At 45.4% G+C, this 62,907-nt stretch overlaps 1 protein-coding gene across 1 annotated transcript; it reads left to right on the forward strand.

The window, feature by feature from the left end:
• Window positions 1–40,693: 40,693 nt before the first annotated feature.
• Window positions 40,694–43,013, forward strand: LOC124673764 (BTB/POZ domain-containing protein At5g48130-like). Its single transcript, XM_047209805.1, has 4 exons — window positions 40,694–40,824; window positions 40,925–40,994; window positions 41,089–42,222; window positions 42,318–43,013. Exons 1-4 carry the CDS (start codon window positions 40,694–40,696, stop codon window positions 43,011–43,013), a joined length of 2,031 nt encoding a protein of 676 aa, XP_047065761.1.
• Window positions 43,014–62,907: the final 19,894 nt, after the last annotated feature.

A 62,907-nucleotide genomic window follows, 5' to 3' on the forward strand; every position in this document is an offset into this window, starting at 1 on the left:
TACACCTAAGATAGGTGTAAGGGCGGCTAGATGCATAAGGGTTGCACTACGACAAGCATATGATACGAAGAACAATGCTAACCCTAACATATCTAAGATAACTATGTTGCTCGCCATCAAAAAGGCTTCAAAGCACGAGCAACGCATGAACAACGAGATAGGCTTGTGCTGCCTAGATCGCAAGATGCGATCTAGGCATCATGGTGCTTACCGGAGAAACCCTCGAGACGAAGGAGTTGGCGATGCGCCGAGATTTGTTTGTGTTGAACGTTGGTTGTTGTTTATTCCATAAACCCTAGATACATATTTATAGTCCAAGGGACTTTCTAATTCGGACGTGCACCTAACCGTGCACGGGTAAAACTCTGACTCCTAACCGACACGTAGACTAATATGTTACAGATACACGGGCAATTAGCCCAAACTTTGCATGTAAGGCCGATTCACGTATTTCTTCCATGTATATTCTCCAAACCCATCTTGATCGCGGCCCATCTCCTGATTTAGCCAAAATCTAGTGATAACACTTGGCAAGGTATTAGTGTACCAAGGCGAAATATTTCGGTAAATCTAGTTTGTCTATATTGTACGCATTTTGAGACTTAAAGGCGTTGAGCCCCCGAGCGTGTCGAAGAATAAGAAGTATATCTCCACTATCTTTATTATATTGCAGCACCGCGAGCCCGCCTCATTAAAAACCTTTCCGGCCCCACTCGGTGCCCCGAAAAGGAAAAGAGTGCGTCTGAAAACTCGCGGGCGTTTCAGTACATTGTATTTTTACAGAGAAGAACTATATTTCGGCTCTAGGCGTAGAACCGCCTGAGCTGCGCCACGTTCCAGGGGTTTTTCTCGGGAACCCCTGTCTTCTTGTCCTTGATCCTGTACGCTCCACCGTCGATGACTTCCATGACGATGTAGGGCCCCAACCATGGTGACTCGAGTTTCTCTGTACTTTGCTGGTTGAGCCGTAGGACCAAATCACCGACCTGGAAAGATCTCGGCCGCAATCGTCGACTGTGGTAGTTCTTCAAGTCTTGTTGGTACTTGGTAACCCGTGACAGTACTTCATCTCGAGCTTCATCGAGTGCATCCATATCATCCTCCCGAACTTTTCGTGATGTTTCTTCGTCATACTCTGTTACTCTTGGAGAATCGTGCTCTATTTCAATTGGTAGTACGGCTTCAGCTCCGTGGACGAGGAAGAACGGGGTTTCTTGTGTCGCCGTGTTTGGTGTTGTTCGGATGCTCCACAAAACACTTGGCAGTTCTTCTGGCCAGGTGTGTCGAGCCTTTTCAAGCGGTCCTAGCAGACGTTTTTTAATGCCATTGCAGATGATGCCGTTGGCTTTCTCGACTTGACCATTAGTTTGGGGATGTGCAACTGACGCGAAGTGCAATTTGATGCCCACTTCTGCACAGTACGCCTTGAACTCCTTCGACGTAAAGTTGCTGCCATTGTCTGTGACGATGCTGTGAGGTACTCCAAATCGAAAAACGATGCCCTTCACGAACTTTATTGCTGATTGTGCATCTGGTGAATTTATTGGCTTCGCTTCTACCCACTTAGTGAATTTGTCGACAGCAACCAACAGGTACTCGTATCCTCCTGGCGAAGCTTTGTGCAATTTGCCTACCATGTCGAGTCCCCACTGTGCAAAGGGCCATGATAATGGTATTGGCATTAGTTCTGCCGCCGGAGAGTGCGGTTTTGCGGCAAATCTCTGGCATGCGTCGCAAGTTCGTACTATCTCTTTTGCGTCCTCGATTGCTGTCAACCAGTAGAATCCTGCTCGAAAGACTTTGGCTGCAATAGCTCGACTGCTTGCGTGGTGACCACATATTCCCTCATGCACATCCTTTAGGATTATTCTTCCTTCTTCTGGTGTGACACACCTTTGCAAGACGCCTGAAATACTTCGCTTATATAACTCCCCTTTGACCACTGTGAAAGCTTTGGATCGTCGAATAACTCGCCTTGCTTCAACTGGATCGTCGGGTACTTCCTTTCTGAGGATATACGATATGTACGCTTGCATCCAAGGAACTTCTATCATCATCACAAGTTCTTGATCCTCTTCGTCCTCCATGGTTTCTTTGGGAGACGCCGAAGTTTTTCCTTCTTTTGATTTTTGCTGCATCTTCTTCGGCTTCGTTGATCTCTCCGCTATTCCTCCCAAAATACGCCTGGCGGGATTGGGAGGCACTGTGACCCGATGTTTGCGAGGACGTCGGCTTCATCATTGCTCGGCCCATCGATATGATTTACCTCGCATCCATCAAACAGCTTCTCAAGCTCATTGTACACCTCCTTGTATGCTATCATGCTATCATTGACTGCGTCACATTGGTTCATAACTTGCTGAGCCACCAATTGTGAGTCGCCAAAGATTTTTAGTCGGGTTGCACCGCAACCTTTCGCCATCTTCATCCCGTGTATAAGGGCTTCATATTCTGCTTCATTGTTGGATGCGTTTGGGAACGTCATCCGTAGGACATATTTTAACTTGTCGCCTTCAGGTGATATGAGTATCACCCCTGCACCAGCTCCTTCTACTCTCTTGGATCCGTCGAAGTTCATTGTCCAAGTTCTCGACAAATCTGGGGGTCCCGTGTTTTGCAGCTCCATCCATTCTGCAATGAAATCTGGCAAAACTTGCGACTTGATTGCCTTTCTCTTTTCATACGTGATGTCCCGAGGGGAAAGTTCTATTCCCCAAAGGGAGACACGCCCTGTAGCTTCTGGATTGTTCAGTATATTTGAGAGAGGTGCTTCATTGACTACTATTATCGGGTGTGCCGAAAAATAGTGGCGCAACTTTCTTGCTGTTGTAATCACTCCATATGCTAGTTTCTGGTACTGTGGGTACCGCTGTTTGGACGGCGATAAGACTTCACTAATGAAATATACCGACCTTTGCACTCCATGGAGTTTTCCTTCTTCTTCTCTTTCGACGACTAGCACCGTGTTAACCACTTGTGGTGTGGCTGCGATGTACAGCAGGAGAGGTTCCTTTTCCTTCGGCGCCACCAAGACTGGTGGTGTCGAGATTTTGCGTTTCAGATCCTCGAAAGCTCTATCAGCTTCTTCGTTCCACTGGAATTTCTCCCCTTGCTTTATCAAAGCGTAGAACGGTAGTGCCTTTTCTCCCAGCCTGGCGACGAATCTACTCAAAGCTGCGACTCGCCCAGTTAATTGATGTATTTCTTTTAAGGGATTTCTATTTTCGTGCCCCTGCTTCGTTAGTTGTACTCAGTTTTCCCCAGCTCGTTAGTTTTTCCTCAGCTTTCCCCTCCCTCTAGTTTGAAACCCCTCGAAGACGCGGGTTGCCGTCAGGTCAGAGGCCTTACCGTTACCGTTAATCTGACGGGTGGGGCTGCACAGAGGTGGGGCTGCATAGAGGGCAGTTCCTCTCTGACCGTCTCGTGCTGACGCGTGGATCGTTTTATTTCCTGATTGTATACATGGTGCTGCCAATGACAAATGGGGCCGCTCTATGGGGCTGCCGCAGCCAATGACCAGTGGGTCGTCTATTTATTTATAGAAAATTATATTGCCGCTCTGTGGGGCCTCCGCAGCCAATGACCGCCGTGGCAGGTGACTATTTTCGCAGCTTAATCTAAAGTGACTCTTATGCTAAACATTGTGCATCCCGACGTTGACCTAGCAAGTGGCGGCGAGCATAGCCGTTCTGACCATGCCGATATCGGCATCGGCATCGGCATCGTTTGGAGGATGTGGTGCTAGAATAATAGTGGAAATGCGACATTATCTTTTACATGTGCATAATATATAGAAAATAGTTAGATCTCTAAATCGATGCATATGAAGCTACATATATATTCTTGGTCATAATCCCCTTATCTAAAGGGGATGGATGCATGGCTTCACGTCGTCGTCGCTTTCATCGTCGCATCTTCGTCGTTCGAGTAGTAGTACTTCCCGCACATTGTTCCATCGAAAACCTTCACCGTGAGCACATCATCGCCTTCATATTTGAAGTGTACGAAGCAGCCGAAATCCACACCGTGCGCGATGGCGAATTTCTCCCAGCCCTTGTCGAGGTACATCCGGCCTTGACCGTCAAATAGGACCTCCACGGTCCGGAGACGAGGACCACGGCCAGCTGCTCGCAGATACACCTTAGCCGGCTCCCGGCCGTCAAGATAGTCCGCAAACTTTTTTGGGAGAGCTCGCAAAGAGATCGAGCGCCGATCGTTTGAAATTAAAGGTTTTTTAGAACATGCCCATAATTAATCACATGCATCATATATGTGGGAACGCGTACGTACCTTCTTGACCAAAGGGTCTTCATAGACGACGATGAAGAACTCCTCTATGATCAATGGCGGTGTTGACGGTGGTGGTGGCAATGGTGATGATCCACTTCCCCTTCCCCTTCCCCTTCCCCTTCCCCTTCCCCTTCCGGTCCGCGTCCGAGACGTGGAAGCCATGGCAATGGATCAAGTGTATGTGAACGAAGAAGAGAGAGGCAGAACCTATTGACACAAGGGATGGCCGTGTGGGTGTTTATAAGGGAGAGATGACCGTTGTAGGGGTTTACACAATAAAATAAGGAGGAGGTGAACGTTGGTGGGGGTTTACACAATAAATTAAGGAGGAGATGACCGTTGTGGGGGTTTACACAATAAATTAAGGAGGAGACGACCGTTGTGGGGGTATATATCTCAACAAAATTAAAAAGTAATGCGGACTATCTTGATGGAAATGGAACTTCGTGATATAGTTTATCATTTTACCGTGAAAAACAATGCCTAAAAGAAATGGTAATTTGTGATAGTTTATCATTTACCGTAATGGCTACAACAAATCGTTGATGGTTTATCATTTTTTGCGTGAAAAGTAATGGCTACAAGAAATGGGTGATGGTGTATCATTTTTTGCGTGACAAGTAATGGCTACAACAAAATTGGTGATGGTTTATCGTTTTTTGCGTGAAAAGTAATGGCTACAAGAAATGTGTGATGGTGTATCATTTTTTGCGTGAAAAGTAATGTCTACAACGAAATCGGTGATGGTTTATCGTTTTTTTGCGTGAAAAGTAATGGCTACAAGAAATGGGTGATGGTGTATCATTTTGCGTGAAAAGTAATGGCTACAACAAAATCGGTGATGGTTTATCGTTTTTTGCGTGAAAAGTAATGGCTACAAGAAATGGGTGATGGTGTATCATTTTTTTGCGTGAAAAGTAATGGCTACAACAAATCGGTGATGGTGTATCATTTTTTGCGTGAAAAGTAATGGCTACAACAAATCGGTGATGGTTTATCATTTTTTGCGTGAAACGTAATGCCTAAAAAGAGTTTATAATTTAGCTCGTGAAAAATAATGCGAGAAAACCAAACTTTGCGTGAAGCTAACCGACGACAGAGAGAGAGAGGGTGGTGGCCCCGACCAGAGAGAGATAGGGGTTATCCTGCCCGTTAGATCATACGATCAACGGTCGGCGGGCACGATCCGCGTGACATGGGCTAGACCAATCGGGGGAATGTTGGGCGTCCGTGAGAGTTTGTGAAGGGAGAGGGCAAAACCGAGTAGTATCAAGAAACCAAGGGCAAGTGAGTAGTAAACAGACTAAGGGATTCAAATATGAGATTTTAAAAATGGAAAATGCGTGTTTTGTACAATGAAACCCATCTTGGCCTACCTCAAACTATTTGCAATACAAATCTACATGAGTGTGAAAATTATGGCCTCATTCAGACAAAGTATGTTTTGGGGAAAGCTGTTTTGGGTAGGGCTTATTATGGAAAACCATGCACCTTCATAGCTACTAGGTGATTTGAGAAGTGGCAATTTGTGGTGAAACTTGATTTATCTATGATTTATCTATGATTTGAGAAGTGGCAATTTGTGGTAAAGACTCAATGAGTAAGTGCCACTCTTTTTCGGAATTTTTTGCACATTAAATAACTCATTTAACTAGTTAATCCCATTTGTTGACTCTCCGTTGACCAGCCACTTGAGGGTAAAACTGAGTATATTGCACTAGCCAGTATTAGCACTCAAGGGGAAAACTGAGCACACAAAAAATGCTAGTATATGACTCGAGGGTATACCCGAGTATATCTAAATTTCCGGGGTTAGACCCGAGGACGCGTGTTGCGATGCGAAGTGGAAGACGTGCCATTGTTGACGCGTGTCGCGGTGCAGACGTGCAAATAGTGGACGCGGGTCGCATTTAGGACGCGTAAGCCCCTCCCTCCCTCCCTCTCGCACACAATCGTCTCATTCTCGCTCACGCACGAAACCACCCCTCTCACGTCCCATCAACTTCTCCAAATCGAAAAAACCCCAACCGCCGTACGCACGCTACCCTGCCGGCGATGGAGAAGAAGAATGCGCCGGCGGTCGTCGCCTCCGAGCCCGTCGCCTCCGCGCCCGCCTCCGCGCCCGTCGCCTCCGAGCCCGTCACCTCCGCGCCCGTCGCCTCCGAGCCCGTCACCGCCGAGCCCGTCGCCGCCGAGCCCGTCGCCGCCGAGGGCGGCGCATCCAAGCGCGGCGCCTCCATGAACTGGGCCTCTCTCTCGGCTGATGGACCACTTCACAAGATCGGCGAATGCTATGCGGCGAACGAGGAGTACGCCGACACCTACTCGCTATGAGGCAAGTCCGTAGAAATTGGCGCTCGGGTTTGCCCGAGCCCGACGTGCACCTGGATGAATGGATCATGCTAGACCACGCCCTTCCACGCGTCGCTGAGTTCACCTTCCTCCAACTCGGCACATCACGCTACGTCACCATAGATCTATCGGAAGTTCATACAAGGTTCAAATTCCTCCATATCTACCTTTTTATTTTCAATCTTAAACATCTTAGTGCTGAATGTTATCTTCATCAATATATTTTAGATACTACTTCGTCGGCTTTTGCCGTGGCGTCATCGTGCTTGCCCAGAAGAACCCGCCGCACAAGATACGGCTGCTGAACCCACTCACAAAGAAATCGAACACTATGTTTGAGGCGCAGATGCCATCTGTTTTTCTGAAATCAATCGCTGTTATCAAATCCCCGACTATGGTCTTCGTTGCCGCACATTACCCGCCGGAAATTGGTTGGGTCGATGAGAGCACTCCAACTAAGGATATAAATGAAGATGGGGATTGGGGAGAAGGAAGATTTTCGATCAAGAACCATTGTTTGCGTTGCATTACCCCGTTCAATGGTGAACCGTATGCGTAGCTGCGGACAATTTTGAGATCGGAAGAATAGTGTGCACCAATGTACAGTTGCAGCAGCGCGCGAGCACTGTCAAGATGGAGACGCTAATTTCATTTCCAGAACTTGGACGTCAGAAGTTCTACCTTGTGAAGTTGGATGGTGATCTGCTGCTTGTGTTGTTGGTCAGCGAGGCTTTGGCGGGCAAACCGTGTGGACACTCAGAGCCGCTCTCTCCATCCGGTCAGTAACATTGGCAGTAATGCCTTCTTCGTGAATTATATCCGGTGTATCTCCGTCGACACCAGAGTGTACCCGACACTTCAACCTGGCAGCATCTACTACACGGATTTGGGTTATATCGGAGAGTACTCTCATGATACAAATGCCTGGGATGAGTGGCCACTACGTGTGGATAGAATAGGACTCTACGGTTTGAGAAATGAACACGAGGCCATACCGTTTGGAGGATGTATTGGCCTCACACCTGCGGACGGAAGGAGTTCAATGAATATTTCCTTGGGGAAATGCACGAATGGAGGGAGGAAGAAATATATGGGGAGGAATGAAGAACAAATTCATTCATCCCGGGGTCCCTATCCTAATCTTCTTGTTGTCCATACATTGCGTGCGTCTTGTATATTTTTCAGTTTAGTTTGTCGTTAGCATTAACAACGTTATTGGCTGCTTTCGGCTGCTCGTATGCGCTTATGTATTATACTTAGTTTTCTGATTATGCTCGTTGTGAATTTATCATATACTAGCTTCTAGATTTGCTGCCATATTGGGCAAAAAACGAGGGCCAAAAGGCATAAATAACCCTGAGAGATTTGCTACTAGATTTGCTGCCATATTGAAGAAAGACAGAAATAGAAGCTTCCCTAGATTTGATACTAATTTAGTGAAAAATACAGAGAGAGAAAGAGGGGAAAAGGTGCTCTTAAAAATGCTAATTTGGGCCGAGAGAGACAAAACCCAGCTCCTGCTCACGTGCAACCAAACGCTTCTCGTCCTGTCCCACGCGGTCCCTTTCTACCAGCCCCACGCGACGCGGCCCCACGCGGCCCCACAGACGACGTGGCGCAACACGTCGGCACGGAACGTCCAAATAGACGGATTCCTTCAGTCTGAGCTCCTTCTGCGGGTTTCAGACATAGGCTTGGGGAAAACTGAGGAAAAACTAAGGGGCTGGGGAAAACTGAGTACAACTAACGAAGCGGGGGCACGAAAATAGAAATCCCTTCTTTTAACTTGGTTGGCTTCCTCATCGTTACGATGGCTTGTATTTTGTCGGGATTTGCTTCAATCCCTCTTGCTGAAACTAAGAACCCAAGAAGTTCTCCTGTTGGGACGCCAAAAGAGCATTTCGTCGGGTTTAGCTTGATGCAGAATTTGTCGAGGTTATCAAAAGTTTCCTTGAGATCTTCGATCAACGTCGTCCCCTTTTTTGATGTTATGACCACATCATCAATGTATACTTGCACATTTTTTCCAATCTGTGTTGCCAAACACTTCTGCATCATCCTTTGATACGTTGCTCCCGCGTTTTTCAAACCAAAAGGCATTGTTTTGTAGCAAAACACTCCGTAAGGTGTGATGAACGCTGTTTTTACTTCATCTTCTTCTTTTAATCTAATCTGGTTATAACCAGAATATGCGTCCAGGAAGGAAAGACGTTCGCATCCTGCCGTGGAGTCGATAATTTGGTCGATCCTCGGGAGGGGAAAGTGATCCTTTGGACAATGTTTATTGAGACACGTAAAATCGACGCACATGCGAAGGACTTTAGTGTTTTTCTTCGGCACCAACACTGGATTTGCTACCCATGTGGCCTCTGCATGCAGCTCTTTGATAAAACCAGCTTCTCTTAGTCGATCGATTTATGACAGCATAGCTTTGCGGTTTGGTTCCGAAAAACGTCGCAAAGGTTGTTTGATTGGTCTTGCTAGTGGATCCAAGTTTAGGTGGTGCTCGGCAAGTTCCCTGGGTACTCCTGGCATGTCAGCTGGACACCATGCGAAGATTTTCCAGTTCTCACGGAGGAACTTGACGAGCGCGCTTTCCTATGCGAGGTCCATGTCATTTGCGATAGATGTCGTCTTTTTTGGATCCGTCGGGTGAATCTGCACCTCCTTAGAATTTTTCTCAGTGTTGAAAGTTGATTCTTTATTTGGCCTTGCAACGTCTGGCAGCACGTCGTAGTCAGTCATGAGCCTTGATGCCAAATACTCAGCTTGCATCCCGAAAGTTTCTGATAGTCGATGAAAATCCTTGTCACTTTTATCGGCTAGGGCGAAGCTTCCTTTGATTGTGATTGGTCCCTTAGGTCCGGGCATCCTCCACAATAGGTACGTGTAATGTGGTACCGCCATAAATCTGGCATATGCTGGTCGTCCCAACAGAGCGTGGTATTGTGACGGAAAATCTACGACTTCAAACTCCAATTTCTCGATTCTGTAATTTTCTCGGGTCCCAAACTGAACGTCGAGATTAATCTTCCCCAACGGATAGCTTGGCTTCTCTGGTGTGATGCCGTGGAATCTCGTGTCTGTTGGTTTCGGGTTTGCTAGGGATATATTCATCTTCCTTAATGTATCTGCGTACATAAGGTTCAAGCTGCTGCCACCATCTATAAACACGCGAGACACGTCGAATCCTGCGATGACCGCTGGTAGTATGAGTGCTGACTGTCCTGGTCGAGGAACTTGCTGCGGATGATCTGCTATAGTGAAGCCAATTTCTTGCCCTGACCAATTAAGGTACTCAACTGTTGGTGGAGGCATTTTCTCTGCCATGAACACATGTCGCGAAATTACTTTCTGAGTTCTATTGGATGGCCTTCCCTTCTGAATCATCGAGACCGCTCCATTAGAATTGGGATCAACGTAAGGTGGTGGTGCAGGCGCCGCCGCTATTCTTAGCTGATGTCGATTGTCATCTGTTATCGCGGGAGGAGGTGGCAGGTGAACCTCACTTCTGGGTTCTCGAGGATTTCTTTGCGCTGCCTGAGCATTAGCATGCCCTGCATATCTCAGCATTGCCTGGAAATTTCGACAATCTTTCTGCAGATCTCCCGACTGTCTTTTTCCGTTGCTGTCGAGGAAAAAGTGCATCTGACACGGCCCGTTCATCATTTCTTCGGGAGACACAAAAGGCCTCTGGAACCTTGGCCCGCTGTTTTGCCTATTTTGTCGACATTCCTCTCTATTGTCACTTCGTTGCTCATTACTTCTCTGGTAATCATCTCGATTATTTCCTCCTGCACTGGCTCGGAAACCAGCCGAAATTTGACCTGGAGCATCATAATTCGAGTATTGCCGAGGAAATCGTCGCCTTGGTTGATAATTCCGACCGCGGTCCTCCTCTGGCGACCTATGCCGTTTGTTGTGGACAGCATCTTCTCCATCTGCCCATCTGTTTGCTATTTCCATTAATGCAGATACTGTCTTTGGATTGGTTCTTCCCAAATCTTCGACAAAATCTCCACGCCTGATCCCTGCGACAAATGCATCTATTGCCCTCTCGTCAGATATATTTTCTGCCGAGTTTTTTATGATGTTCCACCTTTGGATATATTTTCTCATTGGCTCGTCTGGCTTCTGTCGACATGCCCGTAATTCTTCTAGAGATGCAGGCTTCTTGCAGGTGGATCGGAAATTCTTGACGAATATGTCCTCAAAGATATCCCAGCTGTCGATAGACCCTGGAGGAAGCTTTTTGATCCAAGATCGTGCAGCACTTAAATGCACCTGAATGCTTTGCATGGCTGTTGCCCTGGTTCCTCCAGTTAACTTCACCCTCTCGAGGTAATCAACTAGCCAATCCTCTGGATCTTGCAGGCCGTCGAATTTTTTGAAATGATCAGGCAACTTAAATCCCGAAGGGACTCGAGTTTTTCGTACTCTCCTTGTGAAACACGGCAAACCGCACATATCCTCGTCGTTTAATTCTGGGGAATACCGATGTTCCCTTCTGCCTTGCCGTGCTCTGTCTACCCTTGCTTGTGCTGCCGTGTCTCTTGCTCCACTTGTTCCTTCGACATTTGTTGCTGCTGCTGCCGTAGGTCGTGGACTATTTTGCCTTGCTGCTCCTTCTGGCGGTGTTGACACAAACGCTGTTCCCATGGCTTCAGCTCCTGCCACTGCCATGTTGTACAATGCCTCCCTTGGATCTCCTGGAGGTGGCCTAGATGCGAGGATAAAGGCTTGTGTCGCCATATACCCAGCTTCTGGTGTCTTGGGAATAATATTCCCTCTTGTGTCTATCGACATAAAAGACATGTCGAGATTTTGAACCAGGTACTCTCTTTCTCCTTCAGGTATGTGTTGCAATCTTGACCTTGCTCTGTTCCGAGCTTCTCTATGGCTATCTCCCGAGGTTCCAGATTGTCGACTTAACTCTGCCCTTCATCTGCTTGACGCGGAGGCTGCCTCCTTTCTTCTGTTTAAAGCTTCTGTCTGTTTTTCGAGTTCTCTTCCAGTTCTGGCGAGTCTATATTGATAAGCTTGTAGTTCTTGGACTGTAGCAGTTGTCGTCATTGGTTCTGAGCCATCTAAAGCTTTCGCAGCTCTATCCCAGGCTGTTTGTGGAAGCTGAACTCTGACGCGTGGTGTGGGCCCGACATATTTAGTGCGCAAACCTCTCCTTAGATCTGAGGGATCGACATAGGGATTGCCCAAATCGTCGAAAGCCTCCGATGTTTCCTCTTGATCGCGACTTGCATCTCCAATGGCATAAACTTGGTGATATTTTGGAGCTTTCACTTTGCTTGGTTTGGTGACACCATCATAGAGTTTGGTGAAGACCTTCCCAATAGAGGTGGATTTGTCGATGAAGTCGAAGCTATCAGTGTCGCTCGAATCATCGCTTATATAGGAGTCCGCCGATGATTCGAAGGACATGTCGCTGAAGATTTTGGCGAGTTTTTCACTTGCCCTGCTGTCGATGAAGCGTGGCGACGAAATTTCCTTATCGCTTGACTCGACGGATGATACTGAGTTTGAGGGATCAGAACCACCCACCGATAATCTCGACGAGATCGGAACTTCGAGACGATACACTCCTTCTTTCTCGACGCGGAAATCGAATTTTCCAAACGTCATCTTCATCGGCTCCTCCAGATACGCATATGCATCCAAACGGGAGGGCGGGTGAGGAACAAAATCAACAAGACCAGTTTCGATCTGTTTACCTCTGTCCATGATGTTGCTTGCTACTGATGAAGTCGACGATCTTGAACGTGCCATCGAGATCAGCTCCTTGTCGCCTCTAATTCCCACAGACGGTGCCAATTGACAAGGTATCAACTTGTCAATGCCTAAGGATTGTAGGCTAGGGTTTAGTTGGAAGTAGAGGGCAAGTAGATCTCGAAGGTTTCAGCCGAAAAGTACTCGACGATTACGAAAACTAGGGTTTGTAAACAATGATTCGATGATCTCTGCGTCCCTCGACTCCCCCTTATATAGGAGGCGGAGCCGAGGGATTCGTGTTGTACAAGTTACAAAGTCCGGGAAGGTTTCAAACTCATACCGTAAGATTACAAATAAGACTTTCTATTACAACTCTAGCTTTCCTTAATAATATCTCGGGCTTCCGAATCTTCTTATTCTTCGAGTAGTGGGCCTTCAGTAAACCCCGGGTACTATCTTCGGCAGGCCCATTAGGGATGCCTATGTCAGTAAGAAACCAAGGTTATCGAACCAGTAGGAGATGAAGGCCACGTGAAGGTTGTTGGTGAAGGAGTGTAGTGCGGCGCAACACCAGGGATTCCGACGCCAACGTGGAACCTGCACAACACAATTAAAATACTTTGCCCCAACTTAACAGTGAGGTTGTCAATCTCACCGGCTTGCCGTAAACAAAGGATTAAACGTATGGTGTGAAGAATGATGTTTGTTTGCAAAGAACAACAGAGAACAATGATTGCAGTAGATTGTATTTCAGATGTAAAAGAATAGACCGGGGTCCACAGTTCACTAGTGGTGTCTCTCCAATAAGATAAATAACATGTCGGGTGAACAAATTACAGTTGGGCAATTGACAAATAGAGAGGGCATAACAATGCACATACATATCATGATGACTACTATGAGATTTACTTAGGGCATTACGACAAAGAACATAGACCGCTATCCGGCATGCATCTATGCCTAAAAAGTCCACCTTCGGGTTAGCATCCGCACCCCTTCCGGTATTAAGTTGCAAACAACGAGACAATTGCATTAAGTACCGTGCGTAATGTAAACAATACAAATATCCTTAGACAAAGCATTGATGTTTCATCCCTAGTGGCAACGACACATCCACAACCTTAGGGGTTGCTTGTCACTGTCCCAGATTCAATGGAGACATGAACCCACTATCGAGCATAAATACTCCCTCTTGGAGTCACAAGTATTAACTTGGCCAGAGCCTCTACTAGCAACGGAGAGCATGCAAGATCATAAACAACACATATATGATAGATCGATAATCAACTTGACATAGTATTCCATATTCATCGGATCCCAACAAACACAACATGTAGCATTACAAATAGATGATTTTGATCATGATAGGCAGCTCACAAGATCTAAACATGATGGCACAAGAGGAGAAGACAACCATCTAGCTACTGCTATGGACCCATAGTCCAAGGATGAACTACTCACGCATCAGTCCGGAGGCGGGCATGGTGATGTAGAGCCCTCCGGTGATGATTCCCCTCTCCGGCAGGGTGCCGGAGGCGATCTTCAGAACCCCCCGAGATGGGGTTGATGGCAGCGGCGTCACAGTAACTTTTCTCGTATCGTGGCTCTCGGTACTAGGGTTTTCTCAACGGAAGGATTATATAGGCGAAGGGGCAGAGTCAGGGGACGCTCGAGGGGCCCACCACATATGGCGGTGCGCCCAGGGGTGGGGCCGCGCCCCCTTATGGTGTGGCCGCCTCGTGGCTCCTCTTCGTCTCCTCTTCGGTGTTCTGGAAGGCTCCGTGGAAAATAAGACCGTGGGCTTTTGTTTCGTCCAATTCCGAGAATATTTCCTGTGTAGGATTTACGAAACCAAAAACAGCGAGAAAACGAGAGCCGGCGCTTCGACATCTTGTTAATAGGTTAGTGCCGGAAAATGCATCAAAATGATATAAAGTGTATGTAAAACATGTGAGTATTGTCATAAAACTAGCATGGAACATAAGAAATTATAGATACGTTTGAGACGTATCACCCACCTATCCCAGATGACCAACATGTACCGGAGGGGGCAGCATATGCCCACATGGGCCAGGCACACCAGCCCCCCAAGGCCCATGCGACTGGATCAAGTGGATAAGATCAAAGCCCTTGAAAATAAGGACTTAATTTTGGGGAAAAGTTTTGATAACGCGTGAAGCACACGTCCGTTGGGAATCCCAAGAGGAAGGTGTGATGCGTACAGCAGCATGTTTTCCCTCAGTAAGAAACCAAGGTTATCGAACCAGTAGGAGATGAAGGCCACGTGAAGGTTGTTGGTGAAGGAGTGTAGTGTGGCGCAACACCAGGGATTCTGGCGCCAACTTGGAACCTGCACAACACAATCAAAATACTTTTCCCCAACTTAACAGTGAGGTTGTCAATCTCACCGGCTTGCTGTAAACAAAGGATTAAACGTATGGTGTGGAGAATGATGTTTGTTTGCAAAGAACAACAAAGAACAATGATTGCAGTAGGTTGTATTTCAGATGTAAAAGAATGGACCGGGGTCCACAGTTCACTACTGGTGTCTCTCCAATAAGATAAATAGCATGTTGGGTGAACAAATTACAGGAACTGGCGCTTCGGCATCTTGTTAATAGGTTAGTACCGGAAAATGCATCAAAATGATATAAAGTGTATATAAAACATGTGAGTATTGTCATATAACTAGCATGGAACATAAGAAATTATAGATACGTTTGAGACGTATCAAGCATCCCCAAGCTTAGTTCTTACTCGCCCTCGAGTAGGTAAACGATAACAAGGATAATTTCTGAAGTGACATGCTACGATCATAATCTTGATCAATACTACTGTAAAGCATATGAGATGAATGAAGTGATTCAAAGCAATGGTAAAGATGATGACTAAACAAATGAATCATATAGCAAAGACTTTTCATGAATAGTACTTTCAAGACAAGTATCAATAAGTCTTGCATAAGAGTTAACTCATAAAGCAATAAATTCTTAATAGAAGGTTTTGAAGCAACACAAAGGAAGATTTAAGTTTCAGCAGTTTCTTTCAACTTTCAACATGTATATCTCATGGATAATTGTCAACACAAAGTAATATGATGAGTGCAAATAAGCAAGTATGTAAGAATCAATGCACACAGTTGACACAAGTGTTTGCTTCTAAGATGGAAAGAAGTAGGTTTGTCAACGGTAGTAATAATTCATATGTGTTATGCATAAAACCTCCTATAAGTTGCAAGCCTCATGCATCGAATACCAATAGTGGTCGCACCTTGTCCTAGTTAGCTTGGATTTCCATGGATTATCATTGCATTACATATGTTTCAACCAAGTATCACAAAGGGGTACCTTTATGCCACCTGTACAAAGGTCCAAGGAGATATACCGCATTTGATTTCTCAATTTTGATAGATCTCAACTTGAGGACATCCATACCGGGACAACATAGAAAACAGATAATGGACTCCTCTTTAATGCTTAAGCATTCAACAACAGACAATATTCTCATAAGAGATTGAGGATTAATGTCCAAGCTGAAACTTCCACCATGATACATGGCTTTGGTTGGCGGCCCAATGTTCTTCTCTAACAATATGCATACTCAAACCATTTAACTCATGGAAAATCTCCCTTACTTCAGACAAGACGAACATGCATAGCAACTCACATGATATTCAACAAAGGTGTAACAGGTTGATGGCGTCCCCAGAAATATGGTTACCGCTCAACAAGCAACTTATAAGAAATAAGATACATAAACGACATATTCTTTACCACAATAGTTTTTAGGCTACTTTCCCATGAGCTATGTATTGCAAAGACAAGGAATGAAATTTTAAAGGTAGCACGCAAGCAATTTACTTTGGAATGGCAGAAAAATACCACATAGTAGGTAGTTATGGTGGACACAAATGGCATAAGTTTTGGCTCAAGGGATTGGATGCACGAGAAGCATTCCCTCTCAGTACAAGGCTTTGGCTAGCAAAGTTGTTTGAAGCAAACACAAGTATGAACCGGTACATCAAAACTTACATAAGAGCATATTCCAAGCATTATAAGACTGTACACTGTCTTCCTTGTTGTTCAAACACTTTTACCAGAAAATATCTAGACTTTAGAGAGACCAATCATGCAAACCAAATTTCAACAAGCTCTACGGTAGTTCTCCATTGATAGGTTTAAAACACATGATGCAAGAGCTTAAACATGATCTACTTGAGAGCTCGAAACAATTACCAAGTATCAAATTATTCCAGACAATATACCAATTACCACATGAAGCATTTTCCGTTTCCAACCAAATAGCAATAAATGAAGCGGCTTTCAACTTTCGCCATGAACATTAAAAGTAAAACTAAGAACACCAGTGTTCAATATGAAAAAGTGGAGCGTGTATTTCTCCCACACAAGGAATGCTAGGATCCGAATTTATTCAAACAAAAACAAAAATAAAAACACACAGATGCTCCATGTAAAGCACATAAGATGTGACGGAATAAAAATATAGATACACTAGAGGTGACCTGATAAGTTGTTGATGAAGAAGGGGATGCCTTGGGCATCCCCAAGCTTAGATGCTTGAGTCTTCTTGAAATATGCAGGGATGAACCACTGGGGCATCCCCAAGCTTAGACTTTTCCCTCTTTCTTATCATATTATATCATCCTCCTCTCTTGACCCTTGAAAACTTCCTCCACACCAAACTCAAAACAATCTCATTAGAGGGTTAGTGCATAATCAAAAATTCACATGTTCAGAGAGGACACAATCATTCCCAACACTTCTGGACATTACCCAAGGCTACTGAAAATTAATAGAGCAAATAAATCCACTCAACACAGTAAAAGAGGCAATGTGAAATAAAAGGCAGAATCTGTCAAAACAGAACAGTCCGTAAAGACGAATTTTTTCGAGGCACATGCTCAGATGAAGAAGCTCAAATTGAATGAAAGTTGCGTATATATCTGAGGAACACGCATGCATTTTTGCAGAATTTTTAGGTTCTCCTACAGAGAGATCTACTCAAATTCGTGACAGCTAAAAATCTATTTCTGCGCAGAAATCCAAATCTAGTATCAACCTTCTATCAAAGACTTTACTTGGCACAACAATGCAATAAAGTAAAGATACAAAGGTATTGCTATAGTAGTAACAAGCACCTTGACTCAAATATAAAACAAAAATTGCAAAAATAAAATAATGGGTTGTCTCCCATAAGCGCTTTTCTTTAACGCCTTTCAGCTAGGCGCAGAAAGTGTAAATCAAGTAACATCGAGAGGAGAAGCAGCAACATCATAATTTGTTCTAATAATAGAATCAAAAGGTAACTTCATTATCTTTCTAGGGAAGTGTTCCATACCTTTCTTAAGAGGGAATTGATATTTAATATTTCCTTCCTTCATATCAATAATAGCACCAACAGTTCGAAGAAAGGGTCTTCCCAAAATATAGGACAAGATGCATTGCATTCAATATCCAAGACAACAAAATCAACAGGGACAAGGTTATTGTTAACCGTAATGTGAACATTATCAATCCTCCCCAAAGGTTTCTTTATAGAATTATCAGCAAGATTAACATCCAAGTAACAATATTTCAAAGGTGGCAAGTCAAGCATATCATAGAGTTTCTTAGGCATAACAGAAATACTTGCACCAAGATCACATAAAGCATTACAATCAAAATCATTGACCTTCATTTTAATGATGGTGTCAACACCCGGATTTTTAAGTCCAGATGCCTATTATGTCATTCATCGCAATCCCAGGATAATGTTGTTGCGAGGCATAATAGTCGAATATCACAGTCATTATTTATTACAAGCCATAGTGTCATACAATCTTGAATCACATGATTCATATTACACAAATAGTTGATCTCACAATCAACAACATACATAAGTTCATACATAGCGGAAGCGTAATAGTAACGGGACTCTCTAGTCCACGGGCCAACATTTGACGTCGAAACCCCTAGTTGTCGTAGGCGTCCTGCTGGTCATCCTCGTGATAGTTCTGTTCCTCCTCGTACTGCGGCCATTTGAATAGCCGGGGACAAAGCCGTAAGTACTTCAAGTACTTGCAAACTAATACTATTGTAAAATGCCCATTAAAGAAACTAAGCTCTAATTTAACTTGCATATGCCAAATTTTAGTTCACAAGCTTGGATCATGTACTAACTAACTTAAGTGGGAACATTAGTGTCATTCCCACATCATTGGTTCAAAGCCCAAAGAGTCACCAAGTCACCATTCATATTTACTAAAGCTTTCGAAAATCGACACCGGAAACTGTATGGCCTTTCCAACCGTCCGTAGCCGTGGACACGGCTATTCGAATAGGTTTACACTCTGCGAGAGGTTGCACACTTGTGCCACAACATTTGATTTCATCCGTCGGAATAACTCCGAGTCACCGTAACACGATACGCGGATCATCAACCATAACCTTTCACTTACACATCCTAGTATGAGCACCTCTCCCCATGAGCTTGGCCTCCCGGTGAAAACCAAGCTGTTAACACAGGAGCTGCACGGGGCTTGGCCGTACAATTTCACCTCAATTCACATCCTTTCTCAACAACGGAGGCAGCCTCAGCATAACCCCTATGATGTGTGTTCGGAGGGAACTCATACTAAAATCTATAAACTTCCGGTTAAGCCCTACCCATAATCAGGTATTGTGGGGGTACTCAAAAATTGGAAAGGTATCGCATTCAAACCAATATCGGGTTTTTATCAAAAATCACCATCTTCTCTTGTTCACATTCAACTTCAAACTCTTCAATGGAAGGCTTCATCATTCCAAGGTTTCAAAATCAACCATTCACATGCTCCCATCTAATATAGTCAAATTTTAGTATTTTAGCACTAGCACTAATCATGAGGGGTGCTACTTTGCTTTGCTATCTCTTCTCATCTAGTAATCTTGTTCTCTATCCCAATTTTAGTTCATCCTTGGAAAACACAACAAGTAGAACTTGTATGGTGTACACATAAGATAGACTTGTATAAAGAGAAGTAAGAATCATGGTGCCTTGCTCAAGGTGAGCTTTGCACTTTGCAAGAGTATTATCTTGCCTTGGTAGTTCTCTAGGTTTTCTCCTTCTTCTTCGGGGTAGAATTCTCCTTCCTCTTGATAATCTCCGGTGCTAGCGTCTAAATTTGAATACGAAGTATAATCACCAAACAAGCTCAAAGGCTAATCTAAACACATCATTACTTCACACAAACTATACTAAGCACACACATAAAATAAGTAAGTGTATTGGTGGGTGACTTGAGGAAAAAGATTTCCTCTTATTCATATGTGAGAAGTAAGGTTCATATGGTGTTTGGGAAATAATTTCCTCTCATTGAATCTTCTTAAGATTTAATTTCTCCACAGCAATACATGAATCCTATGTTGACCCAAGTCAACCATTCATCATCATTATTGGAGAAAATGATTTAAATGAGGTAGACCACCTCATACTATTTAAATAACACTACATTTGATTTAAATCTCAAGTAATTCATATAAGAGAGTTTGAAACCAGGGGTCCAAACATCCCATGAATTCATGTGAGACAAGTTTAAATGAAGTATACAACTTCACATGATTTACTTTAGTAGTTTTGGATAATATCAACTAGTTAAACTAGTCAAATGATCCATTAATTAAACTAGGGCATGATCATGCAAAGTGACCACACCATTTTCTTGCAGAAACAATTAGTGTAAGTCAAATGTGAGCTACTAGAGTTGGAATTAACTTAATATCTATTTTGGTTGATTTTTAATAATTATTTGAAATAAGTAAAAGTCCCTGTCTTGTTATTTTTATCACATTTATTCTACCAAGAATCTGACCATGGGGCCAGTGGCATTGGTTAGATCTTTTTCTTAGCTTTCCAACAACATAAAGTTCATCAAATTTGGTTTAGCCAATTTCAATCTATTGAATTTCTAAGTTGGAACCAGTATTGAAATTAAATGGATTTGGATAAATCGAATTTGAATTGCTGGGCTACGCGGGAAAGCTAAGTGGGCCGAAACGTTTAAAAACAGCCCAAGGCCAGCCCACCACGCATCCGTGCACGCGCGGGCCGCCTGACGGTGGGCTCCACCCGTCAGCGACTCATAATAGCCGAAACGGTATGTTTTAAAGTGGATCGTTGGATTAGAATGAGATCGGACGGCATCGGGCCATCGTCGTCTCCGGCGAGATGGGTTCAACGGCACGGCGGCGGTAGGGGTCGGAGGCTCACCGTGGCTCCGGCTAGGGTTGGGCAATGTGCTCGACGAGGTTGTGGACGACGGCGAAGCAGCCTGTAGCAGCGGCGTCGTCAGGGGCGGCCTCCTTCTCCGGCGATTGCTGCGGGGCTTCCGCGGCAGTGAGGCGTCGATTGGGCGGCGGCGGTGGCTAATCGATCATGGCGAGGTCGTTGGGGAGGTCGAGGAAGAAGAGGGGAAGCTGGTGGTGTGCTTGGATCATCAAGGGGAGGTCTCCTTTTATAGGGCGTGAGGGGTGCCGTGGGTGCTGCGGCAAGTCGACAAGGGCGCGGCGTCTCCGGTGAGCTAGGGGGCTAGCGACGACGGGGTCGTGTTCACCACGTCAAGGCGGTGCTGCGAGCGTCAACGGCGCGGCAAATGGGGGCGTACGACGGTCGGGCGCGTCCGTGTACTGCCGCGGCCGTGGCGGAAGGAAGCTTCCTCTCCGGCGGCGGTAGACGCTAGGGGGTGACGTGAGCGTGTCCGGCGAGCTCCGCGTGGCGAGAGAGGTACTACGGCGCGCGGATATGGTCGGGTACGGCGAGATGTGGCGAGCGCCGCGTGGACGTGTCCGTGCACGCGGGTGACGTCGCCATGCCGTTGGCGGCGTACACAGGGCGTCCTGGGCGCGCGTCGTCCGGGGCTTGTCGGCGTCTTCTCGACCAACGGCGGGTACGGGCGATCTCCTGGGATCATGGGCGACGCGTTGGACATGGTGGCCGTGGCGATGGTGAAGAGAAAGAGAGGGAGGCGTGTCGTGGGCGACGTGGCCGGCATGGCCATGGCTAGGCCGTGTTTGGTCGTGTCCGGGGGTTCCAAGGCATGGGTTTGGTGTAGGAGGGTCTTGTGGTCAATGCTAGGTCAAGTGGTGAGCAAGTGGTGGCCTGGTTTGATCACATTTCAAAAATGGAGATTGTTACATATGTTTCAAAGTCTCATCTTGGCATGCTTCTATCTCTTGATCCATGATGAATTTGATATGGTGATCTTTACAGAAGTTGTTCACCTTGTTGAGTACTTGGATGACATGCCAAGAGTTGGATTTGTTTGGTTTGGAAAAATTGAAATAGATAGGCTCAAAGTAGGTACCGGACTATAAAAGTCGGAAATGACCATGATCATATGTGATCATGTTTTCAATTTTGAAAATGGTTTGAAAAGTAAATCTTTGATTCTCAAAGTTGTATTCACTCTTTAATATCATAACACAATTATTGGTGAAGATCAAATGGGTCTAAGATCAGATTTACCAAAAATGACATAGACCTTATATTAGGGTTTTTAGGGTTTTTGTGATATTTGATTTCTTTCTCTTTTTGAGGTATTTAATTTATGATGATCACTTGATCACTTTAGGGTTTTAGAGTTCATCACAAACACAAAGTAACAAACATCATGGCATAGCACTCAAAATGCACAAGTCCTATGCAGGGTACTATATGCAAGTAAAAGTTTTTGTTGGTTCTAAAATTTGGATAATTGAAATTGTTCTTCTTCCTTTATTTAAAATTTGGGATGTTACAAACCCTTCCCCCTTACAAAAGATCTCGTCCCGAGATCTTAAAGAAATTAGGTACTAAAGAGATCTGGGTACTCCTTCTTCATATCTTCCTCTCGCTCCCAAGTGGCTTCATCTTCGGTATGGTTGCTCCACTGTATCCTCAGAAACTTGATGCTTCGGGTGCGGGTGGTTCGGTATGCTTCTTCCAAGATGCGAATCGGCACTTCGCGGTATGTCAGGTCTTGGTTGATATCTACCGAACGGTGATCGATGTTCTTGAACACTTCCGTCTTCTCGGGGACTTCCAGGCACTTCCGAAGGAGTGAGATGTGAAACACATCGTGCACAGCCGACATTTCTTCAGGTAACTCCAATTGATAGGATACTTCGCCTCGGCGACTGAGAACTTTGAAGGGTCCGACATATCGGGGTGCAAGCTTTCCTTTCAGCTGAAATCTCTGCATTCCTTTCAGGGGGGATACTTTGAGATAGACAAAATCTCCGATCTCGAAGGTCATCTCTCGGCGTCTCTTGTCGGCATAACTCTTCTGTCTTGACTGCGCCGTCTTGAGATACTCTCGGATTTTGTGCACCTTCTCCTCGGCTTCACGAAGAACATCTGGTCCAAAGACTTGGCTTTCTCCTACTTCCGACCAGTTCAGGGGGGTACGGCACTTCCTTCCGTACAAAGCTTCAAAGGGGGCCATCGCAGGTGGCTTGGTAGCTGTTGTTGTAAGAGAATTCTGCGTAAGGCGAGGCAATCTTCCCACTTGGATCCGTACTCCGGTACGCATGCTCTCAACATGTCCTCCAAAATCTGATTGACTCTCTCGGTCGTCCATCGGTACGCGGGTGATAGGCGGTGCTGAAATTCGGACGGGTTCCTAGTCCTTCATGCACTTTCTGCCGGAACCGTGAGGTGAGCTGTGATCCTCTATCGACACTATCGACTTCGGGGTTCCGTGCGGGCGACTATTACTGGAGATGTACGGCTCAGCTAACTTTGGTCCTTGGTAGGTGGTCTTGACGGCGATGAAATGGGCTACTTTGGTCAATCTATCCACCACTACCCATATAGAGTCGTTGCCTTTGCTTGGATTTGGGCAAACCTGTGATAAAGTCCATTCCTACCGAGTCCCACTTCCATTCCGGAATACTGCAAGGGTTGCAACGAGTCCTGCGGGTCGGCGATGTTACTGCCTTGACTCGGCGACGGATATCACACTTGGCGATGTAGCTTCCTATCTCCCTCTTCATTCCATGCCACCAAAATTGTTCCTTCAAATCTTGGTACATCTTGGTACCTCCGGGGTGAATAGAGTATAAGGTGTCATGGGCTTCCTTCAGAATGACTTGCTTCGGGTCTGAGTCCGATGGTACGCAGAGACGTCCTTTGTACCAAAGAACTCCGGCTTCATCTACGGTGAATCCTGGGGCTTTTCCTGCGACTATCTGGGTCTTGATTCCGTCAATGCTGGCATTTCCCTTCTGAGCTTCCTTGATCTGTCCCATCAAGGTAGGTTGTAGCTCCATGCTAGCTAAGAATCCTTCAGTGACTAGCTCCATTCTAAACTGTTCAAACTCTTGGTACGAGTCTGGGTTGTTCTTACGCTATCATTGAATTCAAGCGACACGGCGGTCTACTCAACGCATCCGCTACCACATTGGCCTTGCCGGGGTGATAGTGGATCTCCATATCATAATCCTTAATCAGTTCTAACCATCTTCTTTGCCTCATGTTCAGCTCCTTACGGGTAAAGATATACTTCGAGGCTTTTGTGATCCGAATAGATCTCGCGGCGATTACCCATGAGGTAATGACGCCACACCTTCGGTGCTAAAACTACGGCTGCGAGCTCGAGGTCATGGGTGGGGTAGTTCTGCTCATGCTTGCTTCGGTTGCCGGGACAAATAAGAGATCACTTTGCCTTCTTGCATAAGCACACATCCGAGACCAATCTTGGATGCATCGCGATAAACATCAAAGGGTTTGGTGATGTCCGGCATGATCGAGAATTGGGGCTGAGGTCAGTCTAAGCTTGAGTTGTTGAAAACTCTCTTCACATTTGTCCGTCCATTCGAACTTCTTATCCTTCTTCAACAATTGGGTCATTGGTCGAGCGATACTCGAGAAGCCTTCTACAAATCTGCGGTAATATCCGGCTAATCCAAGAAAAGCGCGGACCTCGATGCAGGTGGTTGGGGCTTTCCATTCTGCAACGAGTCTTGATCTTGGCGGGGTCTACGGCAATTCCTCCTGCAGACAAGATATGTCCCGGGAATCCAACTTCCTTCAACCAAAACTCACATTTGCTGAACTTAGCATACGGCTTATGCTCTCTCAGGGTCTCTAGGACAGCTTCTAGGTGTTGTTCATGCTCTTCCTCAGACTTGGAATAGATTAGAATGTCGTCGATGAAAACGACAACAAACTTATCCAAAAAGTTCATGAAGATTTTATTCATGAGATTCATGAAATAAGCGGGGGCATTGGTCAATCCAAATGACATGACATTGTACTCGTACAATCCATATACGAGTGGTAAAGGCGAGTTTTGGGAATGTCCGATGCTCGAATCTTCAGCTGGTGGTATCCAGTCCTGAGGTCAATCTTTGAGAAAACTATGGCACCGGTCAGCTGGTCAAACAAATCTTCTATCTTCGGCAAAGGGTATTTGTTCTTGATGGTGACATCGTTAAGCTTACGATAGTCCGTACATAAACGGCGGCACCATCCTTCTTATCCACAAACAAAACAGGTGATCTCCAAGGTGACGCACTTGGTCTAATCGGACCTTTGGCTAACGGTTCATCCGGTTGCTTCTTCGGCTCCACAAGCTCTGCTGGGTTCATCTTGTAGGCTCTGCGGGCTATAGGTCCGGTTCCGGGAATTAACTCGATGATAAACTCGATATCCCGGTGCGGGGGCATACCGGGTAAACCATCCGGAAACACATCGGGATATCGACAAACGACCACTGATTTGATCCAGAGTTGGCTTGGCTACGCTGCGGTTGCGGGTAAACTTTCTAGGTAGCGGTTCGGAGACATGTTCCACTAAGATACCGGTGCTACTGGTCATGGTGATGGCTTTCTTGGCACCGTCAATCATTCCATGGTGTTTCGCCATCCAATCCATTCCCAGCACTACTTCCAAACCTTTGGTTCCCAAAATTATCAAATTGGCATAGAACTCTACTTCATGAATTCTGATGGGTACATTTTTACAAAATTTTACTGGCTTTAGTGGTTGATCCGGGAATTTGAACTATCATGACATGTTTCAAGGCGAGGGTTGAATTTTACTTGTTGATGCAAAGTCTTCGGTGACAAAAGAATGAGATGCTCCGGAATCAAACAACACTCGGCGAGTGCGAGTTGACGGGAAACATACCCGGTACAACATCCGGTGCTTCCTGGGCTTCTTCGGCATTCATGTGGAAGAGGCGGCCGTTGCGGTTATTGGGGTTGTTGGGGGCGAACTTCTTTCCGGTGGAAACGCGGCGTTGCTGCTGAGCAGGTGCAGCGGTGTTGCCGGCGAGCTTGGCGAGTCTCTTGGGACACTCGTTGGAGTAGTGCCCCACCACTCCGCACTCATAGCAAGTGATGGTGGACTTGTCCTTGGTTGCGACTGGAATGGCGTTGCTTCCAGTCCTTGGGGCGGTGTTGGTGTTGTTGTGGTTATTGTTGAGAGCTCTGGGCGGAGCGCGGTTGAAGTTGTTGTTGTTATTGTAGTTGTTGGTGTTGCCTCCTGGCCTGGAATTTCCTCCACTCCGGTTCTGATAACCGGGGCGCGAGTTCTGCATAGGGGGCTTGTTGTTGTTCCTCGGAGTGAAACCTCCGCTTGATGCAGGGCGATACTTCGGGGCATTGCTAGGCCCACTGCTGGTGCATCATGCGACGTTTACGGTTCTCATTGGCTTGGTTCAGCTTGCCCTCCATGCTGGATGGCGGAGTCAACAAGGGCTTCGAGGTCGGCGAAGGGGATGTTGACGAGAACGATCTGCATCTCATCATGCGGTCCGTTCGGGAATCTCTCCTGCCTCTTCTCGGTGGTGTCGGTCTCATCGGGGGCGTACCTTGACAGGGTAAGGAACCTGTCGCGGTATTCTACCACCGTCATGCGACCTTGCTTCAATTCACGGAACTCATCCCTCATCTTCTTGATAAGACCCGGGGGTACATGGTACTTGCTGAACTTGAGCTTGAAGTCTGCCCAAGTCATGAACTGACCTCCATTCATGGCACGTGTGCTAATCCACCAGGCTCGGGCTGGTCCAGCGAGGTAATGAGTGGCAAACAGAACCATCTCGTTGGGTTCCACTCCCGCTACCTCCAAGTTGTTCTCCATGGTTTGAAGCCAGTCATCGGCATCGAGGGGTTCCTCCGTCTTGCTGAACACCGGAGGGTTGGTATTCTGAAAGTTCTTGAGCTTGGATCCGGGATGATCATGATTCCCATGGCCTTGGGTTGCGAGGTTTTGCAGTGCGGTGATGTTGGCTTGACGTTCAGCCCTTTCAGTCTCCCTGTCTGCCAGCAGGGTTTGCAGCAGTTGCATCATAGCATCGTTGTTGTTGCGATTGGGAGGGGCCATCTGAATATACATTAGATTATAAGATAAGAGGGAAATTCTATGGTTCATTTTGAATAAGTTCAAAAACTTGTAAAAACTTGAATGCTTTGGATGACACACACAAACATTCATTCATTCATACCACATAACACATTACAAACTAACATTTCAACACTCCAATGGTTTTAAGAACCATTTCACATGCTACGATACAAAGGTCGGGATACAACTCATGCCTACATCAGTGCTCAAGTGCGGCTACCCTCGTCCTCCACATCGATAGGAACGACGTCATCAGGACCCGGCTCCAGAAAAGCGTAGTCCTCCTCCTCGGTGAACTCGTCCTCCTCGAAGTCGTCATCGTCACTCAGGAAGGCTCCTCCTCCCTGAATATCGATACCCGCTTCGTCTTCCTCCATCTCCTGGATCTGCTCCTCCTGAGCCTTCACCGTGGCCTCAAGTGACGCTATCTGAGCGCGAAGGCGTGTGATGGTGGCATCCTTCTTCGCGCACCTTAGGCGAAGCTTGTTGCGGTCTCTGGATAGCATCTTGATAGCATCTCCATGGGTGGCCAGGGCGATGTGCGTCTGGTTCGCGTACACCCGGGCGTTGTCTAGATCCTGCTTGTGTATGATACGGCATAAAGTCTAGGTGCTCGGCGTGGTGTCGCAGCTGCGGGTGCGGCTGCAGAGTCATGGGTGCTCCTGAGGCATCACGCCTCACTAGGTGAGCGAAGCGGGACGCAAGCAGGCGTACCACATTCTGTCCGCAGAGGCGTGCCAATGCCTCTTGAAGAGCTCTCGCTAGTCCGTCGAGCCAGTTGCTCTCACGGAATGAGAACAGAATCCTCTCCTGGTTAGGAGACTCCATCGTGCCTCGCACATCTGCAGTGATAATCCATTGGAGTTCTCCACCGGGCTGATCGTTCACCTGAATTCCGTGGAACTCAGGGGGAAGTCGACCAAGGAAAGCAGCGACAGCGGTGAGGTCATGTTCGAACACGAGGCTCCCACCGTTCCCGAGCTGATAGAACTTCGCGTTGATGGGTTCATTGGGCTCCATCTGAAAGCGAAAAGGTTGAGTAAGTTAGAGAGTGAACAAGTGTGGCAAAATTTTAAGTAGATTCAATTTAGAAGAGCACATTATTCATCAAATTTCGAAATAGTCTCAAAGGCAAGAATGCGAGTAAATTTTCACAAATATTTACTTCATTTGATTTCAAAGTTAAGTTTTCATGAACGTCCATTCTAACTAGGGTCTTCTAAGGTCAAATAATGGCTCCGATACCAACTTGTCAACACCCGGATTTTTAAGTCCGGATGCCTATTATGTCATTCATCGCAATCCCGGGATAATGTTGTTGCGAGGCATAATAGTCGAATATCACCGTCATTATTTATTACAAGCCATAGTGTCATACAATCTTGAATCACATGATTCATATTACACAAATAGTTGATCTCACAATCAACAACATACATAAGTTCATACATAGCGGAAGCGTAATAGTAACGGGACTCTCTAGTCCACGGGCCAACATTTGACGTCGAAACCCCTAGTTGTCGTAGGCGTCCTGCTGGTCATCCTCGTGATAGTTCTGTTCCTCCTCGTACTCCGGCCATTTGAATAGCCGGGGACAAAGCCGTAAGTACTTCAAGTACTTGCAAACTAATACTATTGTAAAATGCCCATTAAAGAAACTAAGCTCTAATTTAACTTGCATATGCCAAATTTTAGTTCACAAGCTTGGATCATGTACTAACTAACTTAAGTGGGAACATTAGTGTCATTCCCACATCATTGGTTCAAAGCCCAAAGAGTCACCAAGTCACCATTCATATTTACTAAAGCTTTCGAAAATCTGACACCGGAAGCTGTATGGCCTTTCCAACCGTCCGTAACCGTGGACACGGCTATTCGAATAGGTTTACACTCTGCGAGAGGTTGCACACTTGTGCCACAACATTTGATTTCATCCGTCGGAATAACTCCGAGTCACCGTAACACGATACGCGGATCATCAACCATAACCTTTCACTTACACATCCTAGTATGAGCACCTCTCCCCATGAGCTTGGCCTCCCGGTGAAAACCAAGCTGTTAACACGGGAAGCGCACGGGGCTTGGCCGTACAATTTCACCTCAATTCACATCCTTTCTCAACAACGGAGGCAGCCTCAGCATAACCCCTATGATGTGTGTTCAGAGGGAACTCATACTAAAATCTATAAACTTCCAGTTAAGCCCTACCCATAATCAGGTATTGTGGGGGTACTCAAAAATTGGAAAGGTATCGCATTCAAACCAATATCAGGTTTTTATCAAAAATCACCATCTTCTCTTGTTCACATTCAACTTCAAACTCTTCAATGGAAGGCTTCATCATTCCAAGGTTTCAAAATCAACCATTCACATGCTCCCATCTAATATAGTCAAATTTTAGTATTTTAGCACTAGCACTAATCATGAGGGGTGCTACTTTGCTTTGCTATCTCTTCTCATCTAGTAATCTTGTTCTCTATCCCAATTTTAGTTCATCCTTGGAAAACACAACAAGTAGAACTTGTATGGTGTACACATAAGATAGACTTGTATAAAGAGAAGTAAGAATCATGGTGCCTTGCTCAAGGTGAGCTTTGCACTTTGCAAGAGTATTATCTTGCCTTGGTAGTTCTCTAGGTTTTCTCCTTCTTCTTCGGGGTAGAATTCTCCTTCCTCTTGATAATCTCCGGTGCTAGCGTCTAAATTTGAATACGAAGTATAATCACCAAACAAGCTCAAAGGCTAATCTAAACACATCATTACTTCACACAAACTATACTAAGCACACACATAAAATAAGTAAGTGTATTGGTGGGTGACTTGAGGAAAAAGATTTCCTCTTATTCATATGTGAGAAGTAAGGTTCATATGGTGTTTGGGAAATAATTTCCTCTCATTGAATCTTCTTAAGATTTAATTTCTCCACAGCAATACATGAATCCTATGTTGACCCAAGTCAACCATTCATCATCATTATTGGAGAAAATGATTTAAATGAGGTAGACCACCTCATACTATTTAAATAACACTACATTTGATTTAAATCTCAAGTAATTCATATAAGAGAGTTTGAAACCAGGGGTCCAAACATCCCATGAATTCATGTGAGACAAGTTTAAATGAAGTATACAACTTCACATGATTTACTTTAGTAGTTTTGGATAATATCAACTAGTTAAACTAGTCAAATGATCCATTAATTAAACTAGGGCATGATCATGCAAAGTGACCACACCATTTTCTTGCAGAAACAATTAGTGTAAGTCAAATGTGAGCTACTAGAGTTGGAATTAACTTAATATCTATTTTGGTTGATTTTTAATAATTATTTGAATATGTAAAAGTCCCTGTCTTGTTATTTTTATCACATTTATTCTACCAAGAATCTGACCATGGGGCCAGTGGCATTGGTTAGATCTTTTTCTTAGCTTTCCAACAACATAAAGTTCATCAAATTTGGTTTAGCCAATTTCAATCTATTGAATTTCTAAGTTGGAACCAGTATTGAAATTAAATGGATTTGGATAAATCGAATTTGAATTACTTGGGCTACGCGGGAAAGCTAAGTGGGCCGAAACGTTTAAAAACAGCCCAAGGCCAGCCCACCACGCATACTGTGCACGCGCGGGCCGCCGACGGTGGGCTCCACCCGTCGGCGACTCATAATAGCCGAAACGGTATGTTTTAAAGTGGATCGTTGGATTAGAATGAGATCGGACGGCACGCGGGCCATCGTCGTCTCCGGCGAGATGGGTTCAACGGCACGGCGGCGGTAGGGGGTCGGAGGCTCACCGTGGCTCCGGCTAGGGTTGGGCAATGTGCTCGACGAGGTTGTGGACGACGGCGAAGCAGCACTGCAGCGGCGGCGTCGTCGGGGGCGGCCTCCTTCTCCGGCGATTGCTGCGGGGCTTCCGCGGCGGTGAGGCGTCGATTGGGCGGCGGCGGTGGCTAATCGATCATGGCGAGGTGCTTGGGGAGGTCGAGGAAGAAGAGGGGAAGCTGGTGGTGTGCTTGGATCATCAAGGGGGGTCTCCTTTTATAGGGCGTGAGGGGTGCCGTGGGTGCTGCGGCAAGTCGACAAGGGCGCGGCGTCTCCGGTGAGCTAGGGGGCTAAGCGACGACGGGGTCGTGTTCACCACGTCAAGGCGGTGCTGCGAGCGTCAACGGCGCGGCAAATGGGGGCGTACGACGGTCGGGCGCGTCCGTGTACTGCCGCGGCCGTGGCGGAAGGAAGCTTCCTCTCCGGCGGCGGTAGACGCTAGGGGTGACGTGAGCGTGTCCGGCGAGCTCCGCGTGGCGAGAGAGGTACTACGGCGCGCGGATATGGTCGGGTACGGCGAGATGCGGCGAGCGCCGCGTGGACGTGTCCGTGCACTCGGGTGACGTCGCCATGCCGTTGGCGGCGTACACAGGGCGTCTGGGCGCGCGTCGTCCGGGGCTTGTCGGCGTCTCCTCGACCAACGGCGGGTACAGGCGATCTCCTGGGATCATGGGCGACGCGTTGGACATGGTGGCCGTGGCGATGGTGAAGAGAAAGAGAGGGAGGCGTGTCGTGGGCGACGTGGCCGGCATGGCCATGGCTAGGCCATGTTTGGTCGTGTCCAGGGGGTTCCAAGGCATGGGTTTGGTGTAGGAGGGTCTTGTGGTCAATGCTAGGTCAAGTGGTGAGCAAGTGGTGGCCTGGTTTGATCACATTTCAAAAATGGAGATTGTTACATATGTTTCAAAGTCTCATCTTGGCATGCTTCTATCTCTTGATCCATGATGAATTTGATATGGTGATCTTTACAGAAGTTGTTCACCTTGTTGAGTACTTGGATGACATGCCAAGAGTTGGATTTGTTTGGTTTGGAAAAATTGAAATAGATAGGCTCAAAGTAGGTACCAGACTATAAAAGTCAGAAATGACCATGATCATATGTGATCATGTTTTCAATTTTGAAAATGGTTTGAAAAGTAAATCTTTGATTCTCAAAGTTGTATTCACTCTTTAATATCATAACACAATTATTGGTGAAGATCAAATGGGTCTAAGATCAGATTTACCAAAAATGACATAGACCTTATATTAGGGTTTTTAGGGTTTTTGTGATATTTGATTTCTTTCTCTTTTTGAGGTATTTAATTTATGATGATCACTTGATCACTTTAGGGTTTTAGAGTTCATCACAAACACAAAGTAACAAACATCATGGCATAGCACTCAAAATGCACAAGTCCTATGCAGGGTACTATATGCAAGTAAAAGTTTTTGTTGGTTCTAAAATTTGGATAATTGAAATTGTTCTTCTTCCTTTATTTAAAATTTGGGATGTTACAGATGGTCTCCCAACCATCTTCTAACTTCCTAGGAATAGAAGTTTCAAGTTTTAATTTCTCTTCTCTAGCTTTAATGAGAGCATTTGTAATATGTTTTGTAAAGGCCAAGTTTATAGTACTAGCATTCGAAATTCTAGCAAGTTTTTGCAAGAACTTAATAACTTCAGAGATATGACAATTATCAAAATCAAAACCATTATGATCTAAAGCAATGGGATCATTGTCCCCAATACTCTGAAAAATTTCAGCACTTTTATCACAAATAGTTTCAACAGTTTCAGGCAATTTTGCATGCTTTGTATTAGAAGTAGAAACATTGCCAACACCAATTATTTTACCATTTACAGTAGGAGGTTTAGCAACATGTGAAGCATTAACATTACTAGTGGTGGTAATAGTCCAAACTTTAGCTACATTATTTTCTTTAGCAAGTTTTTCTTCTCTTTCCCACCTAGCATGCAATTCAGCCATCATTCTAATATTGTCATTAATTCGAACTTGTATAGCGTTTGCTCTGTAGCAAATGACTTAATATCTTTAGTTTCATTAGGCATAACTTTCAATTTTAAAAGATCAACATCAGCAGCAAGACTATCAACCTTAGAAGCAAGAACATCAATTTTACCAAGCTTTTCTTCAACAGATTTATTAAAAGCAGTTTGTGTACTAATAAATTCTTTAAGCATGACTTCAAGACCAGAGGGTACACTCCTACTGTTTTTATAATAATTACCATAAGAATTACCATAACCATTACCATTATTAGAATGATATGGCCTATAGTTGTTGTTAAAGTTATTCCTATAAGCATTGTTGTTAAAATTATTATTTTTAATGAAGTTCACATCAACATGCTCTTCTTGAGCAACCAATGAAGCTAAAGGAACATTATTAGGATCAACATTAGATCTACCATTAACAAGCATAGACATAATAACATCAATCTTATCACTCAAAGAAGAGGTTTCTTCAACAGAATTTACCTTCTTACCTTGAGGAGTCCTTTCAGTGTGCCATTCAGAGTAGTTGATCATCATATCATCAAGAAGCTTTGTTGCAGCACCCAAAGTGATGGACATAAAAGTACCTCCAGCAGCTGAATCCAATAGGTTCCTTGAAGAAAAATTTAATCCTGTATAAAAGGTTTGGATGATCATCCAAGTACTTAGTCCATGGGTGGGGCAATTCTTTACCAAAGATTTCATTCTTTCCCATGCTTGGGCAACATGTTCATTATCCAATTGCTTAAAATTCATAATGCTACTTCTCAAAGATATAATTTTAGCAAGAGGATAATATCTTCCAATGAAAGCATCCTTACATTTAGTCCATGAATCAATACTATTCTTAGGCAAAGATAGCAACCAATCTTTAGCTCTTCCTCTTAAGGAGAAAGGAAACAATTTCAATTTTATAATATCCCCATCTACATCCTTATACTTTTGCATTTCACAAAGTTCAACAAAATTATTAAGATGGGCAGCAGCATCATCAATACTAACACCAGAAAATTGCTCTCTCATAACAACATTTAGTAAATCAGGTTTAATTTCATAAAATTCTGCTGTAGTAGCAGGTGGAGCAATAGGAGTGCATATAAAATCATTATTATTGGTGCTAGTGAAGTCACACAACTTAGTGTTCTCAGGAGTATTCATTTTAACAGTAATAAAGCAAACCGAATTAAATAAAGTAAAACAAGTAACTATTTTTTTTGTGTTTTTGATATAAAGAAAGCAAACAAGATAGAAAATAAAATAAAGCAAGACAATTAAAAAAGTAAAGAGATTGGGCGTGAGAGACTCCCCTTGCAGCGTGTCTTGATCTCCCCGGCAACGGCGCCAGAAAAAGAGCTTGATAACGCGTGAAGCACACGTCCGTTGGGAACCCCGAGAGGAAGGTGTGATGCGTACAGCAGCAAGTTTTCCCTCAGTAAGAAACCAAAGTTATCGAACCAGTAGGAGATGAAGGCCACGTGAAGGTTGTTGGTGAAAGAGTGTAGTGCGGCGCAACACCAGCGATTCCGGCGCCAACGTGGAACCTGCACAACACAATCAAAATACTTTGCCCCAACTTAACAGTGAGGTTGTCAATCTCACCGGCTTGCTGTAAACAAAGGATTAAACGTATGGTGTGTAGAATGATGTTTGTTTGCAAAGAACAACATAGAACAATGATTGCAGTAGGTTGTATTTCAGATGTAAAAGAATGGACCGGGGTCCACAGTTCACTAGTGGTGTCTCTCCAATAAGATAAATAGCATGTTGGGTGAACAAATTACAGTTGGGCAATTGACAAATAGAGAGGGCATAACAATGCACATACATATCATGATGACTACTATGAGATTTACTTAGGGCATTACAACAAAGAACATAGACCGCTATCCAGCATGCATCTATGCCTAAAAAGTCCACCTTCGGGTTAGCATCCGCACCCCTTCCAGTATTAAGTTGCAAACAACAGACAATTGCATTAAGTATTGTGCGTAATGTAAACAATACAAATATACTTAGACAAAGCATTTATGTTTTATCCCTAGTGGCAACAAGCACATCCACAACCTTAGGGGTTGCTCGTCACTCCCCGCATTCAATGGAGACATGAACCCACTATCGAGCATAAATACCCCCTCTTGGAGTTACACGTATCAACTTGGCCAGAGCCTCTACTAGCAACGGAGAGCATGCAAGATCATAAACAACACATATATGATAGATCAATAATCAACTTGACATAGTATTCCATATTCATCGGATCCCAACAAACACAACATGTAGCATTACAAATAGATGATCTTGATCATGATAGGAAGCTCACAAGATCTAAACATGATAGCACAAGAGGAGAAGACAACCATCTAGCTACTGGTATGGACCCATAGTCCAATGATGAACTACTCACGCATCAGTCCGGAGGCGGGCATGGTGATGTAGAGCCCTCCGGTGATGATTCCCCTCTCCGGCAGGGTGCCGGAGGCGATCTTCAGAACCCCCGAGATGGGATTGGCGGCGGCAGCGTCTCAGTAACTTTTCTCGTATCGTGGCTCTCGGTACTAGGGTTTTCGCGACGGAAGGATTATATAGGCGAAGGGGCAGAGTCGGGGGACGCTCGAGGGGCCCACCCCATAAGGCGGTGCGGCCAGGGGTGGGGCCGCGCCCCCCTATGGTGTGGCCGCCTCGTCGCCCCTCTTCGTCTCCTCTTCGGACTTCTGGAAGGCTCCGTGGAAAATAAGACCGTGGGCTTTTGTTTCGTCCAATTCCGAGAATATTTCCTGTGTAGGATTTCGAAACCAAAAATAGCGAGAAAACAGAACCGGCGCTTCGGCATCTTGTTAATAGGTTAGTGCCGGAAAATGCATCAAAATGATATAAAGTGTATATAAAACATGTGAGTATTGTCATATAACTAGCATGGAACATAAGAAATTATAGATACGTTTGAGAAGTATCAAGTTTCCCCCATTTTTTGGCCAACCATAGGGATTCAAGGAGGGGCCAAGGCATCCCCCCACACCTATATAAGAGGGAAGAGAGGGTTAGAGCGCAGCACAACATGCCCCAAAGCCTAGCGGCCCCTCTCTCCCTCCTTCGTGTGTAGGCTTGGCGAAGCTTTGCAGGTTTTCTTCTCCACCACCACCACGCTGTCGTGCTGCTGGGATTACGAGGGGATCTACTACATCCGCTGCCTGGCTGGAACGGGGAGAGGGCGTCATCATCGACACCGTACGTATGACCGAGTACGAAAGTGCTACCCGTTTGCAGCACTGGAAAGGACTGCAACACGAGCGGAGTTCTTCAAGTGTACATCTAAATCAACAACGAGATCTGATCTCATTAGTACTTTGGATCTACGAGGGTTAGTTTCTCATCTATCTCGTTACATAGATCTCATAGATTGGATCTTGGCTTTTCTATAGATTGGATTTTGGTTTTATTCGTTCTTGTGGTAGAATTTTTTTGTTTTCTATGTTACGAACCCAACAGAATCGTGTGAGACACAGTCGGAAAGGTCCATTCAATGGGGTATTATTCTTCATCGACGATACATCATGCCCACCGCGTGGAGTCATGCCACGATCATGCTTTATAGCCGCTTGTGTTAGCACTCATAGGTAACTCGGGGATATATTTATGAAGGGTTACACTAAGGCTCCTTTAAGATAACCTTAAATAAGAAAGTCGTCGACATGAAAGTTGTGTGTATCGTCAAGGCAAGCAACTTAGCTTTTTTTGGGGGGCCATCTCAATCTGAGGCAGTATGTAATTTCTAGAGTCAAAACAAGAAATGAGACTAAAACCATGCATGAAAAGTCATACCCGCATTCAAAAATGCATTCTAAAACAGAGCCTACACAAGACAAGTACTTGCCGGGATCACCTCAGCCTATATCTGAAACGAATTTAGAAACATGGGAAAAGTAGCACCAAGATCCACTCTAGTAGAGAAGTGGTCAAGATGAAATTTATTTGTTTTTTCAATACAAACAACTTTGCTGATTGTACGAGATTTTGATATGAGATTTACTCCCCCAAAAGTGGTCTAAAAGGTACATAGAAGTTTTGACGGAACAATTATGAAAAGGGGGGTTTCCCATTTGTGTTGAACCCAACTTAGGATTTTAGATGTGAATCCAACTTTCCGTTTTGCATGGAAAGTCCAGCCTCTCTGTGTATACGTGAGGGGTACCGACCGATTGAAACAACACCAACCGAATAAACACATCTACTACTTTTCTATGTCCCTCTACTTTTATGGCTCTCCGTTGTACCTTTCTTCTCGTTCTTCATCATTCTTTAGATTGGAGGCAGCGAATCCGTGAGGCTCTAGGGGCGGTCATGCCAACCTAGGGCTTCCCCTAGCTGATGTGTGCCATGACAGGGGCCCACCTGGACGGGCGGAGTTTTAGGTCTATAAAAGCGCCCATCGGAATGTATTGCGTACCGTGCTTCCGGCGAGCCTCCATCGGTGTGTGCTGCCGCGCATCGCAATCAACGTCAAGGGAACACGGTGACGTGTTTGTGTGCGAACAACACGAGCCGCGGTCAAAGCCACGTATAATATCGACAGCCAGGTTCCACACACTAGTGAAGCAGTGACCAAGCCCCATTCTAACCGCTGCATTGCCTCTTCTCTTGTAAGAGGCATCACCCACCATGCGAAATCACCACTGGTGCTACGTAATCTGACACTGGTCGTCGACCAACCGCGCATCCCTTACGCCGATGTGCTCCTCCCTTGTCGCTGCTTCGTCATTTGTCCACTCCACACATGAGGTATCGCAACTTCATGCACCTGCCTTGCTCGCAAGGTGTTCAGCCGTATGCCCATGACGACTCTTGCCTTTCTCGTCGTTGTTCATTTCATTGATCTCCTTCATTTTCTTATTTGTAGAGTATGGACAATAACACTAAGATAATGATGCATTTATTCATGGAGGGGGAAGCCAATGCCAATGCCGATGAAGCGGGTCACTTCATGATTCTCGTTTCTCTTCTATAATTACAAGAAGTTGAGAACATCACTCCCAAACGTGGAGGTTCAAAGTGTGGGAGAAATAAATCGAAGACAAGGCAGAGAATGGAGGGTCATCCCATGCAATACAATGACTATTTCACCGATGATTCCATGACAAAGGGTTAACCTTGTCAATGACCATGATGATGGACTTGGGTTTTTAGGAAGGAGGATACTGGCGAATCAACAAACCGGTCAGCCAAACTCGGCAGCCGAGGAAAAGTATGATCAATAGCTCTAGATTGTATTATATGAATCTAGGGTTACAAGGTGTATCTTCTGGTTGAATATGTCCCCCCTCGGTGGCTCCTCCTAGCCCTTATAGCGGGCTAGTTCTCAGAGTCCATCTCGAGGTCGAGTTACATCATAAGTTAGTTCACCCGATATGGGCCTAGCTTTCCTAATTTACATAACGTAAGTTTTTCGTCTTCGTTTGAATTTCTTCTGGGCTTTTCCTTATTCCTTCATGGACTTTGTACCAGGGACGTCAACGTTGAGGACCCAGTATGGCATACACATGTCATTCCACATATACCCCCAAAGGATTTTCGCCGGCTATTTTGGATGTATAGGGGGTTATTCATGATGATACTGGATGGTTGAGAGAGTTCGATTACTACTTCGTACTCCATGGTTTCTCATCAGTTAAAAATACACTACGACAATGAGGATGCTTGCATATGTAGTTCCTGGAGACGCAAAAGATGAGTACCTACGTGTGCCTGTTCACTGTACAGATTATGCAGAGTAGTTGTTAGGAAGTTTAGGCCACACTATTTGAGAGGGCCAAATGAAGATGAGACATGCGGGTGGATTCCTGGGATGCTCGGAAGCATAGATTGCATGCACTGGTTATGGAGGAATTCACCATTTGCATGGCAAGGTTTGTACAAAGGGAATCATAGATATTGTGGTGTGGTACCTCAAGTTATGCCAGATTATGACCTCTAGATTTGACACACTTTTATCAGCATGAAGGGTTCTCACAATGACATGAACATGCTACACTTGTTGAAGGCCATGCTCCACCTTGCAGCTATAAGATCAATGGTCACAAATATACCAAATGGTACTACCTTACCTATGGCATCTATCCAATATGATCGATATTTGTGAAGACAACCAACGAGCATCTATGTAAGAAGAAGTCTTATTTTGCTTCACGGCAAGGGAGTTGCAAGAAGGATGTGGAGTAGGTATTTAGTGTGCTATAAACTCGATTTACTATTGTCGGGCTGCTCTTACTTGGTCTCAAGAGCACATGTGAGAGGTGATAAATGTTGATCTTGCACAACATGATTATCGAGAGTGGACGCAAGAATCCAGCCATGGATGATAATTCGTATGATAATTAGGATCCTCTTGTCAATCTTGATCATCAGGTGCCTTCCGATTTTCTCACCATGCATGCGAAAATCCGTGACAGCGACAGTCATAATGATCATCTTTGGAGGCTCAATTAATTTTATTTGGATTATATCAGTTATTATTAATTTATTTTGATTTTTTACTTGTTGTAAAACTAGCTTGCAGGAGTGCGTGACCCGGCGTCTCCTTCTCCCACCTATATGAACCGCAAGCCCGGGTACAAACTCCATAGCCGATCTCGATGCGTCACGGGCCACTGAAAAGCTTCAGAAAATTTCAACTGAGTGGGTGCTGCGACGCATCGGGGAGGAGAAGCATGGCGACTTGGGTTCCCGATATCCTCAAATTCCACATCAGAATACTCAAACTGCTATTCAAGCCCTCAAATTCCCCAACTCCGCAGCGGCCGATGCACGTCAACGATTTGATTATTACCGACATTCTCCCCTTTCAATGGCGATCACAAGCGACGGAACGCGCTGACCGCGCGTGCAAACCGCACAGCCAGCTTCATTTGACCAACGATTTTGCGCTGGAAGAAGAAGTCGTGGCCGGCAGATCCATGGAAGAAAAATCACTGTAATGATCTGTTTTCACGACGACGAGGTATACTGAACTTCTTAAGGAGGCTGACACGGGGCCACGATCGCCACTCGTTCATTCTCACAGGAGGCAAAGTATCAGAAGGCCATGCCGCGATGCTAGCTAGTCTCACGTCAGATCATAAACAAGCAGTTTTTACAGTTGCGAAGTCTAAACCAGAAGAGTTTTCTGGCGTGCGTGCTTGGTGAATGATGAAACTCCAGTTGAATTGAAGGACAGGGACTCCATTCCTGCTATGATATTCAGAGCCTCCCCTCTGGTCATCGTCAATGTGCACGCTTGCCTTTATAAAAAAGCAGTGTGGAAGCGCATCCGTGCAGCTTATGCCATCGCATGGCACTCTGCTTCAGAATTTTGGTCTTAAAAATTTCTCTGATAGCACATCCGTGAGCAGAAAGAATAGTCTGATCACACAAGATGCGCTAAGTCTCGATGCAGTTTTAAAATGAGGTTGTTCCCTCCAAGCAACCCCTAGTAAAGTACGAGCTGATCTTTTGCCAAATGCCAAGAGCTTGTTAAGCTTGGACTTTCCAGCCATCTACAATTCGTAGATAAGACCTATCCTTTCTGTCCATGGCAGCGTAAGCTCATTTTTCCACCTGTTGGTTGAGAACATTCAACAAACATGAGGTGAAAAAAATGAGAGCTAACAAGAGAGATTATCCTGGAATACAGGTAGATAACGCAGTAGTAAGAATCAGGGAAGAATTGTATCAGGTGCTTCGATATGTATCTTAGTTTTCTCGGGTGCAATTTGGTGCTAAACTAGTAAACAGTTGGAGTGATGATCTTAAACTAGTGTTGACCCCCTCGGATCATTACACGGCTGCCCCCGTGGGAGCAAGCAAATCTACCGAGGAAACGCTGCTGCCTCACGCGCATCGATCCATATACGGAGAATTAAGAAAACTTTGCACGAGGGGAGGTGACGGCGATCCGATTTCCCAGCCTTAAAACTGGGGTTCAACCCCCATTCGTGCGCCCTCAGCCATTGTACCCTTTTGCACGCCTCCCTAGGTTACTTCCCTCCGCACTCAACCTCTACACTGTGTAATCCTTGCCCACTCTACTTATATGCGCTGCTGCTACTGCTACTACTGCCGATCCTGGTTAGGATTAGTGTACTACCTAACCTGCGACTAGCCGCTTCGTCATGGAGAAGATGATTGGGTTGGACATGGACACGGAGGTGGTGATGTCGCCGGCTGCGAGTGCCGCCGTGTTTAGTAGCCCTTACTCCAGCCCCAGCACGGCCTTCCTGCTCCAGAGGAGAGTTCTTACTTGGTACGTACGCATGTTCAGCCAGCGGTTTCAGCTTTAGCTTCATGGCTGCAGATTGCTTGTTTGCTTTGATCGACTTCTGATCGCTCTGAATAAATTGCAGGGCGAAAGAAACCGGATCGCCGGCGGCGGTACGCGTCCGCGTTGCCGACAGAAGCTTCATTCTGCACAAGGTCAGAGCTTGCCACGAACGAAGTTAATTATGGTGTGGTGCTGGTTCGTGTAGTGATGATGCTAATTAAGCTCTGTTCGTCTTCGTCGTTGCAGGATCCTCTGGCATCCAGATGCGGGTACTTCAGCCAGGCGATGGAGGAGGTGTCCGGAGACGTCGATCTGCCGGCCAGCTTCCCCGGAGGCTCCGAGGCGTTCGAGGTGATCGGGCTCTTCTGCTATGGCGACGCCGTGGCGCTCGACCCGTTCAACGTGGCGGCCGTGCGGTGCGCGGCCGAGTTCCTGGACGTGGCCGGCCTGGGCGCACGCTGCGACCTCTACATCAACCAGGTGGTGCTGCAGAGCTGGGACGACGCCCTCATCGTCCTCCAGCGCTGCCAGCCCCTGCTCCCCGTCGCCGAGGAGCTCCTCATCGTCAGCCGCTGCGTCGAGTCGCTGGCGTTCATGGCGTGCATGGAGATCCTCGACCCCGAGCAGAGCCGGGACCAGCCCGGCGTCGACGATGTCGCCGCGCGTGGTCTGGTCGGCCGCCGCTGGGACGCCGAGCTCGTCAAGGAGCTCGCCGCGCGTGATCTCTGGATCAAGGACCTCATCGCGCTCCCCTTCGAGTTCTTCAAGCGGATCGTGCAGGCGCTGCGGCGGCAGGGCATGAAGGAGAAGTACGTGAGCCCCGTGGTGCTCTTCTACGCCAACAAGTGGGTGCTCTCCAAGAAAACCCACAAGTTCTGGGCTAGCACGGACGAGTCCGGCGACGGCGGCGGCGAGAACGACGCGAACAGGAGGGCCACGGAGATCCTGCAGGGCGTCGTCGAGCTGCTCCCGGCGGAGGCGAGCGGCGGCGCCGTCCCGGCTGCATTTTACTTCGCTCTGCTGTTGCGGTCGCTCACACTCCAGCTGACAGAGGAGACCCAGAAAAGGCTGCGAGGCCAGGTTGCGTCCCACCTGCAGTTCGCCTGCGCCGACGACCTGCCGCTGCCGGAGCAAGAAGCCGACAGGTCCATCGCCGATAGCCCGGAGGTGATTGCAATGGAGAGCATCGTGTCAAACCATGTCGCCATGCAACGGCAAGGGGCCGAGGCCGTCGCAGATTTGTGGGATCGGTACCTCGTGCAAATCGTCGGCGATCCAAAGCTCCGGCCTGAGCGGCTGGCAGAACTGATCGGTGTCGTTTCGGCCGGCGATCGGAAGACCCACGATCATCTCTACGAAGCAATCAACACATACTTACTGGTAAGACTAAGATAGATACTTGGTTGTTATTTAATTGTTGATTTGAATTTTCAACCGTCACTAACAAGAAGAGGCTCTGTGTCATGTGTTGTCAGGAGCATCCGGGTGTGTCCGGCGACGAGAAGGCGTCGCTGTGCGGGAATATCGAATGCCGGAAGCTCTCGCACGAGGCATGCATCCAGGCGGTGCAGAACGAGCGGATGCCGCTCCGGTTCATCGTGCAGGCGCTGTTCGTGCAGCAGATGCACACGCACCGCGCCTTCGCCGAGCGCTCCGACTCCTTCCGGTACATGCTCTCCGGCGAGCTGATCCCGGGCGTCGCCGGCGCGTACACACCGAGCCCGGGGTGCCCCGTCCCCACGAGCCAGCCTCTTAGCACCACAAGTCCGTACACGGAGGCCCACACCACAGTCGCGATGGACGGGAAGCTCCGCGCCCGCGACGACGACGCGTCGGACTACGAGACGGCGAGCTTCAGGATCCAGGCGCTGGAGCAGGAGATCATCTCGCTGAAGAAGACCCTGCAGCGGCACAACACCGTGAAAGGCGGCTCGGTTCGAAAGGACGGCAAAGAACCGAGCTTTAGGGCGGACGCGGCCGCGCCGGCGGCGGTCAGGCGGCGAGCCCCAGTGTCCGGCAGCTGCATCGGCTCCATGCGGTGGGGCTCGCAGCGGCGGTGCGCCAGTAGGATCCTGCGCGTCTTTACGAGACTGGCCGTGTTCGGGCGGAGCAGATCCAGAGGGAAACAGAGCAAGTGCAGGGCAGCAGCAGAGCAGCTCAGTTGCTTGTAGTGTCAGCAGGGACTCAGGGCAGTGAAATTTTTGAGCTTTCTGCACGTGGGATGGAAAATGCAGATGCCACGCTTGGAACCTGGCAACTATGGATGTATTGTGTTCTCTGTACATATTGCTAGCATGATGAAGGCTTGAAGAAGAAATTACTGTTAGGTGGTCATTCGGTAGAGACAGCACATGGTGAAGGTACTTTTGTTAGGTTAGCAACTCCTAATATTAGCGTAGTTTATGAGTATTTGGTCAGGGGATGTCTTTGTCATTAGGCTTGGTTTACTGTTGATTTGCTATTGTATTGTGTTCAGTTTCGAAGGTGATGTGAATAAGTAATAAAACCCTAGTCCAGGTCTAAAATTTGTGATGAACAATTTACGCAAATCGACAAAATCACAGTCGAGAGCTAACAACCTTTGGAAATCCTCCGGTCCACGTTTTAGTTGACGATATCGTCTTTAGCTCATCGGGGATTAAACGAAGAACTTGGGCATTGGTGAGATTTGGTGCGATGACAAAGAAGTGGGGTTGTGACTAGACGTGGAAGAAGGTATATCTCCCGTGTGGTTTGGAAAAAACTGTGTTTGCCTCTCGACGAAGCTGTCCCGCCCGCTCCCGTCGCCTCCCCCGTGGGCGACCGGGGCGCCCCGGCCTCCCCACCCGCTCCCCCTTCCCCCTCCTTCCCCCGCCGCCGCCGCCGGCGGGAGCCGCCGGGCAAAGCCCGGGCGGTGCTGGCGGCGGCGGTTTTCTCCTCTCCCGTGCGCTTGGGAGGCCCGACGGGGCGGGCTCGACCAGGCGACGTTGGAGGGCGTCGGCTCCGGCCCAGGCCGGCGCGGATCTCGCCGTGGCTGGCGGCGAGGCGGGCGGTCGCGGCGGTGGTGCCCTGCGCCTCGCCAGCCGACGCTCCTGCGTCCATGGTGGCGGCGGCCGATCTGGGCCCGCGGGCCTAGATCTGGGCCGGTCGGGCCCGGCCGTTTTGGGGTCTCTCTCTGTCTGTACGTAGAGGCCTCCTCGCCCACCATCCGTCGCGGCTTGTGCCGTGCTCGGACTGGACCGGCGGCGCCGGTTTTGGCGTTCTGCCCGCTCGGGCTTGTCGGAGCTCGGTTGAGCTTCCGGCGGTGGGGCGTCGTGGGGGTGTCGTCCCGCCTTTCTGGCATCGCTGAGGCGACGTTCTTGTTAGCTATCTGGGATGAGGTCCTTGGGCCGGCTCAGTACTGTAGCTACTCCGGCGGCTGCAGTCTGTTCTCCCTCCGACCAACGTGGTCGTGCTTGTGCAGGTGTGCTCGCGCGCTGGGGATGGTGGACATCGTGATGCCGCCAATCTTGGACGTCTAGATCTGGGTCTGGACGATACCTCTGCCAGCTGCCAGCTAGCACGTGTTTCCTGCGGATGAGTTGAGTTGGGGCTAGCTCATAGTGTGACTTAGGTTGGAGGCGCGGCGGTGATCTCCGCCTTGTTCGCTCTACGTCCTCGCGACGGCGTCCGAAATTTCTATCTAGGTTTGGACCTCGGCGAAAGAAGCACATGGTTCTGACCTGTGCCGGCGACGGCGTCACCTGCTGGTGTCGTTACCTTGTTGAAGGCGTCCCGATGATGACCCTCCTGTTCGAAATGATGGATTTCATCCCTCCGCCTCAATCTGCGCCTCCTGGAGGCCTCGCTTTGTGTAAGCTTCTCTAGTAGTGTCTTGTGGAGCACTGTGTGACCTCCCGCTGGTGTCTCAGCCCTCCCGCAACGTCAGCCTTGCTGCATTTACACGGTTTGCTGCGGTAGCTGATTTCCTTCCTAACGCCTTGGGGGGCTTTGCTAGGTCAGCGTCTGGTCGTAGCTCTTGCCGGTGTGCCTATCCCAATGCCAGGGGATGATGTTGTGTGTTTGGTCTGGACTTAGCCCGAGCTTCATGGGTGGTGGTTCTTGGGTCTGGGTGAAAACTCTGCAGGTCCTTCTCTGCCGACGACGATGACGCATCCTAGCGCCATTCACCTTCTTGGAGGCGGCACCGCAAGACCCTCCCTCATTTGGTTCCTCAAGCTCTGCTAGGTGGCCGGCCCGTCGTTGAGTTCCCCCTTGAATTTCAGTCTTGGTGCGGTGGAGGTTTGTCGGCGTGGACTCGACTGTGATCGCTCCGGTGCAACAGAAGACAAGGCTCCCTCTTCATGGATCAATTGGCGCTTCGGCTTGCTTTTCCGTGTTGTCTTTTGTTGTGGTTTGGGTTGTGCGCTAGACGCATGTGTTGTAACTCTTGGTGTAACTCCTAGCCGGTTGATGGCTTCGTTAATTCAAAGCCGGGCTCACTTCGAGCCTTCCGTCTAAAAAAAAAAGACTAGACGTGGAACTGTGAGAATCAGATATGTTTATGGAGAGGATGAACTGTGTGTTGATTGAGTCGAGCGGTTGACTTTGAATCAGGATAAATAAATAAAGTAAAGCAAGTACGTTTCAAGCTTGATACCTTATTTGGTTCATCTTTTAACCCTGTAAGAGCATCTCCATCGGCGCCCCCAATAGTCGCCGGTAGGGTCGCCGGCGCTGCTGTATGAGGGGGCGCCGGCAGTGTATCCTCTATTTGGGGAGGCTGTTCCCACACACCGGCCTACCATACGGCGGCCCCCAAAACTTTTTTTCTTTTTACAATATTTTGAAACAACATATCAATCACATTTTATTCATACTATATTCAATAATTCATACAATCACACAAATGGAATTAAATTATTCATGCAATCAAACAAATAGTACTTAAATTATTCATACAATCAATCAAACAAATAGTACTTAAATTATTCATACAACCAAACAAATAGAAATAAAATCATACATTGTTGGCGGCTCCTCTCCTCACCCACAAATGCGCAGTTAGATCCGCCTTCAGTTGTACATGGACACCTGCATCTCGAATTTCGTTGTGCATATGAAGAAAAGCGGCAAATTCTTGGGGTACATGCTCTACCTCAGCAAGTGGCTCTTGATAATCAAATGGTTGATCATCCTGCACAGGTTCGCCGCGCTTGCTCTCAATGATCATGTTGTGCATGATCATGTTGTGCATGATCACACAGGCGTTCATCACCTCCCACATCTGAGACTCAGACCAAGTGAGAGAAGGGTACCTGACAATGGCGAAACGCTGCTGAAGCATCCCAAACGCATGCTCAACATCCTTGCGTGCTGCTTCCTGGCATGTTGCAAAATAAGCTTCCATCTCGTTTGCTGGAGAAGGAATTGTCTTCACAAATGTAGCATACGTCGGGTAGATACCATCAGCTAGATAGTACCCCTTGTTGTATGCGTGGCCGTTTACCTCAAAGTTCACGGCAGGATCTTGTCCCTCAGCTAGCCTGGCAAACACCGGAGAGCGCTGCAGCACGTTGATATCATTGTTTGTTCTTGCCATGCCCAAAAAATGCATGCCAAATCCAAAGGTCTTGGTCTGCCACCGCCTCAAGAATGACACTGCACTCACCAGTATGCCCCTTGTAGATCTCAGCAAAAGGGCAATTCTTCCAACCCCAATGCATACAGTCAGTGCTTCCGAGCATCCCAGGAAACCCTATTGCTGCATTTTTTGGCGGGATCCGAGCTGTATCATCTTCTCTTGGTGCTCTCAAATAGTCTTTAGAAATGACCGCTATGACGGTGAAAGAACATATCTCCTTAAGTAAGTGGTTTTGGTGTTGATGACAATTGTTATACTCGACTAATTACTTTGTTAAGAATTGAAGGTTATAACAATGATCATATTGCCCAAAAGTTGAAGAGCTTGAAGATTGTTATTTCGGGGAATTGAAATGATCTTCACTTATGGGCTTGGATGGAAGAAAGAAAAGAAGAAAGAAAAGAAAGAGAAAGAGAAAAGACAGAAAGAAGAAATAAAGAACAAGAAGAAATGGAAAAAGGGGAGCTGTGGCCGGAGGTACCGCCGGGTGCGGGCGGTACCACCGCCGAACCGCGGCCGGAGGCTCTGGGGCCGGTACCGCTTGCGGTACCGCTAAGGGAGCTACCCTTGCACTAAACTCCCAGGGATTTGGGCGCCCTCGCCGGTACCCCGACCGGTACCGGGGCCGGAGGTTCCGCCCAGGCCCAGCTGGAGGTACCGCTCGGCAGCGGTCGGAGCCTCCGGTCTCCCTCCCGGCCCGCGGCTCCTCTCCCTGCTCGCCACGTCGGCTCCCGTCCCAGCGCGGCATGTCAATCACGGCCGGTAGTACCGGCCCAACCTGGCCGGTACTACCGGTCACAAGCCCTCCAACGACAGGATCCCCTCCACCTGGGTATAAAAGACTCTTCTTATCCAATGGTCTTGACTAACAAAAATAGCAAATCTGAGACCACCATTGCTGAGCTCAAAACGCCTAGATCTCTCTACTCCACTCAAACTCCACCATACTTGAGGATTTGGTAGAGATGACCTAGATCTACTCTTCCACCAAAGGAATTTGTGTTTCATAAACATTCTTAGTGGATCTTTGTGAGGTGACCTCGAAGCTACTCTTCATGTAAAGCTTCGTGGTTACATCTTGGGAGCCTCCAATTGGGTTGTTGATGTGTGCCCCAAGCTTTGTGTAAAAGTGCCGGTTGCGACCTCAAGGCAACCGCTTAGTGGATTGTGGGCTAGGCCTTTGTGGTGTTGCTCACCGGAGAACTTGGTGAGCCTTCGTGGCGTTGGTTGGCCTTCGTGGCACCACACCCCTCCAAACGTAGACGTACTTCCCTTTACAAGGAAGGAACTACGTGAATCATATCGTCGTCTCTCTGTGTGCTCCACCTCGGTTACCTTTATCCTCTCACCGCCTTTACTACTTGTATCTTGTATTGATGCTTGTATCTTATCATATAGGTGAATTCACATAGTTGCATATCTAGAGAATTTACCTTTGTGTCAAGCCTAAATTGAAAAAGAATTAAAAATTGAGATTACACCTATTCACCCCCCCTCTAGGTTTCATACGATCCTTTCAATTGGTATCCGAGCCTCGACTCTTATTCGGGCTTTACCGCCTAAGAGAGTATGGCCGAGCTGGGGGTTGCTAGTTCGGAGCCCGCATCCATGGAGGACATCAAGGAGTTGAAATCGTCAATCTCCTCGATGAATGACTCCATGTGTGAATTAAGGGAGATGATGACGAGCTTTATGCAAGCAAATAAACCTCCTATCCCTCCTACCACCACTACCAAGGTTGGCAATCCTATTTTGGATAAGACCTCTCTTGGTGCCCCTACAGAGGCCGAAACCAAGGAGGAAGATGGTAGTGGTGAGTCCTCTCTCAAGATTGATCCTAATGCCACCGGAGTATACTCGACGGTTGCTCCTCCGCTCGTGTACTCTCCAGATCCTCACATTCCTCACCCTCGCATTAATCCACGAGGAGATCCACCATCACTTAATCCTAATGCATTTTATTTGTAGCAAACCAAGATGAAGTCATATTTAAATTCCTCATCTATTGAACTATGGAGAATTGTTGTGGAAGGATACAAGCCTCACAATCCTAATGGTTTGTCTCGTAGGGAAGTGGTTGATTGTCAACTCAATGCCACCGCCTTATATATGATTCAACAAGTCGTTAGCGAGGATGATAGACCCTACATCGAGAAGGCAAGAACCGCCAAGGATGCTTGGGATATTCTCGCCGAAGTATTCCTTGGAAGCTCAAGCATGAGGAAAAATAAGTTCCAAGAGGTTAGCAATAAAGCCGAAGGATTCTACATGGAAGATGGTGAACATCATCGGGATATGTACCGCCGTCTCAAGGCTCTTGCTATCTCCTTTCGAGACCTTGGTTCCACTTATGTTGATGATGATTGGATCAAGAGGAAGTACATAAATGCTCTATTGCCCTTTGAACCGACCGATCTAAGGATTCTCAAGAACAAGCATAACTTTGAGCAAATGACCTCCAATGATGTCATGCAAGAAATGGATGCTTCCAAGGTTGAGTCAAAGATTGTGGTTGATAGTCGTGACCGGGCCATTGGGATGAAGAGAAGTGAAAACCTAGCATTGAAGGCACATGTTTGTGTAGAGGATGAAGAAGATTTGAGGGAACTAAGTATGAAGGGCACTGATACGTCTCCGATGTATCGATAATTTCTTATGTTCCATGCCATATTATTGATGATACCTACATGTTTTATGCACACTTTATGTCATATTCGTGCATTTTCTGGAACTAACCTATTAACAAGATGCCGAAGTGCCGATTCTTGTTTTCTGCTGTTTTTGGTTTCGAAATCCTAGTAACGAAATATTCTCGGAATTGGACGAAATCAAGACCTAGGGGCCTATTTTGCCACGAACCTTCCGGAAGACCGAAGAGCATACGAAGTGGGGCCACGAGGTGGCCGGACCACAAGGCGGCGCGGCCAAGGGGGCCCGCGCCGCCCGTGGTGTGGGCCCCTCGTCAGCCCTCCGACTCCGCCCTTCCGCCTACTTAAAGCCTTCGTCGCGAAACCCACGAGGCGAAAAACCACGATACGGAAAACCTTCCGGAGCTGCCGCCATCGCGAAGCCAAGATCCGGGGGACAGGAGTCTCGTTCCGGCACGCCGCCGGGACGGGGAAGTGCCCCGGAAGGCTTCTCCATCGACACCGCTGCCATCTCCACCGCCATCTTCATCACCGCTGCTGCTCCCATGAGGAGGGAGTAGTTCTCCATTGAGGCTCGGGGCTGTACCGGTAGCTATGTGGTTCATCTCTCTCCTATGTACTTCAATACAATAATCTCATGAGCTGCCTTACATGATTGAGATTCATATGATGATGCTTGTAATCTAGATGTCATTATGCTAGTCAAGTGAGTTTTACTCATGTGATCTCCGGAGACTCCTTGTCCCACGTGTGTAAAGGTGACGAGTGTGTGCACCGTGTGGGTCTCTTAGGCTATATTTCACAGAATACTTATTCACTGTTTGGCGTAGTGAAGTGCTTATTTATATCTCTTTATGATTGCAATGTATTTTGTATCGCAATTTATCTATGAGCTACTCTAGCAATATTATTAAAGTAGTTCTATTCCTCCTGCACGGTGTAATGGTGACAGTGTGTGCATCCGTGTTAGTACTTGGTTTATGCTATGATTATGATCTCTTGTAGATTATGAAGTTAACTATTGCTATGATAGTATTGATGTGTATTATTCCTCCTACATAGCATGAAGGTGACGAGTGTGCATGCTATGTTAGTACTTGGTTTAGTCGAATTGATCTTTCATGCACTCTAAGGTTATTTAAATATGAACATTGAATTGTGGAGCTTGTTAACTCCGGCATTGAGGGTTCGTGTAATCCTATGCAATGTGTTCATCATCCAACAAGAGTGTAGAGTATGCATTTATCTATTCTGTTATGTGATCAATGTTGAGAGTGTCCACTAGCGAAAGTCTAATCCCTAGGCCTTGATCCTAAATACTGCTATCTCTGCTTGTTTACTGTTTTACTGCGTTACTACTGCTGCGTTACTACTGCTTGTTTACTGTCCTGGGCAAAGCACTTTTCCGGTGCCGTTGCTACTACTTATTCATACCACCTGTATTTCACTATCTCTTCGCCGAACTAGTGCACCTATTAGGTGTGTTGGGGACACAAGAGACTTCTTGCTTTGTTGTTGCGGGGTTGCATGAGAGGGATATCTTTGACCTCTTCCTCCCCGAGTTCGATAAACCTTGGGTGATCCACTTAAGGGAAACTTGCTGCTGTTCTACAAACCTCTCGCTCTTGGAGGCCCAACACTGTCTACAAGAATAGAAGCTCCCGTAGACATCAAGCACTTTTACGGCGCCGTTGCCGGGGAGGAAAGGTAAAAGGCACTCATACTCCGGTCTCAGGTAAAGTACTTTTCTGGCGCCGTCGTGTGTGTGCTCGAAGCTATTTCCTTTAGATCCTGCAATTGCATCTTTTTGTTTCTTGTTTACACTAGTTAGGCATAATGGACAACAATGAGCTTCTTATTCTATTTCCTGATTTAAGACATGGATGGTTTGATGCGAAAATTAAAAACCCTATGGAATCTTATTTGCATGCTGGTAGTAATATTAGTATGAACGCTTTGAACACCATTGTTGATAATAATATAGAAAGTTCTAAGCTTGGGGAAGCTGGTTTTCATGATCTTTTTAGTCCCCCAAGCATTGAGGAGAAAATTTTCTTTGATGATACTTTGCCTCCTATTTATGATGATTATGATGATAGTGGTCTTTTGGTGCCACCTACTATGGAGAGTAAATTTTATTGTGATTATACTATGCCTCCTACACTCGATGAGAATAATAATGATAGCTACTTTGTTGAATTTGCTCCCACTACAACTAATAAAATTGACTATGCCTATGTGGAGAGTAATTATTTTATGCATGAGACTCATGATAAGAATGCTTTATGTGATAGTTATATTGTTGAGTTTGCTCATGATGCTACTAAAAGTTATTATGAGAGAGGAAAATATGGTTGTAGAAATTTTCATGTTACTAAAACACCTCTCTATGTGCTGAAATTTTTGAAGCTATACTTGTTTTATCTTCCTATGCTTGTCACTTTGTTCTTCATGAATTCATTTGTGTACAAGATGCCTCTTCATAGGAAGCATGTTAGACTTAAATGTGTTTTGAATTTGCCTCTTGATGCTCTCTTTTGCTTCAAATACTATTTCTTGCGAGTGCATCATTAAAACTGTTGAGCCCATCTTAACGGCTATAAAGAAAGAACTTCTTGGGAGATAACCCATGTGTTATTTTGCTACAGTATTTTTGTTTTATATTTGAGTCTTGGAAGTTGTTTACTACTGTAGCAACCTATCCTTATCTTAGTTTTGAGTTTTGTTGTGCCAAGTAAAGTCTTTGATAGTAAAGTAAGTACTAGATTTGGATTACTGCGCAGTTCCAGATTTCTTTGCTGTCACGAATGTGGGTCTACCTCCCTGTAGGTAGCTCAGAAAATTAAGCCAATTTACGTGCATGATCCTCAGATATGTACGCAACTTTCATTCAATTTGGGCATTTTCATTTGAGCAAGTCTGGTGGCCTAATAAAATCCATCTTTACGGACTGTTCTGTTTTGACAGATTCTGCCTTTTATTTCGCATTGCCTCTTTCGCTATGTTGGATGAATTTCTTTGATCCATTAATGTCCAGTAGCTTTATGCAATGTCCAGAAGTGTTAAGAATGATTGTGTCACCTCTGAACATGTTAATTTTTATTGTGCACTAACCCTCTAATGAGTTGTTTCGAGTTTGGTGTGGAGGAAGTTTTCAAGGATCAAGAGAGGAGTATGATGCAATATGATCAAGGAGAGTGAAAGCTCTAAGCTTGGGGATGCCCCGGTGGTTCACCCCTGCATATTATAAGAAGACTCAAGCGTCTAAGCTTGGGGATGCCCAAGGCATCCCCTTCTTCATCGACAACATTATCGGGTTCCTCCCTCGAAACTATATTTTTATTCCGTCACATCTTATGCACTTTGCTTGGAGCGTCGGTTTGTTTTTGTTTTTCTTTTGTTTGAATAAAATGGATCCTAGCATTCAATTTATGGGAGAGAGACACGCTCCGCTGTAGCATATGGACAAGTATGTCCTTAGGCTCTACTCATAGTATTCATGGCGAAGTTTCTTCTTCGTTAAATTGTTATATGGTTGGAATTGGAAAATGCTACATGTAGTAATTCTAAAATGTCTTGGATAATTTGATACTTGGCAATTGTTGTGCTCATGTTTAAGCTCTTGCATCATATACTTTGCACCCATTAATGAAGAAACACTTAGAGCTTGCTAATTTGGTTTGCATATTTGGTTTCTCTAGAGTCTAGATAACATCTAGTATTGAGTTTTGAACAACAAGGAAGACGGTGTAGAGTCTTATAATGTTTACAATATGTCTTTTATGTGAGTTTTGCTGCACCGTTCATCCTTGTGTTTGTTTCAAATAACCTTGCTAGCCTAAACCTTGTATCGAGAGGGAATACTTCTCATGCATCCAAATACTTGAGCCAACCACTATGCCATTTGTGTCCACCATACCTACCTACTACATTGTATTTATCCGCCATTCCAAAGTAAATTGCTTGAGTGCTACCTTTAAAATTCCATCATTCACCTTTGCAATATATAGCTCATGGGACAAATAGCTTAAAAACTATTGTGGTATTGAATATGTACTTATGCACTTTATCTCTTATTAAGTTGCTTGTTGTGCGATAACCATGCTTACGGGGACGCCATCAACTATTCTTTGTTGAATATCATGTGAGTTGCTATGCATGTCCGTCTTGTCCGAAGTAAGAGAGATCTACCACCTTAATGGTTGGAGCATGCATATTGTTAGAGAAGAACATTGGGCCGCTAACTAAAGCCATGAATCATGGTGGAAGTTTCAATTTTGGACATATATCCTCAATCTCATATGAGAATAATAATTGTTGCCACATGCTTATGCATTAAAGAGGAGTCCATTATCCGTTATCCATGTTGTCCCGGTATGGATGTCTAAGTTGAGAATAATCAAAAGCGAGAAATCCAAAATGCGAGCTTTCTCCTTAGACCTTTGTACAGGCGGCATGGAGGTACCCCATTGTGACACTTGGTTAAAACATGTGCATTGCAAAGATCCGGTAGTCCAAGCTAATTAGGACAAGGTGCGGGCACTATTAGTATACTATGCATGGGACTTGCAACTTGTAAGATATAATTTACATAACTCATATGCTTTATTACTACCGTTGACAAAATTGTTTCATGTTTTCAAAATAAAAGCTCTAGCACAAATATAGCAATCGATGCTTTCCTCTTTGAAGGACCATTCTTTTTACTTTTATGTTGAGTCAGTTCACCTATCTCTCTCCACCTCAAGAAGCAAACACTTGTGTGAACTGTGCATTGATTCCTACATACTTGCATATTGTACCTGTTATATTACTCTATGTTGACAATTATCCATGAGATATACATGTTATAAGTTGAAAGCAACCGCTGAAACTTAATCTTCCTTTGTGTTGCTTCAATACCTTTACTTTGATTTATTGCTTTATGAGTTAACTCTTATGCAAGACTTATTAATACTTGTCTTGAAGTACTATTCATGAAAAGTCTTTGCTTTATGATTCACTTGTTTACTCATGTCATTACCATTGTTTTGATCGTTGCATCCACTACATATGTTTACAAATAGTATGATCAAGGTTATGATGGCATGTCACTTCGGAAATTATCTTTGTTATCGTTTTACTCGCTCGGGACGAGCGAGAACTAAGCTTGGGGATGCTTGATACGTCTCCGACGTATCGATAATTTCTTATGTTCCATGCCATATTATTGATGATACCTACATGTTTTATGCACACTTTATGTCATATTCGTGCATTTTCCGGAACTAACCTATTAACAAGATGCCGAAGTGCCGATTCTTTGTTTTCTGCTGTTTTTGGTTTCGAAATCCTAGTAACGAAATATTCTCGGAATTGGACGAAATCAAGACCCGGGGGCCTATTTTGCCACGAACCTTCCGAACACCGAAGAGCATACGAAGTGGGGCCACGAGGTGGCCGGACCACAAGGCGGCGCGGCCAGGGGGGCCCGCGCCGCCTCGTGGTGTGGGCCCCTCGTCAGCCCTCCGACTCCGCCCTTCCGCCTACTTAAAGCCTTCGTCGCGAAACCCCCGAGGCGAAAAACCACGATACGGAAAACCTTCCGGAGCCGCCGCCATCGCGAAGCCAAGATGCGGGGGACAGGAGTCTCGTTCGGCACGCCGCCGGGACGGGGAAGTGCCCCGGAAGGCTTCTCCATCGACACCGTTGCCATCTCCACCGCCATCTTCATCACCGCTGCTGCTCCCATGAGGAGGGAGTAGTTCTCCATTGAGGCTCGGGGCTGTACCGATAGCTATGTGGTTCATCTCTCTCCTATGTACTTCAATACAATAATCTCATGAGCTGCCTTACATGATTGAGATTCATATGATGATGCTTGTAATTTAGATGTCATTATGCTAGTCAAGTGAGTTTTACTCATGTGATCTCTGGAGACTCCTTGTCCCACGTGTGTAAAGGTGACAGTGTGTGCACCGTGTGGGTCTCTTAGGCTATATTTCACAGAATACTTATTCACTGTTTGGCGTAGTGAAGTGCTTATTTATATCTCTTTATGATTGCAATGTATTTTGTATCGCAATTTATCTATGAGCTACTCTAGCAATGTTATTAAAGTAGTTCTATTCCTCCTGCACGGTGTAATGGTGACAGTGTGTGCATCCGTGTTAGTACTTGGTTTATGCTATGATTATGATCTCTTGTAGATTATGAAGTTAACTATTGCTATGATAGTATTGATGTGTATTATTCCTCCTACATAGCATGAAGGTGACGAGTGTGCATGCTATGTTAGTACTTGGTTTAGTCGAATTGATCTTTCATGCACTCTAAGGTTATTTAAATATGAACATTGAATTGTGGAGCTTGTTAACTCCGGCATTGAGGGTTCGTGTAATCCTACGCAATGTGTTCATCATCCAACAAGAGTGTAGAGTATGCATTTATCTATTCTGTTATGTGATCAATGTTGAGAGTGTCCACTAGCGAAAGTCTAATCCCTAGGCCTTGATCCTAAATATCGCTATCTCTCGCTTGTTTACTTGTTTCTTTGCGTTACTACTGCTGCGTTACTACTTGCTTGTTTACTTGTCCTGGGCAAAGCACTTTTACGGTGCCGTTGCTACTACTTATTCATACCACCTGTATTTCACTATCTCTTCGCCGAACTAGTGCACCTATTAGGTGTGTTGGGGACACAAGAGACTTCTTGCTTTGTTGTTGCGGGGTTGCATGAGAGGGATATCTTTGACCTCTTCCTCCCTGAGTTCGATAAACCTTGGGTGATCCACTTAAGGGAAACTTGCTGCTGTTCTACAAACCTCTGCTCTTGGAGGCCCAACACTGTCTACAAGAATAGAAGCTCCCGTAGACATCAGGCACTCCGAAGAACTCAAACGTGATCTACATGGTCACATTGCTCTTCTCACAAAATATTTTTGGATAGACCCTTCCAAGTACAAGTTAAAGGGAAACCAAAGAGGAGATGCCAAGGCCCCAAGAGTTAGAACTCGCTACAGTTGTGGCAATCAATATCACTTCATTGCCGAGTGCCCATATGAGAATAGAGAAGATCATGGTGGAAAGCTCATCCTCAAGGACAAGTCAAAGGCCCCTCGCAAGAAGCCATTTGTCAAGAAGAGTGTCTATGACATTTGCAAGAAGCCATCGAAGTATGTGTTGATTCCCGTGAGAAGTATTCTTCCAGAGAAGAAGAGGATGACAAAGATGACTCAAGAAGTGAGGTGGTCGACATTGCTATCACCTCCAAACCTTCATCATCACTCTTTGAATCCCCCAATGAGGACTCCTCCAACAATGCAAGATGTCTTATGGTCAAGACTTCTCAAGTTCTCACTTCTAGAGATGAAGAAGATGTTCACAAAGACACATTAAGTGAAAAGGCCATTAGTGCCTCTACCCCTATGACATCTCTCTTCGAATCTCCCAATGAGAACCTCTCGTTCAACCTCAACAAGTGCATCATGGCCAAGACTTCCGAGGTAACTACTTCATCCAAACCCACCTCCAAGACTATTGTTTCGGAGTGTGATGTTGAGAGTCTCAAGATAAAGAGATAAATTATTAGCTTGGATGAATTCATCTCTAACTTGCAAGGTTAATCCAAAAGGCATGTTCAAGTTATCTTGGATGGGCTTGCACATGCTAATGATTGATGGCGCGTGAAACACACGTCCGTTGGGAACCCCAAGAGGAAGGTGTGATGCGTACAGCAGCAAGTTTTCCCTCAGTAAGAAATCAAGGTTATCAAACCAGTAGGAGTCAAGGGCCACGTGAAGGTTGTTGGTGACGGAGTGTAGTGCGGCGCAACACCAGGGATTCCGGTGCCAACGTGGAACCTGCACAACACAATCAAAATACTTTTCCCCAACGTAACAGTGAGGTTGTCAATCTCACCGGCTTGCTGTAAACAAAGGATTAAACGTATGGTGTGGAAAATGATGTTTGTTTGTGAAGAACAGTAGAGAACAGAGTTTGCAGTAGATTGTATTTCAGATGTAAAAGAATGGACCGGAGTCCACAGTTCACTAGTGGTGTCTCTCCAATAAGAAATAGCATGTTGGGTGAACAAATTACAGTTGGGCAATTGACAAATAGAGAGGGCATAACAATGCACATACATATCATGATGACTACTATGAGATTTAATCAGGGCATTACGACAAAGTACATAGACCGCTATCCAGCATGCATCTATGCCTAAAAAGTCCAACTTCGGGTTAGCATCCGCACCCCTTCCGAGTATTAAGTTGCAAACAACGAGACAATTGCATTAAGTATGGTGCGTAATGTAATCAACACAAATATCCTTAGACAAAGCATTGATGTTTTATCCCTAGTGGCAACAGCACATCCACAACCTTAGAACTTTATGTCACTGTCCCAGATTCAATGGAGGCATGAACCCACTATCGAGCATAAATACTCCCTCTTGGAGTTACAAGTATCAACTTGGCCAGAGGCTCTACTAGCAACGGAGAGCATGCAAGAACATAAACAACACATATATGATAGATTGATAATCAACTTGACATAGTATTCCATATTCATCGGATCCCAACAAACACAACATGTAGCATTACAAATAGATGATCTTGGTCATGATAGGCAGCTCACAAGATCTAACATGATAGCACAATGAGGAGAAGACAACCATCTAGCTACTGCTATGGACCCATAGTCCAAGGATGAACTACTCACACATCAGTCCGGAGGCGATCATGGTGATGTAGAGTCCTCCGAGAGATGATTCCCCTCTCCGGCAGGGTGCCGGAGGCGATCTCCTGAATCCCCCGAGATGGGATTGGCGGCGGCGGCGTCTGCGGAACTTTTCCGTATCGTGGCTCTCGGTAATAGGGTTTTCGCGACGGAGAGTATAAGTAGGCGGAAGGGCAGAGTCGGAGGGGGCGCAGGGGCCCCACACCATAGGCCGGCGCGGGCCCTGTGCTGGCCGCGCCGCCCTATGGTTACGGCCCCTCGTGGCCGCACTTCGTATGCTCTTCGGTCTTCTAGAAGCTTCGTGGAAAAATAAGACCCTGGGCGTTGATTTCGTCCAATTCTGAGAATATTTCCTTTGTAGGATTTCTGAAACCAAAAACAGCAGAAAACAGCAACTGGCGCTTCGGCATCTTGTCAATAGGTTAGTGCCGGAAAATGCATAATAATGATGTAAAGTGTGTATAAAACATGTGAGTATTTTCATAAAAGTAGCATGGAACATAAGAAATTATAGATACGTTTGAGACGTATCAAGCATCCCCAAGCTTAGTTCCTACTCGCCCTCGAGTAGGTAAACGATAACAAGGATAATTTCGAAGTGACATGCTATCATAATCTTGATCAATACTATTGTAAAGCATATGAGATGAATGAAGTGATTCGAAGCAATGGTAAAGACAATGATTAAACAAGCTGAATCATATAACAAAGACTTTTCATGAATAGTACTTTCAAGACAAGCATCAATAAGACTTGCATAGGAGTTAACTCATAAAGCAATAAATTCTTAGTAGAAAGCTTTGAAGCAACACAAAGGAAGATATAAGTTTCAGCGGTTGCTTTCAACTTCAACATGTATATCTCATGGATAATTTTCAACACAAAGTAATATGATGAATGCAAATAAGCAAGTATGTAGGAATCAATGCACAGTTGACACAAGCGTTTGCTCCTAAGATAGAAAGAAGTGGGTAAACTGACTCAACATAAAGTAAAAGAATGGCCCTTCGCAGAGGGAAGCATGGATTACTATTTTTGTGCTAGAGCTTTTCATTTTGAAAACATAGAAACAATTTTGTCAACGGTAGTAATAATTCATATGTGTTATGCATAAGACATCCTATAAGATGCAAGCCTCATGCATAGAGTACCAATAGTGCTCGCACCTTGTCCTAATTAGCTTGGATTTACATGGATTGTCATTGCATAACATATGTTTCAACCAAGTGTCACAAAGGGGTACCTCTATGTCGCATGTACAAAGGTCCAAGGAGATAGATCGCATTTGATTTCTCGTTTTTGATAAATCTCAACTTAGGACATCCATACCGGGACAACATAGAAAAAATAGATAATGGACTCCTCTTTAATGCATAAGCATTCAACAATAGGTAATATTCTCATAAGAGATTGAGGATTAATGTCCAAACTGAAACTTCCACCATGATTCATGGCTTTAGTTAGCGGCCCAATGTTCTTCTCTAACAATATGCATACTCAAACCATTTGATCATGATAAATCACCCTTACTTCAGACAAGACGAACATGCATAGCAACTCACATGATATTCAACAAAGGTGAAATAGTTGATGGCGTCCCCGAAACATGGTTACCGCTCAACAAGCAACTTATAAGAAATAAGATACATAAGTAACATATTCAATACCACAATAGTTTTTAAGGCTATTTTCCCATGAACTATATATTGCAAAGACAAGGAAGGAAATTTTAAAGGTAGCACTCAAGCAATTTACTTGGAATGGCAGAGAAATACCATGTAGTAGGTAGGTATGGTGGACACAAATGGCATAGGTTTTGGCTTAAGGTTTTGGATGCACGAGAATTATTCCCTCTCAATACAAGGCTTTGGCTAGCAAGGTTGTTTGAAGCAGACTCAAGTATGAACCGGTACAGCAAAACTTACATAAGAACATATTGCAAGCATTATAAGACTCTACACTGTCACCTTGTTGTTCAAACACCTCACCAGAAAATATCTAGACTTTAGAGAGACCAATCATGCAAACCAAATTTCAACAAGCTCTATGGTAGTTCTTCATTAATGGGTACAAAGTACATGATGCAAGAGCTTAAACATGATCTATTTGAGCACAACAATTGCCAAGTATCAAATTATTCAAGACAATATACCAATTACCACATGAAGCATTTTCTGTTTCCAACCATATAACAATGAATGAAGCAGTTTCAACCTTCGCCATGAACCTTAAAAGTAAAGCTAAGAACAATGGAGCGTGTCTCTCTCCCACACAAGGAATGCTAGGATCTGATTTTATTCAAACACAAACAAAAATAAAAACATACAGACGCTCCAAGTAAAGCACATAAGATGTGACGGAATAAAAATATAGTTTCACTAGAGCTGACCTGATAAGTTGTCGATGAAGAAGGGATGCCTTGGGCATCCCCAAGCTTAGATGCTTGAGTCTTCTTGAAATATGCAGGGATGAACCACGGGGGCATCCCCAAGCTTAGAGTTTTCACTCTTCTTGATCATATTGTATCATCCTCCTCTCTTGACCCTTGAAAACTTCCTCCACACCAAACTCAAAACAAACTCATTAGAGGGTTAGTGCATAATCAAAAATTCACATATTCAGAGGTGACATAATCATTCTTAACACTTCTGAACATTGCACAAAGCTACTGAAAGTTAATGGAACAAAGAAATCCATCGAACATAACAAAACAGGCAATGCGAAATAAAAGGCAGAATCTGTCAAAACAGAACAGTCCGTAAAGACGAATTTTTCAGGGGCACTTAACTTGCTCAGATGAAAAAGCTCAAATTGAATGAAAGTTGCGTACATATCTGTGGATCACGCACGTAAATTGGCAGATTTTTCCGAGTTACCTACAGACGGGGCTACTCAATTTCGTGACAGAAAGAAATCTGTTTCTGCGCAGTAATCCAATTCTAGTATCAAACTTACTATCAAAGACTTTACTTGGCACAACAATGCAATAAAATAAAGATAAGGAGAGTTTTCTACAGTAGTAACAACTTCCAAGACTCAAATATAAAACAAAAGTGCACAAGTAAAATAATGGGTTGTCTCCCATAAGCGCTTTTCTTTAACGCCTTTCAGCTAGGCGCAGAAAGTGCGAATCAAGTGTTATCAAGAGATGAAGCATTAACATTATTACCAGGGGCTTTGCGCCTATCCTTCTTACTCTTATTCTTACTCTTTGGTCTAGGAAATACTTGACCGCATCTAGGTGTAGACGTAAAATTTAGAGTGCCTTTTCCCACATCTATGGTTGCTCCCAAGAGTTTCAGCAGGGATCTTCCAAGTGTGATTTGTCCTGTCCCTACACATTCAATAACGAGGTAATCAGTGGATACCGTTCTTCCAAGAAAGGTTGTGAACACACCTTCAGCTATCCCCTCGGGAATTATAACGGAATTATCGGTAAGAGTTATTCCTTCTCCACCTTCAGTAAGTTCCCAAAGTGTCAAAGATTCATAGATACTTTTAGGCATAAGGCAAAACTCAGACATAATATCACAACGGGCATAAAAAGTTTCACCACAAATAGCAACTTTAATAGTAGGGATCCACATTGAAGGTTTAAAATTTCATTGGAACATAATCATAATATTCACGAATCTGGTTGTACCCTTCTTTTAAACAAGATATATTTGTTTCAAGAGTGTTTAATCTATCATAAATACTAGCAAGAGATGAATCGAAATTACTAGCTAAGCTAGATGATGTAACCAATTTCTTTATGGCATTAAAAGCTTGATCCCCATCGCGATTGAAGGAAATCTCCTCCCACTAAAGCATCCAAAGCATATTTATAGCGAACAATAAGCCCAAAATAAAAATTACTAAGAAGCAAACTTAGAGTCATTCTAGGTTCTGTTTTACCATAAAAATCCAAAATTCAAGACCAAGCTTCTTCAAAACTCTCCTCACTCCCTTGTTTAAAAGTAAAGATCAATTCCTCGGGTGACGGAGTAACAAGTGCAGGACTAGACATGATAACAAAATAAAGTAAATGCAAGTAACTAATTTTTTTGTGTTTTTAATATAGAGAACGCAAACAAGACAATAAATAAAGTAATGCAAGTAACTAATTTTTTTGTATTTTTGGTATAGAGAGCAAACAAAGCAGTAAATAAAATAAAGTAAAGCAAGACAAAAACAAAGTAAAGAGATTGGATGTGGGAGACTCCCCTTGCAGCGTGTCTTGATCTTCCCGGCAACGGCGCCAGAAAATATGCTTGATGGCGCGTGAAACACACGTCCGTTGGGAACCCCAAGAGGAAGGTGTGATGCGTACAGCAGCAAGTTTCCCTCAGTAAGAAACCAAGGTTATCGAACCAGTAGGAGTCAAGGGCCATGTGAAGGTTATTGGTGACGGAGTGTAGTGCGGCGCAACACCAGGGATTCCGGTGCCAACGTGGAACCTACACAACACAATCAAAATACTTTGCCCCAACGTAACAGTGAGGTTGTCAATCTCACCGGCCTGCTGTAAACAAAGGATTAAACGTATGGTGTGGAAAATGATGTTTGTTTGCGAAGAACAGTAGAGAACAGAGTTTGCAGTAGATTGTATTTCAGATGTAAAAGAATGGACCGGGGTCCACAGTTCACTAGTGGTGTCTCTCCAATAAGAAATAGCATGTTGGGTGAACAAATTACAGTTGGGCAATTGACAAATAGAGAGGGCATAACAATGCACATACATATCATGATGACTACTATGAGATTTAATCAGGGCATTATGACAAAGTACATAGACCGCTATCCAGCATGCATCTATGCCTAAAAAGTCCACCTTCGGGTTAGCATCCGCACCCCTTCCAGTATTAAGTTGCAAACAACAGACAATTGCATTAAGTATGGTGCGTAATGTAATCAACACAAATATCCTTAGACAAAGCATTGATGTTTTATCCCTAGTGGCAACAAGCACATCCACAACCTTAGAACTTTCTGTCACTCGTCCCGCATTCAATGGAGGCATGAACCCACTATCGAGCATAAATACTCCCTCTTGGAGTTACAAGTATCAACTTGGCCGAGGCTCTACTAGCAACGGATAGCATGCAAGAACAT

Source organism: Lolium rigidum, chromosome 7, assembly GCF_022539505.1.
Source record: "Lolium rigidum isolate FL_2022 chromosome 7, APGP_CSIRO_Lrig_0.1, whole genome shotgun sequence".
Taxonomy (NCBI): domain Eukaryota; kingdom Viridiplantae; phylum Streptophyta; class Magnoliopsida; order Poales; family Poaceae; genus Lolium; species Lolium rigidum.

Bases quoted from the DNA above. Each gene is read 5' to 3' on its own strand.
- LOC124673764 (XM_047209805.1), top strand. From the start codon at position 40,694: ATGGAGAAGATGATTGGGTTGGACATGGACACGGAGGTGGTGATGTCG. The intron at 40,995-41,088 runs GTCAGAGCTTGC...TCGTCGTTGCAG, and splicing joins GAAGCTTCATTCTGCACAAG to GATCCTCTGGCATCCAGATG. The intron at 42,223-42,317 runs GTAAGACTAAGA...ATGTGTTGTCAG, and splicing joins CAATCAACACATACTTACTG to GAGCATCCGGGTGTGTCCGG.